At 46.0% G+C, this 72,089-nt stretch overlaps 2 protein-coding genes across 2 annotated transcripts; one reads left to right on the plus strand and one right to left on the minus strand.

The window, feature by feature from the left end:
* Positions 1-24,364: 24,364 nt before the first annotated feature.
* Positions 24,365-25,408, minus strand: LOC147971589 (uncharacterized). The gene is made up of 3 exons (XM_087524034.1): positions 25,181-25,408; positions 24,821-25,108; positions 24,365-24,775 (listed from the first exon to the last, which is right to left on the minus strand). Exons 1-3 carry the CDS (start codon positions 25,406-25,408, stop codon positions 24,365-24,367), a joined length of 927 nt encoding a protein of 308 aa, XP_087380160.1.
* A 31,980-nt stretch (positions 25,409-57,388) lies between these two features.
* On the plus strand, positions 57,389-60,402 carry LOC125556055 (uncharacterized). The gene is made up of 8 exons (XM_048718857.2): positions 57,389-57,457; positions 57,538-57,651; positions 57,883-58,167; positions 58,256-58,516; positions 58,776-58,819; positions 59,022-59,208; positions 59,731-59,990; positions 60,255-60,402. Exons 1-8 carry the CDS (start codon positions 57,389-57,391, stop codon positions 60,400-60,402), a joined length of 1,368 nt encoding a protein of 455 aa, XP_048574814.2.
* Positions 60,403-72,089: the final 11,687 nt, after the last annotated feature.

A 72,089-nucleotide genomic window follows, 5' to 3' on the forward strand; every position in this document is an offset into this window, starting at 1 on the left:
TGTCGCATTTTTGCGAGGGCTGGGGTTGGGGCCGCATTGCTACGCCTGCTCAGAACGTGCCAGGCGGTCTTGTTGTAGGTTACTCTGGGCACGCTTGACGGTGTCCGGATGTTTAATGGCCGGACTGGAGAACTGCCTGGAGAGGCTGCTTTGTACTTCCGCTGCAAGGGCCGTCGTGTGCTCCTCCGTTCGGAGGGAGCATTCGGTCTTTCCATTGACTGTAATTACTCCTCGAGGGCCTGGCATCTTGAGCTTAAGGTATGCGTAGTGAGGTACCGCGTTGAACTTGGTGAATGCGGTTCACCCGAGCAGTGCGTGATAGCCACTGCGGAATGGGACTATGTCGAAGATTAACTCCTCGCTTCAGAAATTATCCGGAGATCCGAAGACCACTTCAAGTGTGACTGAGCCTGTACAGTTGGCCTCTAGACCTGGTATTACGCCTTTCAAGGTCGTTTTGGTGGGCTTAATCCTCGAGGGATCTATGCCCATTTTCCGCACTGTATCCTGGTAAAGCAGGTTCAGGCTGCTGCTGCCGTCCATAAGGACTCTAGTGAGATGAAATCCTTCTATAATTGGGTCTAGAACCAATGCGGCGAATCCGCCATGATGGGTGCTAGTGGGATGGTCCCTTCGATCAAAGGTGATCGGGCAGGAGGACCATGGGTTGAACTTTGGGGCGACTGGCTCTACCGCGTATACATCCCTTAACGCGCGCTTCCGCTCCCTCTTGGGGATGTGGGTTGCGTATATCATGTTCACCGTCCGCACTTGTGGGGGAAAACCCTTCTGTCCACTGTTGTTCGGCGGCCGGGGCTCTTCGTCGTCATCGCTATGCAGCCCCTTGTCGGTATTTTCGGCATTTAACTTGCCTGCCTGCTTGAACACCCAACAATCCCTGTTGGTGTGATTGGCCGGCTTTTCGGGGGTGCCATGTATCTGGCACAAGCGGTCGAGTATTCGGTCCAAACTGGACGGGCCCCTAGGATTTCTTTTGAATCGCTTTTTCCGCTGACCGGATTTATAGCCTCTGAATCCGGTATTAACTGCCGTATCCTCAGCATTGTCGCCGTTAATGCGGCGCTTCTGCTTGTTGCGATGCGACCTGCCACTACTGTCCCTGGTATCCGAATTACCAGGGTTCTTGGTCGTATTGTTGCTACGAGCAAGCCAGTTGTCTTCTCCCGTGCAAAAGCGGGTCATGAGTGTCGTGAGTGCTACCATAGATTTCGGCTTTTCCTGTCCAAGGTGCCGGGCAAGCCACTCGTCACGGATATTGTGCTTGAAGGCTGCTAGGGCCTCTGCGTCTGGACAGTCGACTATTTGATTTTTCTTTGTTAGGAACCGTGTCCAGAATTGCCTGGCCGATTCCTCTGGCTGCTGAATTACATGGCTTAGGTCATCGGCGTCTGGTGGTCGCACATAAGTGCCCTGGAAATTGTCGAGGAATGCGGCTTCCAGGTCCTCCCAACAACTGATTGATCCTGTTGGCAAGCTGTTAAGCCAATGCCGAGCTGGTCCTTTAAGCTTGAGTGGGAGGTATTTGATGGCGTGGAGATCATCGCCGCGGGCCATGTGGATATGAAGGAGATAATCCTCGATCCATACCGTAGGATCTGTTGTGCCATCATATGATTCGATGTTTACGGGTTTGAAACCCTCGGGGATTTGATGATCCATTACTTCGTCTGTGAAGCATAGTGGGTGTGCGGCGCCTCTGTACTAGGCTATATCACGACATAGCTCCAGTGAGCTTTGTCTACTGTGTTCGGCCCTACCGGATTTGTGTCCGGCGTAACGGTTACCGTCTCGAGTCATGGGGCACCCACGTGATCCGTAGATCGATCTTGTTTGCCTTTCCTTGTCCTCCAACATATCTCGCAGGTCAGGCGCATTTTCCTGTGCCTTGGTACGGGGTGCGGCTTGAGTGGAGGGCCGAGAGGCCTCTCTGTCGTGGCCACGAGGTGGCCGGTCGGCCGTATCAAGTGCTGGTGATGTAGGTTTAAGTGCTTCCTCCACTAATCAGGGTAGCAACCTGCGCTTTGGGTAGCTCTTGGAGGGGCGTTCGAGTTTATGCTCTTCGGCCGCAAGGACTTCAGTTCATCTGTCAACTAGCAAATCTTGATCAGCTCTAAGCTGTTGCTGTTTTTTCCTGAGGCTTCTTGCCGTGGCCATAAGCCTGCGTTGAAAATGCTCTTGCTCGACGGGATCCTCTGGCACGACGAATTCATCGTCGTCGAGGCTTGCCTCGTCTTCGGAGGGAGGCATATAATTATCGTCCTTGTAAGTGCATCTAGTGCCACCCTAGTTGGTTTTGGAGTATTGACGACAAACCTAGTTGAGGGACTAATGTGTTTGTGAGAATTGCAGGATAACATAGGTAGAAGTCCCTCATTGATTCGGTTTTCCTACCAGACATGACCCCTAAAAATGTATGAAGACATTGAAGTCAAAAGGTGGTATATGAAGATATTCACATTGAAGACTATGACAAGAGAAGACACCACATGAAGCCTATGGAGCTCGAAGACTTAGATCTTTCGTAGTTCTCTTTCTTTTGTGTTGAGTCATAGGAACCACCGTACTGTTAAGTGGGGTCCAAGAGAACCAGTCAGAATGACTGAAGTGATGCCTAACCATAACCTATGTCTTCGAGTGAAGACTATGAGAGCGAATCTTGTCCAGAGTCGGACAAGTCAGCTTTGCTTGCAGCCCAAGTAAAGTTGCCGTGTGAGTTTGAATTCTGACCGTTGGAACACACGTCAGTTCCTTAGTGACCCAGGGTCATTTCGGACAAATCAGGTAGGGTTGCCAAGTGGCTATAAATAGCCCACCCCCTACAACCATAAACGGTGGGCTGCTCAAATTTAGTGTACGGCTTTTGTCGTTTGAGAGCAATCCACCTCGAAGCCTTTGAGAGAGAATTCCTTGCGAGGATAAAGCCCTAACCACCTAGAGCCAAAGAGAATTAGACATCACTTAAGTCTTCTTGTCTGTGTGATCTAAAGACTTATTACACTTGAGGACTGTGCATCCTCCAGCCGGTTAGGCGTCGCATTCTGAGCATCCAAGAGACATTGTGGATTGTCGGTGAACGAAGTCTGTGAAGGTTTGGGAGTCTACCTTGAAGACTTACCAGAGTGATTGGGCGAGGTCTGTGTGACCTTAGCTCAAGGGGAATACGGTGAGGACTGGGTGTCCTGAGCTGTGTGTTCAGGACTGGGTGTCCGGGACTGTGTGTCCTAAGGTTTAAATACCTAGCCGCCCCAACCAGACGTACAGTTGTCACAGCAACTGGAACTGGTCCAACAAATTATTGTCTTCAACGAGTCACTGGTTTCATCTTCCCTTCGCTTTACTTACTGTTACTCCTTGTGAAGTCATTGTATGTTTGCACTATCTTTTGTCTTCACTGAGTGACTGCGTGTTCTGTCTGGCTTCACAATATCTTCCTACCTGATCCATACTACATTGCTTCTATTAGTCATTGTGCTTTCACTCTATTGAATACTTGACTAAGGCTTGCCTAGTGTAGTCTACCTTCCGCTGCAGGGTATTAGGTTTATTTCTATCGTTTGTCTTCATAACTCCCACGTTTTGAAGACTTTCATAAAAATCGCCTATTCACCCCCCCTCTAGTCGATATAACGCACTTTCAATTGGTATCAGAGCAAGGTGCTCCCTTGTTCTATGTGATTCGGTTTAACCACCTGGAGTTTTAGCTATGTCGACTGCAGGGATAATTAAAGTCTCCGCTACGTGCCCCGTCTTCGATGGAACTGAATATCCCTACTGGAAGAATAAGATGCGCATGCATCTTGAAGCCATTGGCGTAGACCTATGGTATGTCGTCGAGAACGGCGTTCCCAAGGCTGGAGAAGGTGTCACTACTGCTGATGTCAAGAAATTCGTTCAACTGGACTCTACTGCCAAGAATATCATCTGTGGTCATCTGACCAAAGGACAGTATGGCCGTGTGAGTGCTTTGAAAACATCTAAGCTGGTCTGGGACTGGCTCTCCAAGGTCAATGAAGGCGTCTCAACCCAGAGAGATCAGAGAATCAGTGTCCTTCGCAACCTCTTCAACCGCTTCAAGCGAAATGACAATGAGAATGTCCAGCTCATATTTGACCGACTCACTGACATCACAAATGAGCTTCAAGCCCTTGGTGCTACTGAGATCACCAAACATGAAGTCGTCAAGACACTGCTGAGATCACTTGATAGTTCGTTTGACACCCTAGCCCTGATGATTCAAGAACGTCCTGATTTCAAGACACTCGATCCGTCTGACATACTTGAAAGGCTCAACACACATGAGTTTCAGCTTTCTGAGAAAAGAGATATCTATGGCCCAAACTATGGGCGAACTCGTGCCTTGAAGGCAAAAGCTGTCTCCTCATCTGAAGAAGAATCGACAGCAGTTCTGATGATCCTGAAGACATTGGAAGGGAATTTGCTATGCTTGTGAAGAAGTTCCAAAAATTCACCAAGAAGAAAGTCTTCAGAAAGTCTTCCCGATCAAGCTCAAGGAATGATGAAGCTTCTGCTCACGACTACAAGAAGAAAACATGTCACAAGTGCAAGAAACCTGGCCACTTCATCTCTGAGTGTCCATAGTGGGACAATGAGAACAAAAAGAAGAAGAAGAGCAAGGAATATGACTCTGACGACAAGAAGAAGAAGAAATACTCAAAGTCTTCTTCCAAGTCTTCCTCAAAGTCTTCATCACACAAGAAGAGCTCATCTGGCAAGGCACGTGTGTTTGTTGGCAAGGAAATGGATTCAGAGGAGGAGTCCGCTTCTGAGGAGGCGGAGGTGGAGTCTGAGGAGGAGTCCGATTCAGGCGTCGCAAGTCTGGCTACAGCATACGTTGCCAAGTCCATCTTCAACACTGAAGACAATGACCTCATCACCGACACCGATGCAAATGACAAGGACTACTCCGCTTCTACCTACTGCTTCATGGCACGCGGTGCCAAGGTAAACACACGCACTACTCACTATCAAACATCTAGTGACGATGACTCTGATTGTGGTTCAAAACCCAGCTACAAAACACTTGCTAGAATTGCAACTGAACAACAGAAAGCTATGGAACATATTCAAAAACTGTTAGACAAAAGCGATGATCTGTTAGGTGCTGAAATGACTCGATCTGAATCCTTAATTGAAGACATAAAAAATCTTCACGTTAAGTATCAGGAACTTGAAAGTCGTCATGAAACTCTCTCAACAACTCATGAAAAGCTTTCCTATGATTATCTTCAAAGGAAGCAAGATCTTGAGAAATTGAGAGCGGTTCATGAAGATCTTCAAAAGGAAAACGAGTCACTTCGCGCCAAACAGATCAGTCCCGCTTAGGAAGGATTTGAACCACCATGTCTTAAATGCATTGAGCGTGATAATGCTACTTCTGTTGCTGAATGTTCTACTGCTACTGCTGTTGCAATATCTTTAACTGTTGATGTGGTAACTAACCCCTCTACTGAGGATACCACCGCTATTGCTGATGAGAATGCTAGGTTGAAGACATTGCTTGAAACAGGGATGTACAAAAGTCTTAAAGGGCATCAGACACTATGTGATGTCCTCAAAAAGCAGATTCTGAACCAAAACCCGAGGAAAGAGGGTGTTGTGTTCGTAAGGAAAATGAATGCTGATGGCTCTTACTGGAAACCTGAGCAGTACCCCAAAACCATGTGGGTTGCTACAAAGGAACCTTCAGCAGATCCATCCAATCTATCTGGCTTCACTTGTGCTAACCCCATTATCATTGATGAATCCTTTGATGCAAACTATATACTGTTTAAGAATCAGAATGGTGAAGTGTTTGCCAGGTACATTGGTACTAACTGCAGGAATGGACCGCCTATGAAGAAGATCTGGGTTCCGAAAAGGTGTCTGGAGAATCTTCCTGTGAATGTCATCATGACACCTCACGTGAAGAAGACAAACCTCAGACCAAAGGCTTCATACGGTCCAAAGGCTTCATACAGACAGAGGACTCACCTGAGTCGCACTAACGCAAATGTTTTGCAGGGAAACCATACTCAGGCATATGAATATGAGAGCGGTTCGTCAAACCGCCATGTTCATAAGACCAAGAACTATTATGCTTATTCTCATGAGTACTATTGTCCGCCTGCAAGACTATTTGCTAGGGCTCCAAAGCCAAAATTCTCAGATGCTGCACTTAGACTTATTGCTTCTAAGCCACCCTTGAAAATGTGGGTGGCTAAGAAAGCTTAACTCTCTTTTGCAGGGAAAGGTCTCCAGCAGAAAACCAAAATCATCTGACGCTATTGCTGGGGACCTTAAACATCTTGTAGGGCGCAAGATCAAATGCCCAAATGGTATTACTGTGTACTTCGTTCCTGAATCGCTTGCTACTCTCCCTATTAGTCCTAATCTGGATCTAAGCTTTCATAACCCACTGGTTCGTCAAATGTTTTTGCTTCACAATGCTCTTGGTGAAGCATATCCCCCTAACTGCACTGTAGGGTACGACACCAGCATCTTCAGAATAGATTATTGATAGTGGGTGTACAAATCACATGACTGGCAAAAGAAGTCTTCTTATGGACTCAACCTTACGTCCATCCGACAAGAGCCACATCACATTTGCTGACACTAGTAAAAGTAAGGTATTGGGTCTAGGTAGAGTTGCAATCTCAAGGGATCAACACATGGATAAAGTCATGCTTGTTGAATCCCTTGGCTTCAACTTAATGTCTGTCTCAATGCTTTGCGATTTAAACATGATCGTAATATTTGGAAAATATCGTTGCATTGTTCTAATGGAATCTGACAAGTCTCTAGTATTTGAAGGGTATCGAAAAGATGATTTGTACGTGGTAGATTTCTCAGCAGGACCACAGCTTGCCGTATGTCTTCTAGCAAAAGCTTCAGAATGCTGGCTCTGGCATCGGAGGCTTGGGCATGCTGGCATGAGGAACCTCCACACCCTGGCAAAGAAGAAGCATGTCATAGGCATCGAGGGCGTCAAGTTCAAGAAAGATCACTTATGCGGTGCCTGTGAGGCAGGAAAGATGACGAGGGCCAAACATCCCTCGAAGACAATCATGACCACTACTCGACCCTTCGAACTGCTTCACATGGATCTTTTCGGTCCCACTCATTACTCAACTCTTACTACTACTGCTTGTCTCTATGGCTTTGTCATTGTTGATGATTATTCTAGATATACTTGGGTGCACATAATTCTTTACAAGACTGAAGTGCAGGATGTCTTCAGACGCTTCGCCAATCGAGTTATGAACAATTATGGCGCCAAGATAAAGCACATCAGAAGTGATAATGGCACTGAATTCAAGAACATTGTCCTTGATACATATCTTGATACCTTGGGCATCACACATGAATTCTCGGCCCCGTACACGCCACAGCAGAATGGAGTCGTCGAACGCAAGAACAGAACACTCATTGAGATGGCCAGAACGATGCTAGATGAATACAAGACTCCAAGAAAATTCTGGCCTGAAGCCATTGATACTGCATGCCATACAATCAATCATGTTTATCTTCACAAGCTTCTGAACAAGACATCTTATGAGCTCCTTACTGGCAAGAAGCCAAATGTCAGTTACTTCAGAGTAATTGGCGCAAGGTGCTGGATCAAGGACCCACATCACACCTCAAAGTTTGCACCAAAAGCACATGAGGGTTTTATGCTTGGATATGGAAAGGATTCGCACTCCTACAGAGTCTTCAATCTCTTTCACTACAAAGTAGTTGAAACAGTGGATGTGCGGTTCGATGAGACCAATGGTTCACAAAGAGAGCAACTGCCAAATGTGCTAGATGAAGTTCCATCCAGTGAATCAATCAAGATAATGGGAACTGGAGAAATTATACCTTTTGAAGCTCATCCTGAAGAAGAACTTATCATCTCAGCACTTGATCAACATGAAGACAATGCTCAGCCTGAAGACATTCCTTCTAACAACGACAATGATCAGCAAGAGCAAAATCTTCGCCCTGTACATCCTCGCATTGCCAATGAAGTGCAGATTGAAAGAATAATTGATAGCATCAATGCTCCTAGTCCACTCACTCGTTCAAGGGCAACTCAGCTAGCAAATTTCTATGGGCACTTCGCATTCGTCTCAATAACAGAACCCAAGAAAGTTGAAGAAGCCTTCATGGAACCTGAATGGATTCAAGCTATGCAAGAAGAGCTTCATCAGTTTGAGCTGAATAATGTATGGGAACTGGTTAAGCATCCTGATCCACGGAAGCACAATATAATAGGCACCAAATGGATATATCGCAACAAGCAAGTTGAGCATGGTCAAGTTGTCAGAAACAAAACTCGTCTCGTTACTCAAGGATATACTCAAGTGGAAGGCATTGACTTCGATGAAACTTTTGCTCCTGTGGCTAGACTTGAAGCCATACGCATACTGCTGGCCTATGCAAATCATCATAAGATACTTCTATATCAAATGGATGTGAAGAGTGCTTTTCTCAATGGCAAGATTGAAGAAGAAGTGTATGTTGCACAACCGCCTGGCTTTGAAGATTCAAAACATCCTGACATGGTATACAAGCTCAACAAGGCACTGTATGGCCTCAAACAAGCCCCTCAGGCCTGGTATGACACACTCAAATACTTCCTGAAGAGCAAAGGCTTCATACCTGGTTCCCTAGACCCCACTCTCTTCACAAAGACATATGATGGTGAACTGTTTGTGTGCCAAATATATGTGGATGACATTATCTTCGGCTGCACCAATCAGAAGTACAGTGAAGAGTTTGGATATATGATGCAAGAGCAATATCAGATGTCTATGATGGGAGAGCTGAAGTTCTTCCTCGGTCTTCAAATACGACAACAACGCAACGGCATCTTCATATCTCAAGAAAAGTATCTCAAAGATTACCTGAAGAAGTTTGGTATGCAAGACTGCAAAGGCTTCACAACACCAATGCCAGCCAAACATCATCTGGGTCCCGACGACAATGGTAAAGAGTTCGATCAAAAGGTATACCGCTCCATGATTGGTTCTTTACTTTATCTATGTGCATCTAGGCCAGATATTATGCTTAGTGTTTGCATGTGTGCTCGATTTCAAGCGGCACCAAAGGAGTCGCATCACTTAGCTGTGAAGCGAATTCTTCGATATTTGGCTCACACCCCAACTCTAGGATTATGGTATCCAAAGGGCTCAGAGTTTGATCTGGTTGGATTCTCGGATGCTGATTATGCTGGTGACAAAGTTGATCGCAAGTCTACATCAGGCACATGTCACTTTCTGGGACGATTACTTGTATGTTGGTCTTCAAAGAAGCAGAACTGTGTATCTCTCTCCACTGCTGAATCTGAATACATTGTTGCTGGATCTTGCTGCGCTCAGCTTCTGTGGATGAAGCAAATGCTCAAAGACTATGGCATTCATCTGAAGCAAGTGCCACTTTACTGCGACAACGAAAGCGCCATCAAGATTGCCAACAACCCAGTTCAGCACTCGAAGACAAAGCACATTGAAATTCGTCATCACTTACTCAGAGATCATGTTGTGAAGGAAGATATTGATATCATACATGTCAACATTGAAGAGCAATTGGCAGATATCTTCACCAAGCCCTTGGATGAGAAGAGATTTTGCAAGTTATGGTGTGAGCTAAATATCCTGGAATCCTCAAATGTCCTGTGATCAGGCACACATCCTAACCCTTATGCATATTGATGACTTAGATGTGCAACACACGAAGTAAAGTATATCTTCAATCAATGAAGACATACATTCTAAGTGTGAATACATTAATGTGGAATTTGACTTCGGAGCGCCACGATAATTGTGCGCCGTGTCTGGGTCTAATACTTCCTATACGGTGGGTAACGCCACCACCAAATGTTCTGTTTGAAGTGTTTCACTCATGGCGTTACATTTGCTATGTCTTCACATTTGGTTTGGCTTCAATCTCAACATATCTTCATGATTATCTTCACTATGTTGATTATATAGATATATATATATCTACTAGTGTTCTGTCCTCTACAGCATTCACTTATAGCTATGTCTTCTTGTTGAATCTTTTGAACTAAGTGAATGTGATCGGACCCTAACCTCTCTATGCTTTCTATCTCAAATTCTATCTCTCCAAATCATATGCATTCTATTGAAACTGTCGAATGTCTTCTCTGCGTCCTTGTCAGCAGAAGATACAGAGACAACCATTAAGTCCGTTTTCAATGCTCATTCCTCCACATGAAACCCGAAGAAGTAGGAATGACCACCCGACAATCCAGGCGTGTGTGGGACGTGGAACAAACCCCAAAATTCCGCATAATGGCCACGTGTTCCTCAGATGCAAATCGCCAGGGGCACCTGTGTAATAACGCAGTGCCGCCCCTGTACCTATAAATACACACTTCACAGCGGTCATTATCTCTTCTTCCCCTCTCGCACGAACCCTAGCGCCACCGCTAGCCCTCGACGACGCCGACGACGAAGCGCTTCGCTGCCGCAACCTCTCCGACGCCGTCTTCACGGCGACCGCGGACATCGTCCTCTCCGCCGTCGACGTAGGTGTCCTCCGTCGCCAAGTTAGGGCACGGAAGATCGAACTGCTCGGCCTCATCTTCCACTCCGTCTAGCAGTTCTTAGTGTGGTAAATAAAACTTCCTTTTACAGCACCGTTGATCCTATGGCTTTGTCACTTTCTACCACAAGTAGTTTCTATTCACACAAGTTAGATCTCTCTCATACTGCATCTCATAACATGCCTAGTATATTCACTTATGCTTCACAAAGTAGTTAGATTCCTCACTTGTACTGATCTGTGGATTCGTACAAATCTGGAACCAACTCCTTATCTATGAGTGAATGTCTTTGCACGATGAGGTCAATGTCTTCTAAACTGATTTATCTTCAAAATCTTCTGAGAATGCATATGACCTCTTCCCCTTCCCTCGCACCTTAATGGTGTCACAGGTACATGTCCGTGGGAGAATCCTTTGGTTCTCATAGTCTGCATTCATTTGCAGAGTTCTTACAGCATCACATAAATTCTCCCGAAGCCAGTTCCTGTTTGTCCAGCAAGCGAAAACCTTTGAAGCCTTTGAACGTGTTGAAGCCTTTCAGTTTAAAGTTTATGGCTTCAGAGAAATCAGCAAGGAAGGGTGGCAGAAAGCGTCATGGAGAAACATCCAGAGATCTGCCAGATGACCTCTCAGAACTGTACAAGACAGATCCTGAAGAGGATTACAATCAGCGCAAGACCCGAATCCAATGGATTCGAAGATATGGGCAGAACAATGGTTCAAATATCGATTTGTAACCCAGGAATATGCTGAGAAAAATGCCATCAAGAGACCATGGGGAGACATCCTATACAAGAATCTTCTACCCAGGTCCAGAGATGAAGCCATTGAACACGGCTTCTATCCCTGCATTGTCCGTGGGCCACAGCCTGCTGATGCACACTCATCTTCACTACTATGGTGTCGTGACGACAATCTGTTCAAGCGGAATTTCCAATTTGCCCAGAACTCAGCGAAGCAGAACAAGAAGACTTTGGGGTTAGACTTCAACCCTGGTCCCTCAGCACCAAGGGCAGATGGCACACGAGATGCAGAACCCAATGTCATCGGTCCTTTCTACAACCTTGAAGGCCTCATCACCCATATCTTGGTTCAAGGGACTGCAGTGAATGAGCCTGCCACTGACGCTGAATCAGATGAAGCGCCTGCAGCGCTGAAGCCAAAGAAGCTAAAGAAGCCTAAAGCTTCAAAACCTGCCCCTTCACCAAAAATCTCACAGGCGAAGCCACTGGCAACTGCACCTCCTGAAGACAGTGTGCAGTCCGAAGACTTATCACGCATCTCCAAGCCCCAGAAGGTCAAAATGCCTCTGCCTCACACCGGCCAAGAGCTAACTACTGCTGCCATTCTGCGCAATGACGCCATCGATCTATCAAGTGATGAAGATCTTGCAGATGACGCTCTTGAGCAACTCATCAAGAGCAAAGAAGAAGCAGAAATCTTCAATGATCTGCCTCTCTTTGATGTAACCATCAACCACAACTTCATTGATGAGTGGTTTGACACGCCAAACATCAGCTTCGAAGATCTGCAGCTACCCATTGGCCTCAGTGTCGCCTTCCAAGGCGCCATTGCTTCAGAGCTAGCTGTCGCCCAGCGCATTATTGAACTGAAGCAAAAGATTGACTATGAAAAGGCTCAGTTCAAGAAGCATATGGCCAAGCTCAGCATGCAAGAAGTGAAGAGCTTCAAGATCATGATGCACGAGCTAAAGGAAGCATTTCTGAAGAAACATGCAGAAGCTCAGGGTTCGCGTGAGCGCATGAAGGTTCTGGCTGACAGATGTGTGCAAGCGTACAATGAGGCTGAGAAGCGCAAGGCCCTTGGGCGTCCTGGCATCGACCCCAGGATGGCTGCAAAGAAGAAGAAGAAGCCTGCTACGGCTGAACCCGACGCACCAAGGCAGGAAGCAGTTCCTATTGTCTCCCCAACTAGAATGACTGGCTCGAAGCCAAAAAGCCGGTCAACTGCTTCAGAGCTCAAGAAGACAAGGACTGCTGAGGCTGAAGCTAGGAAGAGGAAACATCCTGAAGCCTCTCCCACTGCCCCTCCCGAGAAGAAGAGGAAGACCAAGAAAGATCGGGCTGCTCCCACAGAGCCTTTGATAGTTGAACCCATTTCTATGGTCTATCCTGAAGCTGAACGCCAACTGACAATCCATGAGCCTGCTTCCACAGAGGCTCATGAAGCTGAAGACATTCCAGCAGCTGATCCCATCGCTACTGAAGACATTGGTCAACATGACCATGTAGAAGATGGTGCAGTCCTTCCTTAGCTCGAGAACAGCGAACTGATCAGCATTGGTCGTCCACTGACACCAATTGCACAGGATGCTTCATGGGCGGATCGCCCACAAGAGGAAGAAGACTATGAGGCCCAGCCAACTCCAACTCCACAGGCGTCGCCTGCGTTGCGCAGGCTTCGCAAAGTCCAAGGCCTCAAGTCTCTGCTGAAGACAATCCGGCTGCATCAGCCGCGGAAGAAGAAGTCCCACAAGTTCCCACTCCCCTGTCCCACCAAGAAGCAGTTCTCAAGGAGAACGTGCTTGTGACCGACCCTCCAGCTCGTCAAGTGGAGGATGAAAATCTTGCAGCTGCCACCACCACCAATGAAGCTAATGTGGAGCCCTCCCCAACAAAAGCATCAGAAGACAGCGAAGCCACTGATCCCACCACTTCTGTTCCTGAGTCTGCTGCCGGTCCCCAGTTTGACTATCATGTTGAGCACAGGCCTCAGGTACAGAAGCCAATCCCAAGATTGCCAAGGTTTCCAGGTCCTGCATCAGCACCTGGCTCCTTCAATATCAATGGCTTCAGAGCAGACAACACATTCTACGATAGCTCCAGGAACCCCTACTCAAGGGAAAGGATATCATCTGATTGGTTCTAGAGCTATCCGCAGCGAAGCTATTACTCATGCATTCTTTACAACCAAGGTCGCATCTTCCCACACAAGCGCCTTGACATTGAAGCTATAGCTGGTCTGCCCTGTCTGGAAGAAGCTTTGGATTGCTTCAAGGAAGTTGGACTGCTGCCGTTCGTTACTGACCAAGAGCATTGGAATGAAGAGTTGCTGCTCCAATTCTATGCCACACTTCACATCCGCGGGTATAGCAGAGATCCGAAGACTTGGGTCCTGGAGTGGATGACAGGAAACGTTCATCATGAAGCCAAAGCCTTTGACATCATTGAGCTCACTGGTTTGCCCACTCCAAGCGATCTCTACGAGCATGGCTGTCAGCTTCATAGTGAAGCCATTGAGGGCATCTTTCAGAAGCCTGAACCTGATATGAGTCAGATGCTCAGCATGATGAAGCCATTGCCCCAAGATGCTGCTTATCCCACGGAGTTCTTCGTTGAAGACCTTGAGTATCTGCCAAGAACCATTTATCACATCATCAGGCAAACTCTCTGGCCCATCAAAGGGCACTCTCCACATGCCAAGCCTGAAGGTGCAATGAAGACTTTGATCTTCTATATTCTTCATGGAAAATGCTTCAATGCACAGGACTTCTTCATTCGCCAACTTGCTGCATCAGGCTCTGATCTGTTTGGCTTGAAGTTCTACGCCCCATGGGTAATGCAGCTAATCAAACTTCACTCTGATATCTCATATCAGCCATCTGCTCGCAATCATCAGATTTTTCTGCCTGATGTGGATATCTCTATTGAAGCCATCTATCCTGAGCCTGCCAAGGAACCTCTAAGTCTTCAGAATGCAGAGCATCAGAGTTTCTCTCAGAACATTGAATGAGTTGAAGCAGTCACTCGTGTGTATCCTTTGGCTGGCACTACACGTGCACCACATCCTACTCCCACTGAAGCCACTGATAGTACAACTGCTCCACGACCCAAGAAGCGCACTCGTGTTCTCAACGACCGAGAGCTTCTTGTGGCTCTTCATCAGAAACAGGATAGGCATCATGACTGGCTGAAGCGTCAGATGCAAAGCCTCTTGGTGGATGTTAATCGCATTCGCAATCTTGCCACCAAGAATGCTTTCGTTGCCCATGAAACCTCTTGCCGCACATGGAAAGGGCTAACGCTGCTGTGTTCTGAAGATGATCTTCAAGAGGATGGCTTCACTGAGCGATTCAAGTTTGACTCCACACCTCCTCGAAGGGCTGTGCTGCTAGGAACTCCATCCCTTGAAGACTCTGAGTTCTCTTCCTTTGCTGCAACTGTGACTGCCAGAGTTATCGAGGATGAAGACGATGCTACTTCACCGCCACCTCCTTCAGCACGCTTCGACTCTGCTCCAAGCTCTTCTGCACCGCCAAACACCACCAACGACCCTGCTGCTTCACCTACTCCCCACGGGAACGAGTAGATGCTCTATGTCTTCAAACCTTTTTGGTCCTTACTGACAAAAGGGGGAGAAGCATATGAGGTTGATAGTCTTCAAGCGGGTCCATATGGGCGGGTGCTTTATATTTTGCTTCGTGCTAACAACTCTCGTTTTGCTACATTTGGTTCTTTGAGTTGTAACACTTAAACTCGATGGTCGTCTGCTACTTATCTGCCACCTTGTTTTGCGATGATAAATTCCGCATGTGCGACGATAAATTCCGCACTTAGATCATTCTGCAGACGTCCATTTTCCATTATGCATGTCGCATGTCATTATCTTCATATACTTTCACATGCATAGTGGATTGTCATCATAAGTTGAAGTGGATCTCCATAAATACAACCTGCCATGTGCATTTGCATTCCAAAAGCAAATTACTTATATGCACATCTTCAGGGGGGAGCCCTTGCAACTTATGAAGACAATTCCTTATCCTTTACAATTTCACAGATTATATACCCCGTTGAAAACTTCAACTAGTTTGTCATCAATCACCAAAAAGGGGGAGATTGTAAGTGCATCTAGTGCCACCCCTAGTTGGTTTTGGAGTATTGACGACAAACCTAGTTGAGGGACTAATGTGTTTGTGAGAATTGCAGGATAACACAGGTAGAAGTCCCTCATTGATTCGGTTTTCCTACCAGAGATGACCCCTAAAAATGTATGAAGACATTGAAGTCAAAGGTGGTATATGAAGATATTCACATTGAAGACTATGACAAGATAAGACACCACATGAAGCCTATGGAGCTCGAAGACTTAGATCTTTCGTAGTTCTCTTTCTTTTGTGTTGAGTCATAGGAACCACCGTACTGTTAAGTGGGGTCCAAGAGAACCAGTCGGAATGACTGAAGTGATGCCTAACCATAACCTATGTCTTCGAGTGAAGACTATGAGAGCGAATCTTGTCCAGAGTCAGACAAGTCAGCTTTGCTTGCAGCCCAAGTAAAGTTGCCGTGTGAGTTTGAAATCTGACCGTTGGAACACGTGTCAGTTCCTTAGTGACCCAGGGTCATTTCGGACAAATCAGGTAGGGTTGCCAAGTGGCTATAAATAGCCCACCCCCTACAACCATAAACGGTGGGCTGCTCAGATTCAGTGTATGGCTTTTGTCGTTTGAGAGCAACCCACCTCGAAGCCTTTGAGAGAGAATTCCTTGCGAGGATAAAGCCCTAACCACCCAGAGCCAAAGAGAATTAGGCATCACTTAAGTCTTCTTGTCTGTGTGATCTGAAGACTAATTACACTTGAGGACTGTGCATCCTCCAGCCGGTTAGGCGTCGCGTTCTGAGCATCCAAGAGACATTGTGGATTGCCGGTGAACGAAGTATGTGAAGGTTTGGGAGTCTACCTTGAAGACTTACCAGAGTGATTGGGCGAGGTCTGTGTGACCTTATCTCAAGGGGAATACGGTGAGGACTGGGTGTCCTGAGCTGCGTGTTCAGGACTGGGTGTCCGGGACTGTGTGTCCTAAGGTTTAAATACCTAGCCGCCCCAACCAGACATACAGTTGTCACAGCAACTGGAACTGGTCCAACAAATCATTGTCTTCAACGAGTCACTGGTTTCATCTTCCCTTCCCTTTACTTACTGTTACTCCTTGTGAAGTCATTGTATGTTTGCACTATCTTTTGTCTTCACTGAGTGACTGCATGTTCTGTCTGGCTTCACAATATCTTCCTACCTGATCCTTACTACATTGCTGCTATTAGTCATTGTGCTTTCACTCTATTGAATACTTGACTAAGGCTTGCCTAGTGTAGTCTACCTTCCGCTGCAGGGTATTAGGTTTATTTCTATCGTTTGTCTTCATAACTCCCACGTTTTGAAGACTTTCATAAAAATCGCCTATTCACCCCCCCTCTAGTTGATATAACGCACTTTCAGTCCTCAACCTCTGTGTCTGCCGCTCTCTCATGAGGGCTGGCTTCTCCATCCTCTTGTGTTGAATCTTGCTGGAGGGGGTTTTCTTCGGCACTCTGCGGAGTATTATTATCTCCCATGCTGGAATCACCGTATTTGCTTTGGCGGGATTTTGAGCGGCGCCGCTGACGCTGGCGCTTAGGCTGTTTCTTGGAGGGGTCATCCTCCGCTGTTCCATCACCATCTCCTTCTTTTGGGGTGTCCACCATGTATATGTCATATGACGAGGTGGCTTTCCAGGGCCCAATAGGCGCTGGTTCTTCATCGTCTTCTGCATCGGCGTCCATACCGTCGATGTCTTCGGAGTCGAAGTCGACCATGTCGGTTAAATCGTCGACAGTGGCTACAAAGTGGGTGGTGGGTGGGCGTTGAATTTCTTCATCGTCCGTATCCCAACCTTGCTGACCGTAGTCTGGCCAGGGCTCTCCTGATAAAGAGAGAGACTTTAGTGTCTTCAGAATATCACCGAAAGGCGAGTGCTGAAAGATGTCCGTGGCAGTAAACTCCATGATCGGCGCCCAATCGGATTCGATCGGCAGGGGCGCGGAGGGTTCAGAGTCCGGAGAGGAGTCCGGCTCCTTGGAGTCACGAGTCTCGCGGAGTGCAGGGCTGGTGTTCAGCTCGATCGTCGTTGGGATCGCAGCCCCCGAGGCGGCGTCCAACCACCCATCCTCGATTGGCGCAGTTGGCTCCGAATTAAGGGTCGAAGCCGATGCAGGTGCGGCCTCCAGGGCATTGTTCGGCGGCAGAGCTAGATCATGCTCGTTGTGACAGTGCGGCGCGCTCGGCAGTGGCTCGAATCCGTCAAAGATCAAGTCCCCACGGATGTCAGTCGTGTAGTTTAAACTTCCAAATCTGACCTGACGGCCAGGGGCATAGCTTTCGATCTGCTCCAGATGGCCAAGTGAATTGGCCGACAGTGCGAAGCCGCCGAAGATGAAGAACTGTCCGGGGAGGAAGGTCTCACCCTGGACTGCATCGCTATTGATGATCGTAGGAGCCATCAAGCCTAACGGCGACGACACAGAGGAACTCTCAATGAAAGCACCAATGTCGGTGTCAAAACCAGCGGATCTCGGGTAGGGGGTCCTGAACTGTGCGTCTAGGCCGGATGGTAACATGAGGCAAGGGACACGAAGTTTTACCCAGGTTCGGGCCCTCTTGATGGAGGTAAAACCCTACGTCCTTCTTGATTAATATTGATGATATGGGTAGTACAAGAGTAGATCTACCACGAGATCGGAGAGGCTAAACCCTAGAAGCTAGCCTATGGTATGATTGTTGTTCTGTATGTTGTCCTACGGACTAAAACCCTCCGGTTTATATAGACACCGGAGAGGGTTAGGGTTACACAAAGTCGGTTACAATGGTAGGAGATCTATATATCCGTATCACCAAGCTTGCCTTCCACGCCAAGGAAAGTCCCTTCCGGACACGGGACGAAGTCTTCAATCTTGTATCTTCATAGTCCAGGAGTCCAGCTGAAGGTATAGTCCGGCCATCCGGACACCCCCTAATCCAGGACTCCCTCAATTGCATTCATCATTCGGTAAGCACGAAGGAAAATTAAACAATGTATGAGTTCAAGAGTTAATCTCATTAGAAGGTGGGCACGGGTGATCAATACGCTCTTCCTCCTTTTGTTCTTCGCTCTCCTCCTCATCTTTTTCATCCAATGAGCTCACAGTTTCATCAATTTCTTCTTCCATAGACTCCTGCAAAATATTAGTCTCTTCTTGGACAACGGAGGAGTCCTCAATATATGGTTTAACATAGGCATTAGAAGCATAATTATCATAACAATATTTAAGTATGGCAAAAAATTTAGATTTGTGAAGAGTAGCATCATACTTTCCAATCAAAGAAGCAATTTCATAAGCACCCTTAAAAGCAACAAATTCTTCAATTTGTTGAACATCATAGTAATTATAAACACCCTTATCATACGAAGATACGATTCCATTATCACTAAACTTACATTGGTAGGGAAGGTGTTTCTTAGGGTCTTCAGAACAACAAGTAAAATCATAAATTTCACATAAATTCAAAGAATAGCATTGCAAACGATGAATTTGATCCAATAAAAGTTTCCCTTTTGAGATAAGCGGTGTCGCACATAACAAGCATGCTCATCTAAAGATTTGCCCTCAACTAAGCTAGTTGGGGTTTCACATGAGCACATAGGGATCAAACATGATCTAGGTAAAAAGCTTCAGGAGTGTGATAGATTTTGAGTGGTTCTTCAACCATTGGTGTAGCAGGTACAACTATGTTTTTTAGTATTTTGCGTTTCCTACACATAACTAAATATAGAAACAACTTAGAACAGCAAATAAAAATTACTTAGTGATAAAGCAAACAAGCACACACGAGAATACTCACCCCATGCTATTGCTCCCCGGCAACGACGCCATAAAAAGGTCTTGATAACCCACAAGTATAGGGGATCAATTGTAGCCTCTTTCAATAAGTAAGAGTGTCGAACCAAATGAGGAGCTAAAGGTAGAACAAATATTCCCTCAAGTTCTATCGACCACCGATACAACTCTACGCACGCTTAACGTTTGCTCTGCCTAGAACAAGTATGAAACTAGAAGTACTTTGTAGGTGTTTTTGGGTAGGTTTGCAAGATAATAAAGAGCGCGTAAATAAAAAGTAGGGGCTGTTTAGATAAAGAAACAATAAAGTTAGTATAGCGAGTGTGGAAAAGTGGTGGTAGGAGTTGCGAAATTGTCCCTAAGCAATTGACTACTTTACTAGACCGATAGCAATTTTTATGTGGGAGAGGCCACTGCTAGCATGTCATCCCTGACTTGGAATTCTATGCACTTATGATTGGAACTATTAGCAAGCGCTCGCAACTACTAACGTTCATTAAGGTAAAACCCAACCATAGCATTAAGATATATTGGTCCCCCTTCAATCCCGTATGCATCAATTTCTATGCTAGGTTGAAGCTTCTGTCACTCTTGCCCTCCAATACATAGTCCTATCAACATACAACTAACCCTATGGTGTGATCCACGCGCGTGCTCATATGATGGGCACCAAAGGACAGCAACATAACCACAAGCAAATTAAACCAATCATAGTAATTCACCAATCACCGATAGGACAACGAAAATCTACTCAGACATCATAGGATGGCAACACAACATTGGATAATAATATGAAGCATAAAGCACCATGTTCAAGTAGAGGGTACAGCGGGTTGCAGGAGAGTGGACCGCCGTAGATAGATGGGGGAAGGTGATGGAGATGTTGGTGAAGATGATGGAGGTGTTTGTGTAGATCGCGGTGATGATGATGGCCCCGACGGCGTTCCGGCGCCATGGGGAGAGAGGGGGAGAGTGCCCCCTCCTTCTTCTTCTTCCTTGACCTTCTCCCTAAATTGGAGAAGGCTTTCTCCTCTGGTCCTTTATCTCCATGGCATGGGAGGGGCGAGAGCCCCTCCGAGATTGGATCTGTCTCTTTGTCTCTCTCTGTTTTTGCGTTCTCTGATTCTGCTCTTTCACCGTTTCTTATATATCCGGAGATCCCTAACTCCGATTGGATTGAAACCTTTGCTCCGATTTTTTTTCCGAAAATTAGCTCTCTTGCGGACGAAGAACTGCAGTAACCGCCTTACGGGGGCCCATGAGGCTCAGGGGCGTGCCCCCTGCCTCATGGCTCCCTCGGGCACCGTCTCGCATTGATTTTCTTCCCATATTTCACATATATTCCAAAAATATTCTCCGTCCGTTTTTATCCCGCCGTTTCATATGGATTTTCCGTGAAACAAAAAACATGCAACAAATAGGAACTGGCATTGGGCACTAGATCAATATGTTAGTCCCAAAAAATAGTATAAAAAGTTGCCAAAAATATATGAAAGTTGTAGTATATTGGCATGGAACAATCAAAAATTATAGATACGACTAAGAAGTATCAAGGCCGACGCCTCGGGGCGGAGGCCGCCTGGGTCGTGGAGGCACAGCAGGCCCTTGCCGAGGCGGACCAGCAGCGCGGCAAGCTGGCCGATGACAAGGGGTAGCTCCAGGCCGAGGTGGAGCGCCTGAAGGCGCTGGTGGCCACAGCGGAGGAGACCTGGCAGGGGGAGACCCGGCTCCATGAGGAGGCCGAGAAGGCGGCCGAGGATAAGGACGCCGAGCTGAAGGCAGCCCTTGCCAAGGTCTCCGACCTGGAGAAGGCGCTGGAGTAGCGTGACCGCACCATCGCCCAGGAGCGGGGTGGTACGTTGCTCGAAGCGCAGCACCTAGAAGAGTCCATCTCCAGTAAGTGCTTTTCTTTGGTTTTGTTGTTGTCGCCGGGTTGGGACTCCGACCTTTCTTCCTTAGTAGTTTTCTTCTGACTTGCTTTTCTTCTTGACAGGGACCTTCCCAGAGACGCTCCCGCTGGCCCGCAAGGAATCGTGGGTTCCGGGACCGACCCGAATGTGGCCTAGACTTTCCCAGAGATCGTGACCGCCGCCCAGACCTGCCCACGGGTCCTGAGCGACCAGATGGGGCGGCTTTCTCAGGCTGGTGCGACGATGACGGTGGCCCTCTGGCCGGGTTCCGTTGCGCCAGGCAGCTTCACATGGCTGGCGCGGTGGTTGGAGGCGGGCCCGGACCGTCTTCATGAGTGGCGGGTTTCCGCTGCTCGCGCCGGTGCTGAGATGGCGCTTCGGTTCGCGGTGTCATGGCATCCGGACTTGGCGCTGGATGCGTTGATGGGCCAGCGAGCCAGCTCGGAGAGCCAGCTGCAGGCGGCAGCTGGATGGATCGCCGCCCGGGCCAGCTACATCGCCAGGTTTGCCTTCCATGACGAGTTCCAGCCGGAGCGGGCAGAGGATGGCAGAGTTGTGCCCGCTGAGGACTACGGCCTTCTTCTGGACGACCCAGAGGGCAGCTCCGAGGAGACGGGAGTCTACCGCGATGGAGACGCCGAGGGGGAGCATACCGGCACCTCTGCGGACCCGTCGGCCACGCGCTTTGGTGGAGGCAATGCCTGGTTTCTTTTAACTTGTAGAAAATTTCTGTTAGGTAGCAGGTCCACCCACCCACTGGGGGTTGACTGGGTGTAATGAATTCTGGCCTTGAGCCTGTTAAAATTTATGATGTATGAGCTGTGTGAATGTTTGCGCCTTTGCTTCTTGTCTTTGGAGCTGTTTTCTTGCGACTGCCTCCCTTTGGGTTTCACCCCCGTGAGTCTGACGGCCAGGGCTCTAGTCCGTGATAAGGGGTTCGGCCTTTGGGAGGGACGCGCAGTACTTGGGCTTTTGAAACGTTGGGCGTGAGCGAAACACCCACTGGGCCGGCTGGCGGCAATCCGGCGGGCCGGGTTGGCGAATAGCCGGTCGTGTGGTAATTTAAAGCGGTGCGGCCGGGTCGACCGATCCGGCGATATGCAGAAACTTCATGGATGCCTGCGCTTTTGCTTTTCATTTTTAGGGCCATTTTCTTGTAACTCTCCCTCTTTGGGCCTCCCCCCCCCACGAGTCTGACGGCCAAGGCTTTGGTCCGTGACAAGGGGTTCGGCTTTTGAAAGGAGCGTTCAATACTTAGTCTTTCAAAATGCTAAGCACGAGCGAAACACCCACTTGGCTGGCTGGCGGCGATCCGGCGGGCCGGGTTGGCGAGCAGCCGGTCGTGCGGTAACTTAAAGCGGCGGGGCTGGGTTGGGCGACCCGGCGGTTCTTGACTTAGTGTTCGTGGCACACTGGTGCTTTTGTTCTCATGCGCTTGCTAGCCCGCAGTCAAATCCGGATCTTCAGCTTAGGGCGACTCGAGAAGCTATGGCGATCCGACGCGTTGAGAACCGCTAAGAAAAAACGGCGAGGGGCCAAGCCGTCCAGCCCCCGAGCCCCCGGGTCGAGCGAATCGACCCGGTGGCCGGGTTCGGCTTAAGTTTTTAAAGTGGTGCACAAATGTAGAGACACAATAGCTTGGTCGCAAAAGGGGCAGCCCCCGAGCGTCATTCGGGGACCCCATAGTTTTGAGATGATTACAAAAGATGGTGATACATACGTGTTCACAGCTAACTGTGAAACGGGCGAAGTAACTCCGCGTTCCATGGCCGGGTTGTTTCTTTGCCGGCTGTGTCTCTCTTGCGCTTGTTCGACTTGCGGGCGTCGATGAGGTAGTAGGCGTTGCGATCGCATAGGGCCTTGCTGACGATGAAGGGGCCCTCCCATGGTGAGGACAGCTTGTGCTAGCCATTCTGCTACTGGATGAGTCGGAGGACGAGGTCCCCCTCTCGGAAAGCGAGGGGCTTGATTTTCTTGCTGTGGTAGTCCCTCAGACCTTGCTGGTAGATGGTTGAGCAACTGAGTGCTAGGAGATGTGCTTCTTCAAGCAAGTCGACACCGTCTTCGCGGGCTTCTTTTGCTTCGGCTTCCGTGTATATCGTGACGCGCGGCGAGTCGAACTCGACGTCGGTCGGGATGACGGCTTCTGCTCCGTAGACGAGGAAGAACGGGCTGAACCCGGTCGACCGGTTAGGCGTGGTGCGGAGACTCCAGAGAACAGCCGGCAACTCGTCGAGCCAGCTACCCGGGGAACGGACGAGTGGCTCGACGAGCCGCGGCTTGATGCTGGATAGGATGAGGCCGTTGGCCCGCTCTACTTGGCCGTTGGACTGCGGATGTGCAACAGAGGCCAGGTCGACGCGGATGCCGGAGACGAAGCAGTACTGCACGAGTGCGCCCTTGACGAAGTTGGTGCCATTGTCCGTGATGATGTTGTTCGGCATGCCGTAGCGCACCGCAATGTCCTTGATAAATCGAACGGCCATTGGACCGTCCAACTTCTTGATCGGCCTTGCCTCGATCCACTTGGTGAATTTGTCCACCGCCACCAGCAAGTGCGTCATGCCGCCTCGAGCGGTCTTGAAGGGTCCCACCATGTCGAGTCCCCAGACCGCGAAGGGCCAGGTGATCGGGATGGTCCAGAGTGCCGACGCCAGCTGGTGGCTGTGCTTGCTGAAGCGTTGGCATCCCTCGCACTTGAGGACGAGCGACTCGGCATCTTCGAGGGCCGTGGGCCAGTAGAAACCATGGCGGAAAGCCTTGGCCACCAGGGATCGCGAGGCGGCGTGGTGCTCGCACTCGCCCTAGTATGTCGAGGAGGATCTCAATGCCCTTGTCCTGTTCGACGCAGTGCTAGAACACGCCGGTGGAGCTGCGCTTGACGAGCTTGTTGTTGATGATGTTGTAGGCGGACGCTCGGTGCTGTACTTGCTGAGCTTCGGTCTCGTCCATGGGGAGGACTCCGTTTTCCAGGAACTCTGAAATGGGCAGGGCCCAGGATGGTACCGCGACCCCGGTGAGGACGGCCATCGCGACAGGTTCCGGGGTGGCAGCCCCCGAGCCGGGTTCAGCGGCCCCAGGGCCGGGTTGGGGTGTGGCCAGGCTGGCTGGAGCAGTCCCCGGGCCGGGTTGAGGCACGGCCGGGTCAGTCAGAGCAGTCCCCGGGCCGGGTTGAGGCGCGGCCAGGTTGGTCGGAGCAGTCCCCGGGCCGGGTTGAGGTGCGGCCGGGTCGGTCAGAGCAGTCCCCGGGCCGGGTTGAGGTGCGGCCGGTCATCTGGGGCATGGATGGACTCGGAGTCCGGAGACGGCTTGACGGACGGCTTGTGCAGGTGCTCGAGAGAGACGTTGGACGGAATGGACTGCTGGGACGAGGCGATTTTGGCGAGCGTGTCGGCCGCTTCATTCTCCGCGCGCGGTTCGTGGAGGAACTCACAGCCCTCAAAAGATCTGGACAGCTTATGGACGAGGAAACGGTAGCTCGCCATGTTGGAGTCGTGGGCGTCCCACTCGCCGGAGCACTGCTGGACTACTAGGTCCGAGTCGCCGAAGCACAGGATTCGCCGGATGCTGAGTTCCTTGGCAAGCCGGAGGCCGTGCACAAGGGCTTCGTACTCGACGATGTTGTTGGAGGCAGCGAAGTGGATCTATAATGCATACTTGAGCCGATCGCCCTTGGGGGAGGACAGCACGATGTTGGCCCCCAGGCCGAGTCGCATCTTCGAGCCGTCGAAGTGCATGCACCAGTGCGTCGAGTCCGGCGGCGGCGGCATGTACTGGGTCTCAGTCCAGTCGACAAGGAAGTCGGCCAAAGCCTGGGACTTGATCGTGGTGCGGGGCTCGTAGAAGATGGTGTGGCCGGCTAGCTCGAGCGCCCACTTGGCGACCCGGCTAGAGGCATCCCGGCACCCGATGATCTCGCCGAGAGGGGCCGTGCCGACCACGGTGACGACATGCTCTTGGAAGTATTGCTTCAGCTTCTTGGCGGTGAAGTACACGCCGTAACACATCTTCTGGTAGTGCGGGTAGTTTTGCTTTGAGGCGGAGAGCACCTCACTCAGGTAGTAGACAGGACGCTGGATGGCTTGAACCTTGTCCTTCTCTGGTTGCTCGACCACCATCACCGTGCTAACCGACCGCGAGGTCCCGGCGACATAGAGCAACAACGGCTCCTTCTCGGCCGGGGCGGCCAGGACAGGTGCTGTGGAGAGCATGCGTTTGAGATCCCGGAAAGCTTTGTGCGCCTGGTCGTTCCACTCGAACGGTGTTGTCTTCTTCATTAGCTGATACAGGGGCAAGGCCCTCTCGCCCAGCCGGCTGAGAAACCGGCTGACCGAGGCCAAGCAGCCGGTGAACTTCTAGACATCGCGCAACCGAGCCGGCTTGCGCATGCGCTCTATGGCCTTGATCTTCTCCGGGTTCGCCTCAATGACGCGCTCCAAGACGAGGAAGTCGAGTAGCTTTCCGGCCGGGACGCCGAAAATGGATTTTCCGGGTTGAGCTTGACCTTGTATTCACGCAAGCTGCCAAAGATTTCCTTCAAATCGTCGAGGAGCGTGAGGTGCTGCTTGGTCTTCACCACGATGTCATCCACGTATACGTGGATCTTGCGGCCGAGTTGCGGCAGCAAGCATTTCTGCATGCAGCGCTGGAAGGTAGCACCGGCGTTCTTCAAGCCGAACGACATGGTGATGTAGTAATACGCCCCAAAAGGCGTGATGAAGGATGTCTTCAGGGCATCGGCTGGGTCCAGCTTGATCTGATGATAGCCGGAGTAAGCATCCAGGAAGGATAGGAGCTCGCACCCGGCGGTGGAGTCGATGACTTGGTCGATCCGCGGGAGGGCGAAGGGTCTTTGGGGCAGGCCTTGTTCAGGTTGGTGTAATCGATACACATGCACCAGGTCTTGTCCTTCTTCAGGACGAGGACTGGGTTGGCCAGCCACTCAGGGTGAAATACTTCCATGATGAAGCCGGCCGCCAAGAGCTTGGCGACCTCATCACCGATGGTCCTTCTCTTCTCTTCGGAAAAGCGTCGCAGGGGTTGATGGACAAGCTTGGCGTCCTTGCGGACGTGGAGTTTGTGCTCGGCGTACTTCCTCGGGATACTCGGCATGTCCTTGGAGGTCCATGCAAAAATATCCCGATTCTCATGGAGGAAGTCGACGAGCTCGCCTTGCTATTTGTTGTCGAGGCGGGTGCCCACGACAACGTACTTGCTGTAGCTGGGATCCTCCGGCTTCAGCTTTACCTTCTTGGTCTGTTTGGAGGGCTTGAACGCGGCCTCATCGGCCAGCTCCTCGGTCAGGATCTGGGTGGCCGACGCCTCCTGGGCCAAGGCGACGATCTGGTCGAGTTGGCGCCGCTCCTCGGCTACAACCGGCAACTCGGGTAGCTTGGCACCGTCTCGAGCGCAGTCCACGGACTTGCGGTAGTCGCCGGTGATGGTGATGAGGCCCTTTGGACCCGACAGCTTCATCTTCAGGTAGGCGTAGTGGGGGACCGCCATGAACTTGGCGAGCGCGGGCCTGCCCAGCAGCGCGTGGTACGCGCTGGACAGGTCCACCACCTCGAACCAAATCGGCTCGCGTCGGAAGTGGCTGCTGTCGTCGAACAGGATGTCAAGACGGATCCAGCCGATCGGGGAGCAGAAGAGGCTGGGAACGATGCCGTGGAAGATCGTCCGAGTCGGTTCCAGGTCCTTGGCCTCGAGGCTGAGCTTGGTCATGGTGCCGCGGTAGAGAATGTTGATGCTGCTGCCGCCGTCGACGAGAACCCGGGAGAACTTGCACATGCGTCGGGGCACGACAATGGTGGGGTCGAGTACGAGAGCGTAACCACCCGGGTTTGGCATGACGGCCGGGTGGTCTTCCCAGGTCCAGGTGACCGAGCGCTCCGACCAATGCATGTACTCCGTCTTGGCTGGGACGACGGTGCTCACCTCCTGCCGAAGGAGGCGCTCGCTGCACTTGTCGTCGCCGAGGCTGGTGAGGACGACGTAGGTCGTGTTCTGGGCCGGGAAGGGGTCGTCGCGTATCGCGCCGGCGGCCAGAGGCGGTGGCGGAGGCGGAGGCGGCGGGATGTCGCCCCTAGCGATGCGCTTGGTGATGGCCCACTGTCGAAGCGTGTGCGTAGACAGCCTCGCGCCGCTGTGGTGCTTGCAGGGAGCGTCGAGCATCTCCTCGAAACTCATGGCGGGCTGCCATGCCATTTTGCCGGTGTTCCGTCGTTTGGCGGCCGGGTCGGCCGCGGGCGCCTGCTCGGCGGTCGCGACGAGTCGGTTGTCGTAGCGCTGAGCCATTTGATCGGCTTTGTGCTTGTTGTTCTGCTGGTTGTGCTGCTGCTGGCTTCCCTCACCGGCCGGCTTCGGAGGCGGCACCGGCTTTGCCTTGCTGGCTTCGTCCAGCGCCACCTGGATCTTCATGTCAGAGTTGGCGTTGGCCTACTTGTCCGCCGTTACCATGAGCGCAGCCATAGTGGCCGGTTCGGAGCGCAAGAGCTTGTGTTTGAGGAGGGTGCTGTCTCGGCACCCGTTGACGAAGTACTGGATGGCTTGAACTTCCTGGACGCCCTCGCAGTTGTTCCGGAGCTCGGTCCAGCGTGCGAGGTACTTGCGTCCGGTTTTCGCCAGCCCCTGCATGCACATGGCGAGCTGACTCGGGCGGCCGGGTCCTTGTAGGTGCCGGTGAAGTTGCGCACGAAAGCCTGCTCGAAGTCGACCCACGTGTTGATACTACCGGCCAGCAGACTGTTCAACCAGGTGCGCGCCAACCCCTGGAGCATGAGAGGCGCGTAGCGCACGGCGAGGCGGTGGTTGCCGCCGGCGATGCCGATGGCGGTGGTGTAGTCGGTGAGCCAGTCCTCCGGCTTCACAGTGCCGTTGTACTTGGGGGTGTCGCGGGGGAGCGTAAATCCTTTGGTGAAGGGCTCGCCCCGGATGCGTGGCCCGAAGCACGCCGGTCCGATGGGGCCGGTATCCTCCAGCTCCTGGGAGAGGGTGAGTCAGTCGAGGCGGTGACGAGCGTCGGTGTTGTCGATGTCGCGTGGGCCCAGCCGGTCAGTGATCGCGCCGCGGGGGGGCGGGTCACCTGCAGCCGGACGTCGGCCGGGTTGGAGCAGGGGATCGAGGCGGCGCCGGGCCTTGGAGGCCGGCTCGTCCGCCAAGCCGCCAGCGGCCGACAGGGCGGGGTTGCGCCGGGTCCGGGTGCGGACAGAGTGCGCCTCGCTGGGTGGCGAAGACGCCGTGTGCTAGAAATCGCCGGGTCCAGCTACACGAGCGGAGCCGGATCCGGCCGGCTTGGCGAGTTGGTTGAGGCGGTCCTACTGCGCGTTAGCCGCAGCGAGGAGGCCGTTCACCCTCTTGAGGTGATCCTACAGCTCTTCATCCGCGAGCTGATCCATGCCGGGCGCGGCCGCCTGGGCGACGTGCATGTTCTTCGTGGGAGTCTTGTAGATAGGAGGGAGGGCGCCGAAAGCACGCCCGATTACGCCACCCCGGGCTCGCACTTTGGCGACCCGGCTTGGCTCGGGGGCATCAGGCATGAAGCCGTAGGTGGCGTTGCACTCCAGCTGGGTGGAGTCGAGGCGACGCTGCATGGCGGCGAGCGTCTTGGTGAGGTCCAGCAGGCGCTGGCGATCGTCGTTGAGGCGAGTCTGGACCTCGGTGATGTTGGAGGCGTCGATGTCCGTGCCTATGGGAACGCGGAGGCTCTGTATCGTGGCATGCAGCGGGTTGTGCGAGCCGGCCCTATACACCGTGGCCTTAGCTTCGGCGGCCTTCCTTGCCGCACTTGACGATGAGGAGGCGTCGATGTCGGTGACGAAAACCTCCATGCAGAGGTCCATCTTGCCGGTGGGAGCGCCATCGTTGATGACAGCGGAGGGTCGGTAAAGCTAAGTACCTCGCGGGGGTACTTGTCGTCCATAGACGCTTCGGAGATGCGCATCGTGGCGAAGGAGGCGGCGATCACGTCGATGACGTTGTCCGCCAGCACGACGGGCTCGTCGGAGTCGGAGAAGATCCCCGTCAGAAGCATGCTCCTGGCCAGGACCTCGAGCTGCCCCACGGTGGGCGCCAACTATCGTGGTGGGCGCACGACAGATGCCAAGGGATGGCTAAAGATAGGAGGAGGCTCGAGGGCACTGGTGGGCTCCAGAGGAGAGGTTGGCATGAGCGAGCGCGGGACGCAAGACATACCCAGGTTCGGGGCTCTCCGGAGAGATAACACCCCTAGTCCTGCCGAGTGTGGTTTATATGTAACAGTACAGAGCTGCTCCTAGAGCTGTAGGGAGGAGGAAGGAGGTCCGGCCAAGGCTTAGGCTGCTCCCTCTCCTCGGGTGTCGCTTGCTAGGCGTGCGTGGTCGACAGTGTGAATGAAGTGGGTTGCCCGTATGCATGGGGGCTCCTGGGGGGTTTTATAGGTCAACCCCCCAGGGGTACAAGGGTAATGTTACAAGGCCGTAGGGCCGGGTTGTCAGTGTCCGCGAACTTGGAGCTGGGACCCGCCGGGTACTAGGGCTCGCCGGGTTCTCCTGGCGCGGGCCCCACGCGCCTAGGGGGCACTGTGTGCCGTCTTGTCGATCGTCGGGGCGTGGCCGGGTTGAGTCGGCTACAGTGGCGCTCCATCAGGTCGCCGCTTGTTGGCGTCATAGGTCACACCGAGGCACTGTTGCCACGCCAGACCTAGTCAGCGGGTAGGCGTAGGGCACTGTGGCCACGCCGGCCCTAGTCAGCGGGTAGGTGGAGGGCATTGTTGCCTCGTTTGGCTGACCAGAGGCATGGGCGGGCTACTATGGCTTTGATCATTAGCTGGCGGAGACTTGTCCCATCATACGGCTGGGATGGGATGGCCGCTGACCCTTGGCTGAGTTTGGAGAACACGCCAAGGGCGGTGCTGGCTTGATGGAGAAGTCTCGAGCTTGGTCGTTGGGGCCGAGTTGAGGAGTCTGGCCGGGTCGGCCTGCTTGGCCGGGTCGAGCGACCTGGCCGAGTCGAGCAACTCGTCCAAGGTCGGGCCGAGTTGCGGGGTGATGCAGGCCCCATTGTTTTTGAAAAGGATCCGGGTTTCGTCGCCTGCCTGGGGTTCATCCCCCCGACAATGTGCCTGTTGTGGTTGCAAATGTTACTATCTTAACGGACTTTGTTATTCTTGATATTCCCAAGGACGATAGTATGTCCATTATTCTTGGAAGACCCTTTTTGAATACTGCAGGGGCTGTTATTGATTGCAACAAAGGCAATGTCTTTCATGTTAATGGTAATGAGCATACGGTACACTTTCCGAGGAAACAACCTCAAGTCCACAGTATCAATTCTATTGGAAAATTTTCAACAATTACTATTGGAGGTTTTGAATTTCCTTTTCCTACCGTCAAGAAGAAATATGATATTCTTATTGTTGGGGACGTGCATATCCCCGATGAGGTAACCTAGTGCTATTCGAAATTTCTCCGGTTTCATGCGATTCGGAATGAGTTTGTTAACAAGACTTGATCAACCTTGTTAATGGATTCCTTTTGATGAGCATGAGATGGATGAAGTTAGAAAGCACAACCTTCTGTACCATCTTTTTTACTTTCTGTTATTTATATTAAATAAAGCAAAAAATAGTATTTTCTGTCTGTTTTCTGAATTATCCTTGCAATAAAAAATACCTCGAAAATAAAAGTTCTCCAAATGCCCTGAAAATGAAATGTGATTTTTCTAGAATATTTAAGAATTATTGGCACTGAGAACACACTAGGGGGCTCCACCATGTGCCCACGAGGGTGGAGGGCACACCCACCCCCCTGGGCGCCCCCTGCCTTGTGGACCCCACGTGGGTCCCCTCCACTTATTCTTGCACCCACACACTTCATCTTGCTCTAGAAAAAATCACCCACCAGCTCAAACCCGAGTTCTAGCTGATCTTGCTGCCATTTTCGATCTCCTTGCTCAAAGCTCCATTCACAAAACTGCTTTGGGGGATTGTTCTTCGGTATGTGACTCCTCCAATGGTCCAATTAGTTTTTGTTCTAGTACTTTATTCATTGCAAATTTTTGCTACTTAGGTGACCCTGTTCTTGAGCTTGCATGTCAAATTTATATGGTTCTAAGTAGTTCTAATGCATGATATTGCCTCTAGGCACCTGTGGGAGTAGTTGCTATCAATCTTGTTGAATTTGGTTCACTTTTATTTTAAGTTACTAAAAATTTCAGAAAATTTCAGAAAAAGATGAAGAGATTTTTGAGGGGCTCATCGAGCCGAAGCTCGAAGGATAAGCAAAGTGAAGAGAATAAGAAGCCCAAGTATAATCTCCCTTGTACTGCAGAGGTTCGGCCGTGTGAATGGCCTTGTGACGAGTTCTTAAGAGAAGCAGGGATTTATGAAGATTTTTATTATTTGGCTGAGAATGCAAGCCTCACCGACTTCCTCCATGACCAGCGCGAACAGTATCTCTTACTCACCAATATCTTTGTGCAAAATTTTCATTTCCATGCTAGGAGATCACCACCTTCAGTGGAATTTTATTTATATGATGAGCATAAGGAGATGTCACTTTGAGGGCAGCATAGAGGAACCACATCGCGATGATGTGGAGGGATTTATTGATGTAATTGTTGTAGGGGAAACAAGGAAAGTTTCTGATGCAAGAATTACTAGCATACATTTTCCTGTTCTATGTTACTTTGCAATATTTGCTAGTAGATACTAAATTGGTCGCGGGAACTGTGGAAATCTTAGTGCCCCTGATATTGTTATTTTGCACCATGCTTTGTTTCATGATACTACTTTCAGTTTAGGCGCTATCGTTGCTAAACGGTTAAATCTGAACCGTACAAAGGGTCATGTCCTAGGAGGCATCTTCGCCTCGCGCCTTACTGCACACTTTAACATACCTATTAGGCATTATGAGAAAGAGGAAAAAGTTGTTGCCCCCTATTTTTCTAGATTATAAGAGTATGGTAGCACATGAGTTTTTTGTTAAAGATAAGAAGAAGTTGCTTAAGTATAAGTTGATATTTGATAAAAGTTATTGCGAAGTTATTACCTTGCCTGCTCCCTCTTTGTTTAACATATTTTCAGGTACATACCTCATTTTGCCGGAGGCCATTCATGCATGCCGGAGCCAGACATCAGCTCCGGAGCCAGAACCACCACTTGATCCTTACCGTCAGTCTGTTTATCAGTGGGATCCGGAGGAGATCGCCAACCAGTGGAATCCAGAGGACACTCCTCCATACACCGGAGAGGGCCACTTTGATCCTTGGGCATAGACCAACTTAGGCTAAAAGCCTAAGCTTGGGGGAGTACGTATTTCTCACCAACATTAAATTCATGTTCACACACTCATGCCAGTTGTTGGTGCTCATATTTTTTCATTGTATCATCCATGCATCTTTTTAAGCTTTCTTCTTGTGCGTTTGAAAAACCTTAAGAAAAGAAAAACAAAAAAATTAGTTGTAGCTTTTAACTAGTTTACTTTCCATGCTTGTAGTGGTAGTAATTAAAAGAAAACCTAAAAAGATTTCTCGTTCTTCTTTTGCTTGTTGGGAGTTTTCCCGTGTAAATAGTTTTATTTCTTTTCTTTGAGGGTCGAGGGGAGAAGACCATGATGAAAATGTTGAGTGGCTCTCATATGCATTATTGTTGATCTAACAAAGATCCCATATTACGTTGTCTTCTCCCTTGAATTGAATGCTTGCAGATTCCAGCTTAGTCCAATGCACGTGCACTATTATTATTATCCACACTATTCGGTCGTGCAAGTGAAAGGCAATAATGACGATATATGATGAACTGATTGAGATGAGAAAAGCTGGTATGAACTAGACCTCTCTTGTTTTTGTAAATAGGATTAGTCCATCGTTCCTGATTCAGCCTATTATGAACGAACCATGTTTGCAATGACAATTAGAGATTATAGTTTCCCATGCCATGCTTAATTTGCTAGGAGTTTATAATGGTTTACCTTGCGTGCCAACATGCTATTAAAATGGTTGTGATGTGGTATGATAGGGTGGTATCCTCCTTTGAATGATTCGAGTGGCTTGACTTGGCACATGTTTACGCATGTAGTTGAAACAGAATCAACATAGCCTCTATGATATTTATGCTCATGGTGAATTATATCCTACTCATGCTTGCATTCGGTGTTGATTAATTTTAATGCATGTTCATGACTATTGTCGCTCTCTAGCTGGTCGCTTCCCAGTCTCTTTCTAGCCTTCACTTGTACTAAGCGGGAATACTACTTGTGCATCCAATTCCATGAACCCCCAAAGTTATTCCATATGAGTCCACCATACCTTCCTATATACGGTATCTACCCGTCGTTGCAAGTAAATTTGTATGTGCCAAACTCTAAACCTTCAAATAAACATTCGGTTTTGTATGCTCGAATAGCTCATGTGTCAACTAGGGCTGTCTGTATCCTCCATGCTAGGCGGGTTATTCTCAAGAGGAGTGGACTCCGCTCCTCACTCACGAGAAAGTGGCTGGTCACCGGGATGCCCAGTCCCATGCTCAAATCAAATCAAAATAATTGCAAACAAAACTCCCCCTAGATTGTTGTTAGTTGGAGGCACACGTTGTTTTGGGCAAGCCATGGATTGATGCTTGTTGGTGGTGGGGGAATATAAACTTTACCATTCTGCTTGGGGACCTCCTATAATGTGTGTAGCATGGGAGATATCGAGATCTCTCGGTTGTTATGTTGACAATGGAAGTATACCGCTCAAAATATTATTCATCTCTATTTCAAAATCGAGCTCTGGCACCTCTACAAATCCCTGCTTCCCTCTACAAAGGGCCTATCCATTTACTTTTATGTTGAGTCATCGCCCTCTTATTAAAAAGCACCAGTTGGAGAGCACCGCTGTCATTTGCATGTATAATTGTTAGTTTACATTGAGTATGACTTGACTGGATCTTTTTTACCATGAATTACAATTTCCAGTCAGCCCTTAATCTTTAAAGGTGCTCTGCATTTATGTTTTGCGGTCTCAGAAAGGGCTAGCGAGATACCTCTTGTTATACCATATTATGATTGTTTTGAGAAGGTGTTGTCATCCGAGATTTATTATTATTGCTCGCTAGTGGATTATGCCATTGATATGAGTAAACATGAGACCTAAATGTTATTGTGAATATGGTTAGTTCATAATCTTTGCTTAAAACTTGAATACTGGCTTTACATATTTACAACAACAAGAGCAAACAGAGTTTGTAAAAGTTTTTCTTTATAAGTCTCAGTTTGTTAACTGAATTGCTTGAGGACAAGCAAAGTTTTAAGCTTGGGGAGTTGATACGTCTCGAACGTATCTACTTTTCCAAACACTTTTTCCCTTGTTTTGGACTCTAACTTGTATGATTTGAATGGAACTAACCCGGACTGTCGTTGTTTTCAGCAGAATTGCCATGGTTTTATTTTTGTGCAGAAATAAAAGTTCTCGGAATGACCTGAAAAATCAATGGAGATTATTTTTAGAATGTATAAAAAATTCTGGTGAAAGAATCAAGGCCAGGGGGCCCACACCCTGTCCATGAGGGTGGGGCGCACCTACCCCCTGGGCGCGCCCCTGCCTCGTGGGCCCCCTGGTGCTGCACCGACCTCAACTCCAACTCCATATATTCGTGTTCGGGGAGAAAAAAATTAGAGAGAAGGATTCATTGCATTTTACGATACAGAGCCGCTGTCAAGCCCTAAACTCTCTCAGGAGGGCTGATCTGGAGTCTGTTCGGGGCTCCAGAGAGGGGAATCTGTCGCCATCGTCATCACCAACCTTCCTCCACCACAAATTTCATGATGCTCACCACCGTGCGTGAGTAATTCCATCATAGCTTGCTGGACGGTGATGGGTTGGATGAGATTTATCATGTAATCGAGTTAGTTTTGTTAGGGTTTGATCCCTAGTATCCATTATGTTCTGAGATTGATGTTGCTATGACTTTGCTATGCTTAATGCTTGTCACTAGGGCCCGAGTGCCATGATTTCAGATCTGAACCTATTATGTTTTCATGAATATATGTGAGTTATTGATCCTATCTTGCAAGTCTATAGTCACCTATTATGTGTTATGATCCGTTAACCCCGAAGTGACAATAATCGGGATACTTACTGGTGATGACCGTAGTTTGAGGAGTCCATGTATTCACTATGTGTTAATGCTTTGGTCTGGTACTCTATTAAAAGGAGGCCTTAATATCCCTTAGTTTCCAATAGGACCCCACTGCCACGGGAGGGTAGGACAAAAGATGTCATGCAAGTTCTTCTCCATAAGCACGTATGACTATATTCGGAATACATGCCTACATTGCAGTGATGAACTGGAGCTAGTTCTATGTCACCCTATGTTATAACTGTTGCATGATTGATCGCATCCGACACAATTATCCATCATTGATCCATTGCCTACGAGCTTTTCATATATTGTTCTTCGTTTATTTACTTTTCCGTTGCTACTGTTACAATCACTATAAAACCAAAACTGTTACCGTTACTTTTACCACTGTTACCACTACTATCATGTTACTTTGCTACTAAATATCTTGCTGTAGACTGATAACCCACAAGTATAGGGGATCGCAACAGTTTTCGAGGGTAGAGTATTCAACCCAAATTTGTTGATTCGACACAAGGGGAGCCAAAGAATATTCTCAAGTATTAGCAGCTGAGTTGTCAATTCAACCACACCTGGAAACTTAATATCTGCAGCAAAGTATTTAGTAGCAAAGTAATATGATAGTAGTGATAATAGGAACAAAAGATAACGGTAGTAAAAGCAATGTTTTTGGTATTTTGTAGTGATGATAGCAATAGCAACGGAAAAGTAAATAAGCGAAGAAGAATATATGGAAAGCTCGTAGGCAATGGATCGGTGATGGAAATTTATGCTGGATGTGGTTCATCATGTAACAGTCATAACCTAGGGTGACACAGAACTAGCTCCAGTTCATCAATGTAATGTAGGCATGTATTCTGAGTATAGTCATACGTGCTTATGGAAAAGAACTTGCATGACATCTTTTGTCCTACCCTCCCGTGGCAGCGGGGTCCTTACGGAAACTAAGGGATATTAAGGCCTCCTTTTAATAGAGTACCGGAACAAAGCATTAACACATAGTGAATACATGAACTCCTCAAACTACGGTCATCACCCGTAAGTATCCCGATTATTGTCACTTCGGGGTTAACGGATCATAACACATAATAGATGACTATAGACTTGCAAGATAGGATCAAGAACACTCATATATTGATGAAAACATAATAGGTTTAGATCTGAAATCATGGCACTCGGGCCCTAGTGACAAGCATTAAGCATACCGAAGTCATAGCAACATCAATCTCAGAACATAGTGGATACTAGGGATCAAACCCTAACAAAACTAACTCGGTTACATGATAGATCTCATCCAACCCATCACCGTCTGGCAAGCCTACGATGGAATTACTCACGCACAGCGGTGAGCATCATGAAATTGGTGATGGAGGATGGTTGATGATGATGATGGCGACGGATTCCCCTCTCTGGAGCCCCGAACGGACTCCAGATCAGCCCTCCCGAGAGGTTTTAGGGCTTGGCGGCGGCTCCGTATCGTAAAACGCGATGATTTCTTCTCTCTAATTTTTTCTCCCTGAAACACAATATATAGAGTTGGAGTTGGAGTCGTAGAGGCAACAGGGGGCCCACGAGGTAGGGGGGCGGACGGTGGGCCCCCTGGCCTTCATCTTTGGCAGGTATTTTTCTTATTTTCTGAAAAGTGGCTCCGTGAAGTTTTAGGTCATTCCGAGAATGTTTGCTCCTGCACATAAATAACACCATGGTAATCCTGCTGAAAACAGCGTTAGTCCGGGTTAGTTCCATTCAAATCATGCAAGTTAGAGTCCAAAACAAGGGTGAAAGTGTTTGGAAAAGTAGATACGTTGGAGACGTATCAACTCCCCCAAGCTTAAACCTTTGCTTGTCCTCAAGCAATTCAGTTGATAAACTGAAAGTGATAAAGAAAAACTTATACAAACTCTGTTTGCTCTTGTTGTTGTAAATATGTAAAGCCAGCATTCAAGTTTTCAGCAAACATTATAAATAACCACATTTGCAATAACGCATATATCTCAAATTTACTCATATCAATAGCATAATCAACTAGCAAGCCATAATAATAAATCTCGGATGACAACACTTTTTCAAAACAATCATAATATGATATAACAAGATGGTATCTCGCTATCCCTTTCTGAGACCGCAAAACATAAATGTAGAGCACCTTTAAAGACCAAGGACTGACTAGACATTGTAATTCATGGTAAAAGAGATCCATTCAAGTCATACTCAATGTAAATTAACAGTAATGAATGAAAATGACAGCGGTGCTCTCCAACTAGTCTCTCCCTAATAATAAAGCACGGATTGAGTCTCCGGGTTCACCGTCACAATACGCTTCTTCCCGTGATTTTACGCTTTCAGCTTGAATTTAAAACACATTCGAGGTGGTACTAAATTTTTTCTTTTATATTATAATCGATCACAACGATCGGACGCCAGTTTTTTTCGAGACAACGGACGCCAGTTTTAACGGGAGTACATGCAGCCGAGCCAGCCCAATTCATCGAGCATAGCGTTTTCTTTAAGGAATCGAGCACAGCGGTCAGACGCACAAAAGGGCCGGCCCAATTCACAGGCTTCGAACGAAATACGAAAAATATAATTGGTACTATAGGAATCGAACTATAGATCTCACGTTGGATGTTACTGAAGCTAACCAGCCGAGCTACCAACTAAGCACGACTAAGATGGAGCACTAAATCTAAAGTCTAATAACTACTTGCCAACCAGTTTGGAACACGACGACCAACCGAGCAACCTCATGCTCATGTACTGATGAGAGGATTCACATTTCTATTAAATAGTACCATCTCGCTCCTTAACATATTATTTCATAGGCAAGACCATCGTTGGGTTTAAAAACTACAAGCATATATGGCGGCTATACGGCCGCTCCTGTCCTGCTCAACTGTGCCCCGTAGCCGTGTTGCATGTGCATGCCGGATGATTAAAACTGATTCTTGAGATATGCATACTGGATGATTACAAAGGGATGGTGGTTCTATTTGTTTTTTTATGACGAGATAATGGTTAGCTCTAATTAAAGACATGATTATGCCTTGAATGGTTAGGTATTTCCACACACAACTATGATAAGATATACTATATATTTTAGGAGTACCATTCAATGAATGAATAAAGTAGCACATTACTTCCGGCTTGAAAAATACGGACGCAGCTAAGTGGTCAGCCCACCTAATAATACTCGACTTATGGAGTATACATAAGCACTGATAATATATGCGAAACCTCGGCTGGGCCTGCATCCATGCTCAATTGTATCCGTCGTAGGCTGCATATACAATTGAATATATAGTGATACACTGAATAATCTCACCTTGCTCTCGTGAATCGAATCTCACCAATTCAAATATGTCTACGTTATCCCTAGCATCAACCGACCTCCTCAAGAATGAACAAAAGCACATGAGAAAAGCACAGGCAAAGGCGGGACAAGATCGGCGGGAGGCAAGGGTACGGAGGTGGGTCAGTGGAGGGAAAAAACGTGTCTGCTATAGGAGGCGAGGACGGCGCTCGGGACGGCCGACCAGGCGGGAGGTGCAGGCGGGGAATTGCTCGTCAGCCGACACCGCACCTATAGATGGCGAGGATGGGGACACTCCACGGCGGCGGTGCTTGGGGTTCCGACGAACGGAGGCGAAAGCCGACAGGAGAAGCTCCGCGGCGACACCCTGAAGGCCATCAGCCATGGCGGGAGCTCTCGGAGCCCGCTCAGAGGCCGCCATGGTCGCCACCATGGGACGCGCGGGAGTATGTAGGGGAGCTGGGGATCCGGCGCGCGAGTATGTAGCCCGCCATGGCCATTGGTGCTGGGTGGTGGAGCACGGGAGCGGGGTATCCTGGCTAGCAGCATGGGCAGGAAGACAAGCGGCCGGAGCAGGGGAGCGGTGCGGGGGGTAACGGGGTAACGGTGGCGATGATGGGGCAGGCGGAAGCGGCGGCACGTCTAGTATCGAGGTGGGATGGGGGTGGGGGTTGGGAACTTGGGATGGATAACTGACGATAAAACCGAAGAGATAAGGCGACGGGGTGAGCTCAGGGAAGAACTGACGAGTCCATACCACGCCTAGAGGATCGGCTGATTTTTTTTCTAACTACGTGCAGGCAATTTGGATGGACCGGTAAATATCTTCCACTTTTTTTTAGGAGTGCACACATGTGTTTGTTCTCCAAAACTATGCACACATTGCGGGATTTAGTGATATTATTATTGAAAGGAGTAACAGGTTAAAGCACACACGAGCCAACACACATATGCTTGCATGTCCTATAAAGTAAATATAAAATAAATTGTCTCCGGCCGCTATTGTTCTCATTTCATACGAGTGCGTAATAAATTATTGGCGTCAAAACACAGACATTTACGTGTCATGGCAATCGAATCTTTAGTTGATCTCAATTGCGATGAAAAACCATGCATGTACGCAACAGAATATGATTGGCGCCCCTAAGAATTCTATTGTTAATTGATTCATCATTTTTATCATCATTAAACTTATCCTCTACATGTCTAGCCTAATTAATGATAAATTAACGTTTGCTCGCAGTAAAACACACCACTTTTTTCTCCCATTGCAACGCACGGGCATGTTTTCTAGTACTTTCTAATAAGAGGATGATGACTCAGCATAAAAGTAAATTGATAGGCCATTCGCAGAGGGAAGCAGGGATTTGTAGAGGTGTGCCAGAGCTCGATTTTGAAATAGAGGTGAATAATATTTTGAGTGGTATACTTTCATTGTCAACATAACAACCAAGAGATGGCGATATCTTCCATGCTACACACATTATAGGCGGTTCCCAAACAGAATGGTAAAGTTTATACCCCCCTTCCACCAACAAGCATCAATCCATGGCTTGCTCGAAACAACGAGTGCCTCCAACTAACAGGAGTCCCAGGGGGAGTTTTGTTTGCAATTATTTTGATTTAGTTTGCATAAAGCATGGGACTGGGCATCCCGGTGACCAGCCATTTATCTCGTGAGTGAGGATCGGAGTCCACTCCTCTTGAGAATAACCCGCCTAACATGGAAGATACAGACAACCCTAGTTGATACATGAGCTATTCGAGCATACAAAACAAGATATTTATTTGAAGGTTTAGAGTTTGGCACATACAAGTTTACTTGGAAGGGCAGGTAAACACCGCATATAGGTAGGTATAGTGGACTCATGTGGAATAACTTTGGGGTTTAAGGGATTGGATGCACAAGCAGTATTCCCACTTAGTACAGGTGAAGGCTAGCAAAAGACTGGGAAGCGACCAGCTAGAGAGCGACAACAGTCATGAACATGCATTAAAATTAATCAACACCGAATGCAAGCATGAGTAGGATATAATCCACCATGAACATAAATATCGTGAAGCCTATGTTGATTTTGTTTCAACTACATGTGTGAACATGTGCCAAGTCAAGTCACTTAAATCATTCAGAGGAGGATACCGCCCTATCATACCACATCATAACTATCTCAATAGCATGTTGGCATGCAAGGTAAACCATTATAACTCATAGCTAATCAAGCATGGCATAAGAAACTATGATCTCGAGTTGTCATTGCAAACATGTTTATTCATAATAGGCTGAATCAGGAACGATGAACTAATCATATTTACAAAAACAAAGGAGGTCGAGTTCATACCAGCTTTTCTCATCTCAGCCAGTCCATCATATATCATCATAATTGCCTTTCACTTGCACGACAGAATAGTGTGAATAATAATAATAGTGCACGTGCATTGGACTAAGCTGGAATATGCAAGCATTCAATAAACAGGAGAAGACAAGGCAATATGGGCTCTTTTGTCAGATAAACAATAATGCATATAAGAGCCACTTCAACAATTTAATTATGGTCTTCTCCTATCGACCCCCAAAGAAAAGAAAAGAAATAAAACTATTTACACGGGAAAGCTCCCAACAAGCAAAAGAAGAACGGGAAATATTTTTGGATTTTCTTTTTAATTACTACTACAAGCATGGAAATTAAACTAACTAAAAGCTACAACTAATTTTTTTTGTTTTTTCTTAAGGTTTATTAAACACACAAGAAGAAAGCATAAAAAGGAAATTAAACTAGCATGGATGATACAATGAAAAAGTGTGAGCACCGACATCTAGCAATGAGGGTGTGGACATAAATGTAATGTCGGTGGGAAATACGTACTCCCCCAAGCTTAGGTTTTGGCCTAAGTTGGTCTATGGCCACGGCTGGCCTGGCAGATATCCATAATAGTAGCTGGGGTCGTACTGCGATGCGGCGGCTATCGCCTGCTGAGCTGCAGCGTGGCGACGAGCGGCCTCCTCTCTCCTCTCGTACTCATCTGCCTCCTCTCTGGTAATAGTATATCCTCCTCTTGCCTGATAATCAAAGAAGGCAGGAGCAGGGAGAGTAATATGGAAAGCACGACGTCTGTCAAAGATTAATCGGTACTGGAGAGGTGATTCATTCCTCTCGACAAACTGGTGGTGAACCATAGCATTAAAATCTAGATAAGCAGGAGGTAATTCAATATCATCTTCGCGTATGGCTATACCAAGAAAATTAGCGATGTGGGTTGCATAAATTCCACCAAAGAAATCTCCATTAAATCTATTAAGATGCAACCTACGTGCAACGATGGCTCCCAAATTATAAGATTGGTCTCCTAACACAGCACTCCTAAGAATACTGAGGTCAGGGACACACATATGACATGCCTCATCTTTACCATTAATGCATCTACCTATGAAGAGAGCAAAATAATGTATAGCAGGAAAGTGAATGCTCCCTATGGTAGCTTGTGTAATATCTCTAGATTCTCCTATAGTTATGCTAGCAAGAAAACCTCTAAATTCAAATTTGCGAGGATCCCTTATACTACCCCATTGTGGAAGTTTGCATGCAGTGGTAAAATCCTCTAAGTCCATAGTGTAAGATTTATCATAAATATCAAACAGGACAGTTGGAGAATTACGTGAAGTTGAAAATTCAAACCTCCTCACAAAGGTACTGGTGAGGTTGTGGTACTGGCTGCACTTCTCTTCCTCGAAGCTCATGATCAGCGTTACGCAAATATGCGTTGAATTCTTCCTTAATTCCCGCTCGATCCATAAAGTTCTCAGAAGGCCATTCATAAGGATGCATTGGAGCGTCTCTTGGTGGCTCGTCATCAGCATCACGCATTGCAAGCCTGGGTCCTTGCTTCCTTGAAGAACCACCTTGGAACATTTTCCTAAGCATTTTTCTTCCTCTGAAAAATTCTGAAAATTTTTAGTAACTTCAAAATAAAAGTAAACAAAACTCAATAATATTGATAGCAACTACTCCTACAAGTGCCTAGGGCCTATATCATGCATCAAAACTACTTTTGACCATATAAATTTGACATGCAAGCTCAAGAACAAGGTCACCTAAGCAGCAAAAATTTGCAATGAATAAAGCACTAGAACAAAAACTAATTGGACCAATGGAGGAGTCACATACCAAGGAACAATCTCCCCAAGCAGTTTTGTGAGAGGTGCTTTGAGCAAGGATATCGAAAATGGTAGCAAAGTGAGCTAGAACTCGTGCTTGAGCTGGATATTCGTGTTTGTGGGAGGAAGATGAAGTGTGTGGGTGCAGGAATAAGTGGAGGAGGGCCACCGTGGGCCCACGAGGCAGGGGGCGCGCCCGGGGGGTAGGGCGCGCCCTCCACCCTCGTGGGCAGGTGGTTGACCCCCCTGCTGTGTTCTCAGTGCCAAATATTCTCAAATATTCTGGAAAAAATCATATTTAAATTTCAGGGCATTTGGAGAACTTTTATTTTCGAGGTATTTTTATATTGCACGGATAATCAGATAACAGACAGAAAAATATTTATTTTTATTTTATTTAATATAAATAACAGAAAGTAAAAGTGGGGTACAGACGGTTGTGCCTTCTAGTTTCATCCATCTCATCATCATCAAAAGGAATCCTCTAACAAAGTTGATCAAGTCTTGTTAACGAACTCATTTCGAATAACATGGAACCGGAGAAATTTTGAATAACACTATGTTACCTAATTTCAGTAGGTGTCAACTTGCTCAAATCAAGTCTACGATATAAAGAGAGTGTCATAACACTAACATCGGTTCCAATATCGCATAAAGCAGTTTTAACATAATTTCTTTTAATAGAGCATGGTATAGTGGGTACACCGGGATCTCCAAGTTTCTTTGGTATTCCACCCTTAAAAGTATAATTAGCAAGCATGGTGGAAAATTCAGCTTCCGGTATCTTTCTTTTATTTGTAATAATATATTTCATGTACTTAGCATAAGGATTGGTTTTGAGCATATCAGTTAATCGCATACGCAAAAAGATAGGTCTAATCATTTCAGCAAAGCGCTCAAAATCCTCATCATCCTTTTTCTTGGATGGTTTGGGAGGAAAAGGCATGGGTTTCTGAACCCATGGTTCTCTTTCTTTACCATGTTTCCTAGCAAAAAAGTCTTTCTTATCATAACGTTGATTCTTTGATTGTGGGTTATCAAGATCAACAACAGGTTCAATTTCTATATCATTATCATTACTAGGTTGAGCATCATCATGAACATTATCATTAACATTACCACTAGTTTCAGGTTCATTACCAGATTGTGTTTCAGCATCAGAAATAGAAATATCATTTGGATTCTCCGGTGTTTCAACAATAGGATCACTAGAAGCATGCAAAGTCCTATCATTTTTCTTTTTCTTCTTTTTAGAAGAACTAGGAACATCTATATTATTTCTCTCAGAATCTTGCTCAATTCTCTTAGGATGGCCTTCAGGATACAAAGGTTCCTGAGTCATTCTACCAGTTCTAGTAGCCACTCTAACAACATTATCATTATTTTTACTATTCAATTCATTGAGCAAATCATTTTGAGCTTTAAGTACTTGTTCTACTTGAGTGGTAACCATAGAAGCATGTTTACTAATAAGTTTAAGTTCACCTTTGACATTAGCCATATAATCACCCAAGTGTTCAAGCATATTTGAATTGTATTTCAATTGTCTACCAAAATAAGCATTAAAGTCTTCTTGCTTAGCCATAAATTTATCAAACTCATCTAAGCATGGGCTAGCAAATTTAGTAAATGGGATTTCAGCTTTATCATATCTGTAGAGAGAATTTACCTTTACTACCTGTGTCGGGTTATCAAGACCATGAGTTTCTTCAATAGGTAATGGATTAAGATTATATGTTTATTCAATAGGCGGTAAATTAAGACCATGTATTTCTTCAGTAGGAGGTAAATTCTTAACATCTTCAGCTTTAATACCTTTTTCTTTCATAGATTTCTTTGCCTCTTGCATATCTTCAGGACTGAGAAACAGAATACCCCTCTTCTCTCGGAGTTGGTTTAGGAATAGGATCAGGAATTGGCTCCGGAGGTGTCCAATTATTTTCATTTGTCAACATATTGTTCAATAGAATTTCAGCTTCATTCGGTGTTCTTTCCCTGAAAACAGAACCAACACAACTATCCAGGTAATCTCTGGAAGCATCGGTTAGTCCATTATAAAAGATATCAAGTATTTCATTTTTCTTAAGAGGATGATCAGGCAAAGCATTAAGTAATTGGAGAAGCCTCCCCCAAGCTTGTGGGAGACTCTTCTTCAATTTGCACAAAATTATATATATCCCTTAAAGCAGCTTGTTTCTAATGAGCAGGGAAATATTTAGCAGAGAAATAATAAATCATATCCTGGGGACTACGCACACAACCAGGATCAAGAGAATTAAACCATATCTTAGCATCACCTTTTAATGAGAACGGAAATATTTTAAGGATATAAAAGTAACGAGTTCTCTCATCTTTACTGAACAGGGTGGCTATATCATTCAATTTAGTAAGATGTGCCACAACAGTTTCAGATTCATAACCATGAAAAGGATCAGATTCAACCAAGGTAATTATATCAGGATCAACAGAGAATTCATAATCCTTATCAGTAACACAGATAGGTGAAGTAGCAAAAGCAGGGTCAGGTTTCATTCTAGCACTTAGAGATTGCTTACTCCATTTAGCTAATAACCTTTTTAGTTCATTTCTATTTTCGCAAGCTAAAATAGCGAAGGAAGCTTCTTGATCAAAAACATAACCCTTAGGAATAACAAGTGATTCTTCATCATCACTTTCATCAGTATCATCAGATTCAATATTTTCAATCTCTCTAGCCCTAGCAATTTGTTCATCAAGGAAATCACTAAGTGGCACAGTAGTATCAGGCATAGAGGTAGTTTCATTATAAGTATCATGCATAGCAGAAGTGGCATCATCAATAACACGCGACATATCAGAACGAATAGCATAAGCAGGTGTAGGTGTCGCAAGCTTACTCATAACAGAAGGTGAATCAAGTGCAGAGCTAGATGGCAGTTACTTACCTCCCCTCATAGTTGAGGGATAGATATTGGTTTTTGGATCTCTCAAGTTCTTCATAATGATAAGCAGATATATATATCCAAAGTGACTTAAAGAATAGAGCTATGCTCCCCGGCAACGGTGCCAGAAAATAGTCTTGATAACCCACAAGTATACGGGGTCGCAACAGTTTTCGAGGGTAGAGTATTCAACCCAAATTTGTTGATTCGACACAAGGGGAGCCAAAGAATATTCTCAAGTATTAGCAGCTAAGTTGTCAATTCAACCACACCTGGAAACTAAATATCTGCAGCAAAGTATTTAGTAGCAAAGTAATATGATAGTAGTGATAACGGAACAAAAGGTAACGGTAGTAAAAGCAATGTTTTTGGTATTTTGTAGTGATGATAGCAATAGCAACAGAAAAGTAAATAAGCGAAGAACAATATATGGAAAGCTCGTAGGCAATGGATCGGTGATGGAAAATTATGCCGGATGCGGTTCATCATGTAACAGTCATAACCTAGGGTGACACAAAACTAGCTCTAGTTCGTCAATGTAATGTAGGCATGTATTCCGAGTATAGTCATACGTGCTTATGGAAAAGAACTTGCATGACATCTTTTGTCTTACCCTCCCGTGGCAGCGGGGTCCTTACGGAAACTAAGGGATATTAAGGCCTCCTTTTAATAGAGTACCGGAACAAAGCACTAACACATAGTGAATACATGAACTCCTCAAACTACGGTCATCACAGGTAAGTATCCTGATTATTGTCACTTCGGGGTTAACGGATCATAACACATAATAGGTGACTATAGACTTGCAAGATAGGATCAAGAACACTCATATATTGATGAAAACATAATAGGTTCAGATCTGAAATCATGGCACTCGGGCCCTAGTGACAAGCATTAAGCATAGCAAAGTCATAGCAACATCAATCTCAGAACATAGTGGATACTAGGGATCAAACCCTAACAAAACTAACTCGATTACATGATAGATCTCATCCAACCCATCACCGTCCAGCAAGCCTACGATGGAATTACTCACGCACGGCAGTGAGCATCATGAAATTGGTGATGGAGGATGGTTGATGATGACGATGGCGATGGATTCCCCTCTCCGGAGCCCTGGACGGAGTCCCGATCAGCCCTCCCGAGAGGTTTTAGGGCTTGGCGGCGGCTCCGTATCGTAAAACGCGATGATTTCTTCTCTCTAATTTTTTTCTCCCCGAAACACAATATATAGAGTTGGAGTTGGAGTCGGAGAGGCAACAGGGGGGCCCACGAGGTAGGGGGGCGCGCCCCCACCCTCGTGGAGAGACGGTGGGCCCCCTGGCCTTCATCTTTGGCATGTATTTTTCTTATTTTCTGAAAAGTGGCTCCGTGAAGTTTCAGGTCATTCTGAGAACGTTTGCTCCTGCACATAAATAACACCATGGTAATTCTGCTGAAAACAGCATTAGTCCGGGTTAGTTCCATTCAAATCATGCAAGTTAGAGTCCAAAACAAGGGCAAAAGTGTTTGGAACAGTAGATACGTTGGAGACGTATCACAGATATTAAGTTATCCAGGTGTGGTTGAATTGACAACTTAGTTGCTAATACTTGAGAATATTCTTTGGCTCCCCTTGTGTCGAATCAATAAATTTGGGTTGAATACTCTACCCTTGAAAACTGTTGCGATCCCCTATACTTGTTTGTTATCAGTGGGCAGGGGGGACCCCAAAGGCACACCAAGATTTCTCTTAGCCATGTGCGGCGCCCCCCTCCACTGTTTACTCCTCCGGTCATAGTGTCGTAGTGCGTAGGCGAAGCCCTGCGTGGATCACATCACCATCACCGTCACCACGCCATCGTGTTGTCGGAACTCTCCCTCGACCCTCTACTCGATCAAGAGCTCAAGGGACGTCATCGAGCTGAATGTGTGCTGAACATGGAGGTGCCGTACGTTCGGTACTTGGATCGGTTGGATCGTGAAGACGTTCGACTACATCAACTGTGTTAACCTAACGCTTCCGCTTTCGGTCTACGAGGGTACGTGGACACACTCTCCCCCTATCGTTGCTATGCATCTCCTAGATAGATCTTGCGTGATCGTAGGATTTTTTTTGAAATTGCATGCTATGTTTCCCAACAGTGGCTTCCGATCCAGGTCTATGCGTAGATGATATGCACGAGTAGAACACAAAGAGTTGTGGGCGATAATAGTCATACTGCTTACCACCAACGTCTTACTTTGATTCGGCGGTATTGTTGGATGAAGCGGCCCGGACCGACATTACATGACCGTGTTCATGAGACTGGTTCTACCGACATGCTTCGCACACAGGTGGCTGGCAGGTGTCTGTTTCTCCAACTTTAGTTGAATCGAGTTTGACTACGGTCGGTCCTTGTTGAAGGTTAAAACATCACACTTGACGAAAAATCATTGTGGTTTTGATGCGTAGGTAAGAACGATTCTTGCTAGAAGCCCGTAGCAGCCACGTAAAACTTGCAACAACAAAGTAGAGGACGTCTAACTTGCTTTTGCAGGGCATGTTGTGATATGATATGGTCAAGACGTGATGATATATAAATTGTTGTATGAGATGATCATGTTTTGTAGAAGTTATCGGCAACTGGCAGGAGCCTTATGGTTGTCGCTTTATTATATGAAATGCAATCGCCATGTAATTGCTTTACTTTATCACTAAGTGGTAGCGATATTCGTAGAAGCAATAGTTGGCGAGACGACAACGATCCTACGATGGAGATCAAGGTGTCAGGCCGGTGACGATGGAGATCATGACGGTGCTTTGGAGATGGAGATCAGAGGCACAAGATGATGATGGCCATATCATGTCACATATTTTGATTGCATGTGATGTTTATCCTTTATGCATCTTATTTTGCTTAGTACGGCGGTAGCGTTATAAGATGATCCCTCACTAAATTCTCCCTGAGTATGCACCATTACTACAGTTCGTCGTGCCGAGACACCACATGATGATCGGGTGTGATAAGCTCTACGTTCACATACAACAGGTGCAAGCCAGTTTTGCACATGCAGAATACTCGGGTTAAACTTGACGAGCCTAGCATATGCAGATATGGCCTCGGAACACTGAGACCGAAAGGTCGAACGTGAATCATATAGTAGATATGATCAACATAGTGATGTTCACCATTGAAAACTACTCCATCTCATGTGATGATCGGACATGGTTTAGTTGATATGGATCACATGATCATTTAGATGACTAGAGGGATGTCTATCTAAGTGGGAGTTCTTTAGTAATATGATTAATTGAACTTTAATTTATCATGGACTTAGTACCTGATGGTTTTTGCATATCTATGTTGTTGTAGATCAATGGCCCATGCTACCGCTTCCTTGAATTTTAATGTGTTCCTAGAGAAAGCTAAGTTGAAATATGATGGTAGCAACTACACGGACTGGGTCCGTAACTTGAGGATTATCCTCATTGCTGCACAGAAGAATTATGCCCTGGAAGCACCGCTAGGTGCAAGACCCGCTGCGGGAGCAACTCCGGACATTATGAACGTCTGGCAGAGCAAAGCTGATGACTACTCGATAGTTCAGTGTGCCATGCTTTACGTCTTAGAATCGGGACTTCAAAGATGTCTTGAACATCATGGAGCATATGAGATGTTCCAGGAGTTGAAGTTAATATTTCAAGCAAATGCCCGAGTTGAGAGATATGAAGTCTCCAACAAGTTCTATAGCTGCAAGATGGAGGAGAATAGTTCTGTCAGTGAACACATAGATGGAGGAGAATAGTTCTGTCAGTGAACACATACTCAGAAGTCTGGGTACCATAACCACTTGACTCCGCTGGGAGTTAATCTTCCTGATGATAGTGTCATTGACAGAGTTCTTCAATCACTGCCACCAAGCTATCAAGGCTTCGTGATGAACTATAATATGAAAGGGATGGAAAAGAGGGCAAAGTGGAGAAGGGGAACTTTGAGAAGAGCAGCAAGCAAGTTACTGCTCAATGGAAGAAGCCCAAGTCTGGATCGAAGCCTGAAACCAAGTGCTTCTACTTCAAAGGGACTGATCACTGGAAGCGGAACCTCCCAAAGTATTTGGCGGATAAGAAGGATGGCAAAGTGAAAGGTATATTTGACATACATGTTATTGATGTGTACCTTACTAATGCTCGTAGTAGCGCCTGGGTATTTGATACTGATTCTGTTGCTCATATTTGCAACTTGAAACAGGGGCTACGGATTAAACGAAGATTGGCTAAGGACGAGGTGACGATGTGTTGGGGAACGTAGCATGCAATTTCAAAAAAATTCCTACGATCACGCAAGATCTATCTAGGAGATGCATAGCAACGAGAGGGTGAGAGTGTGTCCACATACCCTCGTAGACCGAAAGCGGAAGCGTTATGTTAACGCGGTTGATGTAGTCGAACGTCTTCGCGATCCAACTGATCCAAGTACCAAACATACGGCACCTCCGTGTTCAGTACACATTCGGCATGATGACATCCCTCGAGCTCTTGATCCAGTACAGGGTCGAGGGAAAGTTTTGTTAGCACGACTGCATAGTGACGGTGTCGATGATGTGATCCGTGCAGGGCTTCGCCTAAGCACTACGACAATATGACCGAGGTGGTAAACCATGGAGGGAGGCACCGCACATGGCTGAGGAATAGTTGATGTGCTTTTGGGGTGCCCCCTGCCCCTGTATATAGAGGAGGAGGGGAGGAGGCGGCCGACCTAGGGGGCGCGCCAAAGGGGGGAGTCAACTAGGATTCCCAATCCTAGTTGGACTTCCTTTCCTTTTTCGGAGGGGGGAAAGAGGGAAGGGAGAGGAAGAGGAGAAGGAAAGGGGGCTCCCTCCCTAGTCCAATTCAGACTCCCTATAGTGAGGGGGCGCGGCTACCCCTTGTGGGATGCCTCCCCTCTCCCCTATGGCCCATGTAGGCCCAATATTCCCCTGGGGGGTTACGGTAACCCCTCGATACTCCGGAAAAATCCCCGGATCACTCGGAACCATTCTGATGTCTGAATACAACCTTCCAATATATGAATCTTTACCTCTCGACCATTCTAAGACTCCTCGTCATGTCTGTGATCTCATCCGGGATTCCGAACAAACTTCAGTCACCAAAACACATAACTCATAATACAAATCGTCATCGAACGTTAAGCGTGCGGACCATATGGATTCGAGAACTATGTAGACATGACCGAGACATATCTCTGGTCAATAACCAATAGCGGAACCTGGATGCTCATATTGGCTCCTACATATTCTACGAAGATCTTTATCGGTCAAACCGCATAACAACATACGTTATTCCCTTTGTCGTCGGTATGTTACTTACCTGAGATTCGATCGTCGGTATCATCATACCTAGTTCAATCTCGTTACCGGCAAGTCTCTTTACTCATTCCATAATGTGTCACCCCACAACTAACTCATTAATTAGTTACATTGCTTGCAAGGCTTATAGTGATGTGCATTACCGAGAGGGCCTAGAGATACTGATGACCCACAAGTATAGGGGATCTATCATAGTCCTTTCGATAAGTAAGAGTGTCGAACCCAATGAGGAGCAGAAGGAAATGATAAGCGTTTTTCAGCAAGGTACTCTCTGCAAGCACTGAACTTATCGGTAACAGATAGTTTTGTGATAAGATAATTTGTAACGAATAGCAAGTAATAAAAGTAAATAAGGTGCATCAATATGGCTCAATCCTTTTTGTAGCAAAGGACAAGCCTGGACAAACTCTTATATGAAGGAAAGCACTCCCGAGGACACATGGGAATTATCGTCAAGCTAGTTTTCATCACGATCATGTGATTCGCATTCGGTAGTTTGATAATTTGATATGTGGGTGGACTGGTGCTTGGTACTGTCCTTACTTGGACAAGCATCCCACTTATGATTAACCCCCATTGCAAGCATCCGCAACTACAACAGAAGTATTAAGGTAAACCTAACCATAGCATGAAACATATGGATCCAAATCAACCCCTTACAAAGCAACGGATAAACTAGGGTTTAAGCTTCTGTCACTCTAGCAACCCACCATCTAATTATTACTTCCCAATGCCTCCCTCTAGGCCCAAACAATGGTGAAGTGTCATGTAGTCGACGTTCACATGACACCACTAGAGGGATGACAGCATACATCTCATCAAAAAATCGAACAAATACCAAATTCACATGACTACTTATAGCAAGACTTCTCCCATATCCTCAGGAACAAACGTAACTACTCACAAAGCATATTCATGTCATAATCAGAGGGGTATTAATATGCATAATGGATCTGAACATATGATCTTCCACCAAATAAACCAAGTAGCATCAACTACAAGGAGTAATCAACACTACTAGCAACCCACACGTACCAATCTGAGGTTTGGATACAAAGATTGGATACAAGAGATGAACTTGGGTTTGAGATGAGATGGTGTTGGTGAAGATGTTGATGGAGATTCACCCCTTCCCGATGAGAGGAACATTGGTGATGACGATGGCGATGATTTCCCCCTCCCGAAGGGAAGTTTCCCCGGCAGAACAGCTCTGCCAGAGCCCTAGATTGGTTCCGCCAAGGTTCCGCCTCATGGCGGCGGAGTTTCTTCCCCAAAGCTTGCTTATGATTTTTTTCTCAGACGAAAGACCTCATATAGCAGAAGATGGGCATCCCACCGGGGAGCCCACAAGGCAGGGGGCGCGCCCAGGGGGGTAGGGCGCGCCCCCACCCTCGTGGCCGGGGTGTGGGCCCCCTCTGGAACTTCTTTCACCCAATATTTTTTATATATTCTAGAAATAACTTCCGTGAAGTTTCAGGACTTTTGGAGCTATGCAGAATAGGTCTCTAATATTTGCTCCTTTTCCAGCCTAGAATCCCAGTTGCCGGCATTCTCCCTCTTCATGTAAACCTTGTAAAATAAGAGAGAATAGGCATAAGTATTGTGACGTAATGTGTACTAACAGCCCATAATGCAATAAATATCGATATAAAAGCATGATGCAAAATGGACGTATCAACTCCCCCAAGCTTAGACCTCGCTTGTCCTCAAGCGAAAGCCGATATCGAAAAATATGTCCACATGTTTAGAGATAGAGGTGTCGATAAAATAAAATACAGACATGAGGGCATCATGATCATTCTTAGAACAGCAACATATATATATATATATATATTGTCATATGATCTCTTATGATAAAGTAACAATTCAATCACAATTTCAAGTATGAATCATAAACTTCATTGAAAACTAACAAACTCTAATCTCAGTCATTGAGGCAATTGCAATTTATCATAACATAGGAAAGAGTCAATATAAGAGATTTTCAGGAAGTCCACATACTAAACCATCATTTAGTCTTTCACAATTGCTAACACTCACGCAATACTTATGGATATGGAGTTTTAATCGGACACAGAGAAAGATAGGGGCTTATAGTTTTGCCTCCCAACTCTTTACCTGAATGGTAACGTCAACAATAATAGTTCATGCAAACCCACATCTAATTAGCCATATATATTAGGATCTTTCCAACACATTGTGCTTGCCAAAGGATAAAATGTAAAAAGGAAAGGTGAAGATCACCATGACTCTTATATAAGGTAGAAGATAAAAGTAAAAGATAGGCCCTTCGCAGAGGGAAGCAGAGGTTGTCATGCGCTTTTATGGTTGGATGCACAAAATCTTAATGCAAAAGAACGTCACTTTATATTGCCACTTGTGATATGGACCTTTATTACGCAGTCCGTCGCTTTTATTTCTTCCATATCACAAGATCGTATAAAGCTTATTTTCTCCACATTAATAAATCATACATATTTAGAAGGCAATTTTTATTGCATGCACCAATGACAACTTACTTGAAGGATCTTACTCAATCCATAGGTAGGTATGGTGGACTCTCATGGCAAAACCGTGTTTAAGGATATTTGGAAGCACAAGTAGTATTTATACTTGGTGCAAAGAACTTGGCTAGCATGAGAGGGAAATGCAAGCTCAACATGTTGGATGATCCATGACAATATAATTTATCTCAGATGTAAGAAAACATAACCCATTACGTTGTCTTCCTTGTCCAACGTTAACTCTTTAGCATATCATACTTTAATGAGTGCTCACAATCATAAAAGATATCCAAGATAGTATATTTATATGTGAAGACCTCTCTTTCTTTATTACTTCCTATTAATTGCAAGGATGACCAAAACTATGTTTGTCAACTCTCAACAACTTTTATTCATCATACTCTTTATATGTGAGCTCATTACTCTCCATAAGATCCATATGATCTCTTTATTTCTTTTTATTTCTTCTCTTTTATTTTATTCCCTCAAGATCATAGAAAGGTAATCAAGCCCTTGACTCAACACTAATCTTTATTATATATAGCTCACGGACTCGATTACATAGAAGGATCATAAAGCAAAACTCACAACTAGATCATACTAAAACTTTATTCTACTAGATCAAGATATTATCAAAAAGATCGAACCAAGAACATCGGTAAAGATAAAAGCTGTGATGGTGATATGATACCGGGGCGCTCCCCCAAGCTTGGCAGTTGCCAAGGGGAGTGCCCATCCCCATGTGATTATGTCTCCTTCCTCTGAGGTGGTGATGAAGGAGTTGTTGATGATGTAGGCTTGTCGTCCATCTTCCAAGGCATAAGCTCACCATCATAGAAGGATGATCGAGTCTCCGGAATCCTCAAATCTGCAGCCAAACTCATCCTCTTGAATCTATATTCATACTCATAGTTTTGGTTTTGCAGGTCATAGATCTGGGCTTGGACGCGCTCGATTTTCCCGTGAAGCTTGAAGATGGCCTCCCCAATGTCCTTGGTGTCTAGCTTGTGGTTGTTGGTGAACTCCGTGATCATTATGTGATTGGAGTTGAGTCCACTCTCCACCATCTCCAGACACTTGAAAACTTGTTGCTCCATTGCCTCGAGCCTTGTCTCCACGCTTCTGGTCCTCCTCGGTCCCTCCACATCGCGGATGTGCAACAACCCCTCACGCATCTCAATGGTTTGAGGGTGTTGCATCACTTCCGTGAGGTAGGGGTTTATGACCTTCTCGAAGAACTTGTCCTTGGGGGCACTTGAAGACACCATGGCGATCTAGATCTGTCAGAAAAATAGCTCGAAACAAAGATAGGAGATATTTGCATGATACGGTGGTCAAAACCTTCGGGAGATTATATAATGAATTTTTACCGACCAAAAGGAGTATCGTACAAGAAAACGGAGTCCGGGGGGCACACGAGGTGCCCACGAGGCAGGGGGCGCGCCCAGGGGGGTAGGGCGCGCCCTCCACCCTTGTGGAAGCCTCGTGTCCTTTCCGGTCTGCTTCTTATTTTCCTATTTTCTTAAATATTCCAAAACAGAGAAAAATTGCCATTATAACTGTTTTGGAGTCGGTTTACTTACCGTACCACGTACCTATTCCTTTTCGGAGTCTGAAACGTTCCGGAAAGTGTCCCTTATGTATTCCTCCGGGTTACAGTTTCAATAATATTAGTTTCAACATTTATAGGATTACCTGACATATAATGTTTGATTCTTTGACCGTTCACCACCTTCGGATTTGTGCCTTCGAAGTTGTTCATTTTAATGGCACCGGAATGATAGACCTCCTTGATAACGTAAGGACCTTCCCATTTAGAGAGAAGTTTGCCTGCAAAAAATCTTAAACGAGAGTTGTATAGCAATACATAATCACCTACATTGAACTCGCGCTTTTGTATCCTTTTATCATGCCATCTTTTAACTTTTTCTTTAAACAGTTTGGCATTCTCATAGGCTTGGGTTCTCCATTCATCAAGTGAGATAATGTCAAATAACCTCTTTTCACCGGCAAGTTTGAAGTCATAGTTGAGCTCTTTGATAGCCCAATATGCCTTATGTTCTAGTTCGAGAGGTAAGTGACATGCTTTATCATAAAACATTTTATATGGAGACATACCCATAGGGGTTTTATATGCAGTTCTATAGGCCCATAATGCATAATCAACTTTCTTGGACCAATTCTTTCTAGATCTATTAACAGTCTTTTGCAAAATTAATTTGAGCTCTCGGTTACTCAATTCTACTTGACCAGTAGACTGTGGGTGATAAGGAGATGCAATTCTATGATTAACATCATACTTAGCAAGCATTTTACGAAAGGCACCATGAATAAAATGTGAACCACCATCAATCATTAAATATCTAGGGACTCAAAACCTCGGAAAAATAACTTCTTTAAGCATCTTAGTAGAGGTGTTATGATCAGCACTACTGGTTGGAATAGCTTCTACCCACTTAGTAGCGTAATCAACAGCAACTAAAATATGTGTATACCCATTAGAGGAAGGAAAAGGTCCCATATAATCAAAGCCCCAAACATTAAATGGTTCAATAACAAGTGAATAATTCATAGGCATTTCTTGACGTATACTAATATTACCGATTCTTTGACATTCATCACAAGACAAGACAAACTTACAGGCATCCTTGAAGAGAGTAGGCCAATAAAAACCAGATTGCAATACCTTATGCATAGTTCTATCTCCAGCGTGGTGCCCTCCATAAGCCTCGGAGTGACACTTGCGTAGGATCTATTCCTGTTCATGCTCAGGTACACAACGCCTAATAATACCATCTAATCCTTCTTTATAAAGATGTGGGTCATCCCAAAAGTAATGTCTCAAATCATAGAAAAACTTTTTATTTTGCTGGTATGTGAAACTAGGTGGTATAAATTTAGCAACAATGTAATTAGCATAATCAGCATACCATGGAGCAGTGCTAGAAGCATTTATGACATTTAATTGTTCATCAGGAAACCTATCATCAATAGGTAGTGGGTTATCAAGAACTTTCTCTAACCTAGACAAGTTGTCTGCAACGGGGTTCTCATCTGGCAGAAATCACATATTTGACCTGAGGGCCAAATCAAATCACAAACTGACCTCGTTCCGAAAAAAATTCACTCTGCTGACCCTTTCGTGTGGTGCCCGACAGCTGGGCGCCACACACTACTATGCAGCGCCTCTCTCTTGGGTGTCGCACCTCCTGCCAGCGTGGCAGCCTGGTCCAGGTGCGGCCCCACAGACAGCACTGCAGCGCCTCAGACTTAGGCGCCGCACTTGTATTGTGCAGCGCCTAGCTCTTGGGCGCTGCACTATGAGTTAAAGCGCATCGGCCCAGCCCGGCCAGGCAGTTCTTCCCCCTCTCCGCTCTATGGACAGAGAGCAGCGGCGGCGCCCCCATCGAATCCCCCCCCACATCCCTCTCAGATCTGAAGATTTGATCCGTGGATTCGATCTCCAATCCATCCTACTAGGTAAACTCCTTCGTTCCCTTTCTTTTCCTCCGTAAATTTGTTGCCATTTTAGAGATTTGTCCAAGATTTGATGGAACCCTTGATTTGCTTGATTTAGGATGTGTATTCATAGTGGTAGTACTGTAGTGTTGTTGCTTAGTTCACAATATATAGTTCTTGTTAGTGAAACCCTAGATTGTTTTGTTTATATATATATATATATGAGATGCCTATTTATATAGATAACAATGAGATGTTGAGTTTTGTAGAGATATATGATCTGTTTTTTTAGATATATATTAGATGTTGATTTTATTTGAAATATTAGATGTTGAGTTTATTTGAACACATATGACATATTCATTGTGTGAGAAGGAGATGTTGAGATTCTTGTAATTGAACACATATTAGATGTTTAGTGTATACCGATATTTGAGATGAAGATGAACTCATATATGTTTATTGTTTGAACTTTGTAAGGATGGTTTGGCTTCTCGACAATGTCTACGACATGAAACACCGGGCCTACATGATGCGCGAGAAGGAGATGGTAATAACGAGTAATCTAAATATTTTGCCTTAAGTTGAAATTTACATGCCCTAAGATTTGTCATTACTTGTTTTTTGCAGAAGCTTGAACCTTTGAAGATTCGGTATCACGGGGTCTCTGGTCCTGCCATGCTTTACGATGAGCGGTACACACCGTACATCAAGCAGGCAGGACTACTCCCGTGGATTCAGTTGGTCAGCCGGTCCACGCCGAATCTGAACGCTCCACTGGTGTCCGCTCTTGCTGATCGGTGGAGGCCGGAGACGCATAGTTTCCATCTTTGGACTAGGGAGATGACCGTGACGCTCGAGGATGTCTCGTTGATCACCGGTCTTGCTATCGACGGGATGCCTCTCTGTATGAGCACCGATTCTGATGGGTGGCGCGAGCAGATGATTGCTCTTATCGGTATGGCTCCTACCGAGGCTGAGGCTGATGTAGAGGAGGGAGAAGAGAAGAAGAAGAAGGAAAGGAAAGCAGCCGGAGCTGCTTTCACGTGGATTCAAACTCACTTTGCGACGTGCCCTCCGGATGCCACTGATGATATGATCCAGACACATGCTCGTGTCTACATGTGGTATGTTGTGTCGAGGACTTTGTTTCCTGACTCCACTGGCAAGAACGCTCCATGGATGTGGCTAAAGGCGTTGACCGTCTTCGATAGCAAATGGAGCTGGGGTTCAGCGACTCTTGCCTACTTGTACCGACAGGTAGTTGGTCTGTTTTGTGATCAACTCATTTCTTCATTAGCAATGCAAGCTTGCTGTCAAGTTAACATTGTTTTTCTTTCATATGCAGCTGGACGATGCGTGTTGCAGGATCACAGGTAGTGCAGGCATTGGTGGTAATATGCTTCTACTTTCTGTATGGAGCTGGGAGCGTCTGCCTATTGGATGCCCGAAGAGCGTCAGGTTTAATCCTTGGTATGAAGATGAAGATGACGAATTACGGCGCCCCACTTGGGCTTACAAGTGGGATGTGGTTTCCGAGATGACGAACGATGTCAATCTCATGTACCAGAAGTACGTTGCCGAGTTGGACACAATTACGCCTGAGCAGGTAACGAGGTCATTACTTCAGTCATTTCTCATATTTGCCTGAAAAAAATTCACCAATTTTGCATTCTTGCCCTATTTCATAGGTGGAATGGCAGCCATATGGCGCCAATGACAAACTTGGGTACACCCCGGAGTTTACCATCAACCCGATGTGCTTGCGGGATAGGGATCTCTGGCATATGCGGTGCCCACTGATATGCAACTGGGTTGTTGAGTTTCATTTGCCACATCGCGTGTGTCGTCAGTTTGGTCTATTCCAGCCTCACCCGCCGGAATGGGTGGATACGGACAAAGCACTTCATAGGTAAGAGAGCATGAACCGTATTGACTAAGCATCGTCACTCCTTGATTTTGCTAATGTTTGGTTTTGTACCATGCAGGTTGGACAGGAGAAGGCAACGAAAGATAAAGGACTGGGACAAGCATCATGCTTCGTATGTTACCCGCTTCCAGCTTTGTGTGGAGGAAGCTCGTAGCAGTGCACGCGCCAAGCTTCGTGAGCATAGTCCACTTGCTTTTGATAACTACATACGATGGCTTCTTGAAAATACTCAAGTTGAGATATGCCCGCTGGCATATAATGAGGATATTCTTGAAGAACCCGTAAACTTTGAGGATCTATCAAAGGGGAAGTACAACAGAGATGTCAGGGTAGGGCACGGAGTCCCTGCTGTTCCGGTGATTAACTATGTGGTAAAGTGTTTCTTCTTTACTTTCCTGTTGGCCGTATTACACATGTTTGAATGGCTAACGTGTTCATTCTTTCTCATCCGCAGCGCACCGAGATCAAGAAAGCAGCTGATGAGAGCTAGTCTATTCTGGAGGAAACACCGGCTGGAAAAGGCAATGATGATGGTTCACTACGAGCATTCCTCAAGGTACAAATCGCATTCACTATGAGAGGTAGCCTATGTTGCAGAGTTTCATATCTTCCACACTTGTTCATGTTACAGCGTCAGGCCAGGAAGTTAAGGCGGTTAGCAAATCTTCTCGGTTGCCGTGATCCCGAATTTGATGAACCATCTGCCTCTAGGTTTGGTACACCATCAGCCCCTCATCTCACCATCAGAGGGACGATGTGAGTTCCTCATATGCTTATCAGGATGATGAGGGTGCGGTCACCCAAGAGGTATGACTAATCCTTTAGATGTGATTCTCACTTGATTACGACGTCGGTCTTCACCATATTGTTTGATTGTGTGATAGGGCGATGAGCTTGATGATGACATGACTTTGGCGGACGCTCAACTTCGGTCCCCATATGTGTTCAAGCCTAGGCAGCCTAGACGCCGGTACACGCCCGATGACTTTGACAACAGAGGCAACCCAAAGGTGGTCGTAGGGACCTCGCGGATGGCTAGCTTGGATCATGAGGCGGAGGAGGAGGCGGAGGAGGAAGTGCAGGAAGAGCAGGCTCGTCCACCCAGGAAGAAGAAGATTGCCTGTAGGCGTGGCACCAGGAACACGGGCGGAAGGCATTAGTGTTTGTTACTATGGAAGTGCTCTATTGTAGCCGTTTCGTTAGGTTGATGAACTTGTTGGGTTATGTTATATGTTGGTGAACTCTTACTATTGTGGTATTTGTGTTTGCGAACTAGTAGTAATGTTGAATTGTCCTAAATGATGTGATGTTCAAGTTATTAGTTGTCTTTGTTCAGTATTTGTCCTAAATGATGTTGTCTTTGTTCAGTTGAATTGTTCAGTATTTGTATTTGCCAAAATGGAATCTGTTTCTGCAGTTTGGCAGTTAACAGCACTGCAGTGCCTAACAGTCAGGCGCTGCACTGTACTATGCAGCGCCCAACGCCTAGGCGCTGCACCTCACAGTGCAGCGCCCGTCTCATAGGTGCTGCTTCACTGGCCATGGCTACCCATAGGGCCACATAAGGCTTTGAGCACTGACGATCCACGAAAATTACCAAGTCATAGTGCAGCGCCCCAGAGCAAGGCGCTGCACGTTATAGTGTGACGCCCGTCCGTTCGGCGCTGCATAGAACAGTGCAACGCCTTTGTTCTGGGCACTGCACGGTTGTTTACTGCAAAAACAGAGTTGACAGCACATTCATTCACCGGAACATCATAATACTTACAATGACTACATCATCACAGCAATTTGAACAAACAAAAATTTTATGTCGACGAGTTCATAACTTAAGACAATTCATACACAAACATTTAGCCAAAAAGACATAGTCATTTACGTCTCATATCACATAGTAGCACACATTTTGGTTCATAGAAAAGGCCATGGTCCTTGTCCCTTCTTCTTCCTCTCTTCTTCTTCTTGTTCTTCTTCTCCCTCCTCCGACCACCAAGGGAGCTCACCTTTCGCCTCCGTGTCCTCCACCCCCTTCATTGTTTCCATACCTATGAAAATGTCAATATAATAGTTAGTCACACAATGCAAAATGACAACACAAGCATTGAGCCAAAAGAACAAGATCATAGTAAGTCACATACGGCAATGGTCCATTGAGCCAAGTGAACATTCCTCCACCACAGCCGCCGCCAAGGCCAAGATCACCACCACGGCCTCTACCACCACCACGGCCTAGACCACCACCACGGCCTCTACCGCCACCATGGCCTCTACCGCCACCACGGCCTAGACCACCATGTTCTTACTGAGAAATTCATGACCACCGGGGTCAAGTTTCTTGTGTCTGAGCAATGCATTGAACAATGTGGCAAACCGCTTATTGGTGAAAGCGAGACAACAATCTTGAAGATCATCGGCCAACTCCTTGATACCACATGCCCTATAGAAGTTTGCACAAAAGTGCCTCATGCACCATCGATGGTGCAACTTTCTATGTCTGGGAATGTCAACCACCACCGCATTTAGAATTCCTGGATGGCGATCCGATATGACACAAATTTCCCTTTCAGCTGGTAATACCCTTTTTCTCAATTGACGCAAGAACCACTCCCAGTTATCATTGTTCTCCACCTCAACCAAAGCGAAAGCCAAAGGCAACACCCGGTTATTGGCATCACTTGCTATTGCAACCAATAAAGTGCCCTTGTATTATCCGGTCAAGAACGTGCCATCAATGGTGATGACGGGCCGACAATGCTCAAAAGCCCTCACACATTGCTCAATGGCCCAAAATGCACGGCCAAATACTCGAACGGTCCTCCCGTTGTGAATCAATGTTTGGTGCCCATGAGGCTCAACCACGTGAAGCATGCCTGGGTTTGTGGTGGCCATAGCTAACAACAACCTAGGGAGTCGGTTGTATGCTTCCTCCCAATTGCCATACAACATCTTGAATGCGGCTTGCTTTGCCTTCCATGCCTTGTCGTACTTCACCTTGTAATGAAAGATGGATTTCACAAGGTCAATGACACTCTTGATGCTCATTGTTGGAAGTGTGGATATTTGATTGGAAAGCCTATAAGCGATGAACTCGGGCGTGAGTTGTCTGTGTTGTTGGTACACAAGCTTGCCATCCGCATTCTTGTGCCGGCACATGTGATTTGGTAGACAACTCACTATGCGCCAAGTGGGACCTCCTTTTCATGGCCTTGCACGTACAATCCATGGACAACTTGGCACTTCACATTTCACCGTGTAACGCACATTGACGTCCGAGTTGGCCACTTTATGTGGACGATAATGCGTAACCGAGTATTTGTCGAGCCACATCTTCAATTCCAAGAAGGATTGAAACTCACAACCGGGATATATCCCGTTCTTGCCATCTTCCAAATCACGGTGAGAACTTGGTCTAGCTCCAAGAGATATGCATTTGCCACCATCCACAACGGCTTCATCCGCGAGACTAAGATCCTTGAACAATGGTGTCTTGTGATCCCGCCCGAATACCTTCTTGAATGCTTGGGCCTCCTTCGGTGTGAACCCCTCCTCATCAACTTCTTCATCGGGACCATCGTCATCCGAGTCTGATGCATATGCATGGGAAAAAGGGATCGATTGGTCCATTGTCTCTTGCACATGATATTGGTCGAGATCACCCACATTGTTGTCATGGAGATCAACTTCGTTGTCATCCTCCTCGTACTCATCATTCTCCTCTTCAAAACCTTCATTTTGGTTGTTTGGAGTCGGGCTCAATGTTGGCCAATCTTGTTGCGTGAAATGAGGTTCACTCATTTGATCTTGGTTCATGGGTGGTGGAGTGCTAGCAACCAACGGGGAGGGGTTCCGGTTCAAGTCCAAATTCAAAGTAGACTCAACCTTCTTGGAGGCAAATAACTCAAGAGCCTTGTCTAGAGATTCGGCAACCGTCTCCTTGTATGCAACCCAACGTTGCTCGGAGTTCACACGCATTGTCTTCCAACGGATGTGCATTCCAAAACCAACATTATGCCTTCCCTCGAACTCAACAACGTCACTTGGGTCCATCCAATTCAAATCCTTCCTCACTTGGTCCAAGAGCTCCGCATAGCTTGGACTACTCTCAAACACCATGTCAAGCCCATCCGGGTCCGGCTCAACATTGCCTTTCAAAAAGGCCTCTTTATCCACATGATGAACATAAACACATGTTCTCCCCATCCCTACAATAATAAAAAACACACATATATCAAGTAAGTACTTAACAAAAATATTTGCACAAAATACATATGCCATAACATATATATGAATTAATAACCCTAACCCCCACTTAACAATAACCACAACCCTAACCATAGCATAACCCTAACACCAACATCAAACACACATAACCCTAACCCTAGCATACTATGAAAGCCTAACCAACCCAAATTAGCAAAGAAACACAACATGATTCAATACAAATTTGCAAATCCAAGCCAAAACTAGGGTTTCCCCAAAGTAGCAAGATTTGAGCAAATGTGACAATTCCTATGGATGAAAACGAGGGGATCGAAGGAGATTACCTTAAGGGAGGGGTTGGCTTCGAAATCCATGGTCAAATACTCCGGATTTGCAAGATTTGAGAAGGATTTGAGAGGGGGAGAGGGGAAGAGAGGAGGGGTGCAAGGCTAAGGGTTTGTGTGGGGTGGGGTGTGTGGGGTGGGGGTGGGATGGGAGAGAGGGTGGGGCCAGCCTAAGTGGAACACAGCCTGTGCAGCGCCCAAGAGCTAGGCGCTGCACATTACACGTGTGGCGCCTAAGCCTGAGGTGCTGCAGTGCTGTCTGTGGGGCCGCAACTGGACCAGGGCTGCCACGCTGGCAGGAGGTGCGACTCCCAAGAGAGAGGCGCTGCATAGTAGTGTGTGGCGCCCAGCTGTCGGGCGCCACACGAAAGGGTCAGCAGAGTGAATTTTTTTCGGAACAAGGTCAGTTTGTGATTTGATTTGGCCCTCAGGTCAAATATGTGATTTCTGCCTTCTCATCTCCCTTTCTATCGATAATATGCAAATCAAATTCTTGTAGCAAGAGAACCCATCTAATAAGTCTAGGTATAACATCTTTCTTTTCCATAAGGTATTTAATAGCAGCATGAACAGTGTGAATAGTTACTTTAGAATCAAAGATATAAGGTCTGAACTTATCACAAGCAAAAACAACTGCTAAAAATTCTTTTTCAGTAGTAGCATAATTTCTCTGGGCACTATCTAGAGTTTTACTAGCATATTGGATAACATTCAGCTTCTTATCAACTCTTTGTCCTAGAACAGCACCTACAACATAATCGCTAGCATCACACATAATTTCAAAGGGTAAATTCCAATCAGGTGGCTGAACAATAGGTGCATAAATCAAAGCTTTCTTAAGTATTTCAAATGCTTCTACACAATCATCATCAAAGATAAAAGGAATGTCTTTTTGTAATAGGTTAGTCAGAGGCCGAGAAATTTTTGAGAAGTCCTTAATGAACCTCCTATAAAAACCTTCGTGACCAAGGAAACTTCTTATACCTTTAATGTCCTTGAGACACGACATCTTTTCAATAGCATCAACTTTAGCTTTATCAACTTCAATACCTCTTTTAGAAATTTTATGCCCCAAGATAATACCTTCATTAACCATAAAGTGGCACTTCTCCTAGTTCAAGATAAGATTAGTTTCTTCACATCTCTGCAAAACTCGATCAAGGTTGCTCAAGCAATCATCAAAAGAGGACCCATAAACGGAGAAATCGTCCATGAAAACCGCACAAATTGTAGCGACCCGACCTCAAACGGTCAAGTCTCTGTGCTTCAGTGTCATCCCTAGATCGGTAATGCTGACACACACAGTACTCAAGGATTTATAACAGAGTAGCAATCACACACTTATTACATCGAATGTCTCAAAAGAGAACTTATTGCATTAATATGGCTTAAGACCACCTAATACGATAATAGCGGAAGGCTTGGAAGATAAAGTGAGTCCATCAACTCCAACGGCATAGCTGAGCTGCACGGTAACGACCTAACGAACCTTACTCCTCGTCTGAAAAGTCTGCAACATAATACGTTGCAGCCTGGAATGGGTGAGCACATGGAATATGTTGGCAAAGTAACATAGTAGAGCAAGAACAGAATAATGCTATCACTACATGCATATTTGGCTGGTGGAAAGCTCTAAGGTTACAGTTTTGCAAAAAGCCAATTTTCCCCTACAACAAAGGAATATATTTTATCTAACTATCATGGTAGTTGAAACATCATTGAGAAGGTTCCTCCAACTCAATCCCAATTAGAGTAATTAACAACCCAACAATATTAGTTTAGAGTGATGAGATACTTATGATACTCCAAGTACTAGATACTCAAGATGTCCATAACCGGGGACACGGCTAACCATGATTAGTTTATACACCCTGCAGAGGTTTGCACACTTTTCACCACAAGAACCGATCTCCTCCGTTGGATTTCTCGCACTACAAGTGTTTGAGAAATGTATGACCGAGACACGGTCTTTTAGAAGCATTAACCCCTTACTCCGGGCAGACCATACCAAACCTACATCCCACTACACGTTGATCCACCTCTTCGGAAGCTTCACGCAACTTACTCAACTATGCTAGAGCCCATAATAGCTTGTGGCTGCACACGGAAGTTTCTAGCATGAAAATATCTCAGATCCCTTTGAGCCTGGGTGGCGGACCATAGGATTATCACACGGGTACTCCAGGATATCCTAGGACAACACTTGATTCTCCAGGTGCCCAACAAACAATCCACCCAGATGTGTATTCAAGTTGCCACCTTAAGTTGAACCATTAATTAACAATCTCACATCTGTCATGGATTTCACTCACCCAACCACGTCTACGAGCATAGCATAGCAATATAAGCAACACATAGAAGTAACTCCCAAGGGTTTGATAATAACAGGGCAATAGGTTCTACCTCATCAACTACTTCCCAACCCACATGTTAATCACATCCTAACCATGCAATGTTTGAGGATTCGAACTAATGCATAAAAACTGGGTGATAAAGGGGTATGATCAAAGTGTTACTTGCCTTGCTGATGATCCGCAAAACCTAGGGACTCGTAGTAGCATGCTTCACACTCCGGGTGTTCTATCGCAAACAAACAAAAGCATACATAAGAAATCAAGCAACGAAGCATGCGTAAATCTCGAATAATAAGATCTAACCAGAAAGTTCAACTTAAGAACTCTGGTTTGCAAAAAGAATCAAATCAATAGAGCAACGAAACTCAAACTGCGGAAGAAACAAGATCCGTTTACTAATTTGGACTAACGTCAAATTTTATAGTAGCAAAAGCTTGTTCAAGTTGGTTAAATGGAAAGAGGGTTTCGAGACAAAGATCTAGGCGCTTGAATCGCCTGATTCCGACAAATGAGCGAAAAGATAAACTAAAACGAAAATCGGATCAGAAATCACGATTGAAAATAATCACGGAAAATCCGAGAAAAAGAAAACTGACGAACAGGCTAACGAACGAGCGTACGTTGTCTGTTACTAACGAGTAAACTCCGTTCATTAAAACGAACGTATGGACGAACGTCCGCAAAGTAACTAAACCGCGAAAAAACCGGCGAACCGATCTATCCAAAAAAACTAGGGTTTCTAAAAAAACCGAACCGGGCTTTTTTTAAAAAAACAGACGGTTCTACCTCCGGCGAGGTCCGGCACGGCAAGGCAGCTCCAGCGAGCGGCGGGGCAGTGCGGGGCGGCGGCGGTTAGGGAAAACGGCGGCGGCGGTGGCTCCGGTGAGGGGCGGCGGCGGCGGCGATTGCGGGTGGCGGGGTTGGCAGCTCTAGGGGCGGGGGCGGCGGCTTATAAGGAGGGGGCGGCGTGGCTTTGAGGAGGGGGCAAGGCGCGGGGGGGCGGAGTCCCAGCCGGACTCCGGTCGGGCGGCGCCGCGGCGCGCGCAGTCTCTTGCTCGGAGACGGCGGCGCGGGGAGTGGGCCGGCGGCTGGGCTTCGGCCTAGTTAGCCACTGCGCGTTTTTTTAAATAATTCCGTCGAAACTAAAAAAATCCTAGAAAATAAAATAAAAATCTAAAAATGCCAAAACAAATTTTCACCGTCTAAATAAAATATTTAGAACAAGATGAACATTTTCTTGGCCCTAAAATGCAACTTTGAAACATGCAATTTTTCTAATTCAAATAAAATAGCAATAAAATCTGAATAAAACAAATATTTGATTTTAATATTTTCCCTCCAATATTTCATTTATTTTGGAGAAGTCATATTATCTCCTCTCATATATTTTAATATGAAATATTTTCGGAGAGAAAAATATTTAAACCAAAAATCTCGTTTCAATATTTGATAAAACTCAAATATGAAAACAGGGAAATCCCCAACTCTCTCCGAGGGTCCTTGAGTTGCTTAGGATTCTGAGGATCGCAAAATGAAATGCAATAAAATATGATATGCATGGATGATCTATGTATAACATTCCAAATTGAAAATTAGGGATGTTACACAAATCTTTTCACAAAAGTCAGAGAATATAGCCATCATGCATCTTTGAAAGGTAGCAGGTGCATTACATAAACCAAAAGGCATATGTCTATAAGAAAAAGTACCGAAAGGGCAAGTAAAAGTGGTATTTGCTTGATCATCAGCTGACACAGATATTTGAGAGAAGCCAGAGTAACCATCTAGAAAGCAAAAATGTGTATGTTTGGATAATCTTTCTAGCATTTGATCAATGAAAGGCAAAGGGTAATGATATTTTTAGTAGCTTTATTTAATTTGTGAAAATCAATTACCATCCTATAACCTATAATAATTCTTTGTGGAATCAATTCATCTTTATTATTACGAACGACAGTAATACCTCCCTTCTTAGGGACACAGTGGACATGACCTACCCACTGACTATCAACAACGGGATAAATTATACCTGCCTCAAGGAGCTTTAATATTTCCTTTCTTACCACTTCTTTCATCTTAGGATTCAGCCGTCGTTGGTGATCAATAACTGGTTTGGCGTCTTTCTCCAAATTTATTTTGTGTTGACATAGAGTGGGACTAATGCCCTTAAGATCATCAAGAGTATATCCAATAGCGGCACGGTGCTTCTTCAGAGTTTTCAATAGTTTCTCTTCTTCATGCTCTGAAAGGTTACCACTAATAATAACAGGATATTTCTTCTTTTCATCAAGATAAGCATATTTAAGAGTACCAGGTAATGGTTTAAGCTCAAACATGGGATCACCCTTGGGTGGAGGAGGATCCCCTAGGATTTCAACAGGCAAGTTGTGTTTTAGAATAGGTCCTTGTTTAAAGAATACTTCATCTATTTCCCTTCTTTCATTCATGAACAGATCATTTTCATGGTCTAGCAAATATTGTTCTAAAGGGTCAGTAGGAGGCACGACAATAGAAGCAAGACCAATAATTTCATCTTTACTAGGCAATTCCTCATCACGGGGTTGTCTACGAAACTTAGCAAAATTAAACTCATGAGACATATCCCCTAAACAATAGAAACAATATCCTTATTGTAGTCTATCTTAGCATTAACAGTATTCAAGAAGGGTCTACCAAATATAATGGGACAAAAGCTATCTTGTGGGGAACCAAGAACAATAAAATCAGCAGGATATTTAACCCCACACAAGACTTCAACATCTCTAACAATCCCAATTGGTGAAATAGTATCTCTATTGGCAAGCTTAATGGTAACATCGATATCTTCTATCTCAGCAGGTGCAATATCATGCATAATTTCTTTGTATAAGGAATGAGGTATTGCACTTGCACTATCACCCATATAACATAAGCCATGATAGCAATGATCTCCTATTTTAACAGAAATAGCAGGCATGCCTACAACAGGTCTATGTTTATTTTTAGTATTAGGTCTAGCAATTCTAGCAGTCTCATCACAGAAGTAAATAACATGCCCATCAATATTATCGGCAAGAGATCTTTAACCATAGCAATATTAGGTTCAACTTTAACTTGCTCAGGGGGTTTGTGTGTCCTTATATTACTTTTGTTGACTACAGTTGAAACTTGAGCATGATCCTTTATTCTAACAGGGAAAGGTGGTTTCTCAACATAAGCAGTAGGAACAACAGGATCATTATAAGTGATAGTCTTTTCTTCAACTTTAATAGGTGCAACTACTTTTACTTCAATGGGAGGATTATATTTAAACCACTTCTCCTTAGGGAGATCAACATGAGTAGCAAATGATTCACAGAAAGAAGTTACTATCTCATAGTCAAGTCCATATTTAGTGCTAAATTCACGAAATGCATCGGTGTCCATAAAATATTTAACACAATCAAACTTAGGTGTTATACCGGACTCCTTACCTTCGTCGAGGTCCCAATCTTCAGAGTTGCATTTAATTCTCTCCAATAAATCCCATTTGAATTCAATAGTCTTCATCATAAAAGATCCAGTACAAGAAGTATCTGATGACCCACAAGTATAGGGGATCTATCATAGTCCTTTCGATAAGTAAGAGTGTCGAACCCAACGAGGAGCAGAAGGAAATGATAAGCGGTTTTCAGCAAGGTATTCTCTACAAGTACTGAAATAAGTGGTAACAGATAGTTTTGTAATAAGGTAAATTGTAATGAGCAACAAGTGACAAAAGTAAATAAAGTGCAGCAAGGTGGCCCAATCCTTTTTGTAGCAAAGGACAAGCCGGAACAAACTCTTATAATAGGAAAAGCGCTCCCGAGGACACATGGGAATATCGTCAAGCTAGTTTTCATCACGTTCATATGATTCGCGTTCGATACTTTGATAATTTGATATGTGGGTGGACCGGTGCTTGGGTGTTGTTCTTACTTGAACAAGCATCCCACTTATGATTAACCTCCATTGCAAGCATCCACAACTACAACAAAAGTATTAAGGTAAACCTAACCATAGCATGAAACATATGGATCCAAATCAGCCCCTTACGAAGCAACGCATAAACTAGGGTTTAAGCTTCTGTCACTCTAGCAACCCATCATCTACTTATTACTTCCCAATGCCTTCCTCTAGGCCCAAATAATGGTGAAGTGTTATGTAGTCGACGTTCACATAACACCACTAGAGGCTAGACAACATACATCTTATCAAAATATCAAACGAATACCAAATTCACATGACTACTAATAGCAAGACTTCTCCCTTGTCCTCAGGAACAAACGTAATTACTCACAAAGCATATTCATGTTCATAATCAGAGGGGTAATAATATGCATAAAGGATCTGAACATATGATCTTCCACCAAATAAACCAACTAGCACCAACTACAAGGAGTAATCAACACTACTAGCAACCTACTAGCACCAATCCCGGACTTTGAGACAAGAATTGGATACAAGAGATGAACTAGGGTTTGGAGATGAGATGGTGCTGGTGAAGATGTTGATGGAGATTGCCCTCTCCCGATGAGAGGAGCGTTGGTGATGACGATGGTGATGATTTCCCCCTCCCGGAGGGAAGTTTCCCCGGCAGAACAGCTCTGCCGGAGCTCTAGATTGGTTCTGCCTCGGTTCCGCCTCGTGGCGGCGGAGTGTCGTCCCGAAAGGTTGCTTCTTATTTTTTTCTCATCAAAAGACTTCATATAGGAGAAGATGGACGTCGGAGAGCCACCAGGGGGCCCACGAGGTAGGGGGCGCGCCCTAGGGGGGCGCCCCCACCCTCGTGAGAAGGGTGTGAGCCCCCTGGCCTTCATCTTTGGCGAGGATTTTTATTTATTTCTTTTAAGATGTCCCGTGAAGTTTCAGGACTTTTGGAGTTGCGCAGAATAGGCCTCTAATATTTTCTCCTTTTCCAGCCCAGAATTCCAGCTGTCGGCACTCTCCCTCCTTATGTAAACCTTGTAAAATAAGAGAGAATAGCCATAAGTATTGTGATATAAAGTGAAATAGCAGTCCATAATGCGATAAATATCGATATAAAAGCATGATGCAAAATGGACGTATCAACTCCCCCAAGCTTAGACCTCGCTTGTCCTCAAGCGAAAAGCCGATAACAATAAATATGTCCTCATGTTTAGAGGTAGAGGCGTCGATAAAAATAAAATACGGACATGCAGGCATCATGATTATTCTTATAATAGCAACATATATAGATTTTGTCATATGATTACTTATGTTCAAGTGATGATCTATTCACAATGCAAAAGTATAAATCATAAACCTTATTGGGCTCCAACAAACTATAATCTCAGTCATTGAAGCAATTGCAATTTATCATAACATCGGAAAGAGTCTATGTCAGAGCTAAAAAGCAAGTCCACATACTCAACTATCATTTAGTCCTCCATAATTGCTAACACTCACGCGATATTTGTGATTACGGAGTTTTAACCCGACACAGAGAAAGATAGGGGCTTATAGTTTTGCCCCACAACCTTTTACCTCAAGGGTAATGTCAACAATAATGGTTCATGCTCCCCTACATCCAATTAGATATATATATATATATCATGTTCTTTCCAACATGCTGAGCTTGCCAAAGGATAAAATGAAAAAGAAAAGGTGAAGATCACCATGACTCTTGCATAAGGTAGAAGATAATAATAAAGGATATGCCCTTCGCAGAGGGAAGCAGAGGTTGCCATGCGCTTTTATGGTTGGATATATAAAATCTCAATGCGAAAGAACATCACTTTATATTGCCCCTTGTGATATGAACCTTTATTATGCAGTCCGTCGCTTTTATTACTTCCACATCACAAGATCGTATAAAGCTTATTTCTCCCACACCAATCAATCATACATATTTAGAGCAATTTTTATTGCTTTGCACCGATGACAACTTACTTGAAGGATCTTACTCAATCCATAGGTAGATATGGTGGACTCTCATGGCAAAACTGGTTTAGGGATATTTGGAAGCACAAGTAGTATTTCTACTTGGTGCTAAGAATTTGGCTAGCATGAGGGACAAAGGCAAGCTCAACAAGTTAGAGGATCCATGACAACATACTTTATCTCAGATATAAGAAAGACATAACTCATTACGTTGTCTTCCTTGTCCGACATCAACTCTTTAGCATGTCATATTTTAATGAGTGCTTCCAATCATAAAAGATGTCAATGATAATATATCTATATGTCAAACCTCTCTTTCCTTATTACTTCCTATTAATTGCAACAATGACCAAAGCTATGTCTGCCAACTCCCAACAACTTTTAATCATCATACTCTTTCTATGTGAAGTCATTACTCTCAATAAGATCAATATGAACTTGTTGTTTCTTTTT

Source organism: Triticum urartu, chromosome 5A (assembly GCF_056163025.1).
Source record: "Triticum urartu cultivar PI428250 chromosome 5A, HENAU_Tu73, whole genome shotgun sequence".
Classification (NCBI taxonomy): Eukaryota; Viridiplantae; Streptophyta; class Magnoliopsida; order Poales; family Poaceae; genus Triticum; species Triticum urartu.

Coding starts and splice junctions, on each gene's coding strand:
- LOC147971589 (XM_087524034.1), bottom strand. CDS start 25,408: ATGAAGAAGACAACACCGTTCGAGTGGAACGACCAGGCGCACAAAGCT. Junction 25,109..25,180: donor CTGTCTACTACCTGAGTGAG/GTGCTCTCCGCC, acceptor TTCACCGCCAAG/AAGCTGAAGCAATACTTCCA. Junction 24,776..24,820: donor TCGGCCTGGGGGCCAACATC/GTGCTGTCCTCC, acceptor TATGCATTATAG/ATCCACTTCGCTGCCTCCAA.
- LOC125556055 (XM_048718857.2), top strand. CDS start 57,389: ATGGTTTGGCTTCTCGACAATGTCTACGACATGAAACACCGGGCCTAC. Junction 58,517..58,775: donor ACACAATTACGCCTGAGCAG/GTAACGAGGTCA, acceptor GGTCTATTCCAG/CCTCACCCGCCGGAATGGGT. Junction 59,209..59,730: donor TTCCGGTGATTAACTATGTG/GTAAAGTGTTTC, acceptor TAGGGCGATGAG/CTTGATGATGACATGACTTT.